Here is a 71,310-nt window from a genome sequence, read left to right as displayed (position 1 = left end):
GGTAAGTCAACTAAAACCAGCTACAAGTGTGGTAAGTCAACCAGAACCAGCTACAAGTGTGGTAAGTCAACAGAACTAGCTACAAGTGCGGTAAGTCAACCAGAACCAGCTACAACAGTAGTAAGTCAACCAGAACCAGCTACAACTTTGGTAAGTCAACTAGAACCAGCTACAAGTGTGGTAAGTCAACCAGAACCAGCTACAAGTGTGGTAAGTCAACAGAACTAGCTACAAGTGTGGTTAGTCAACCAAAACCAGCTACAACAGTAGTAAGTCAACCAGAACCAGCTGCAACTTTGGTAAGTCAACTAGAACCAGCTACAAGTGTGGTAAGTCAACCAGAACCAGCTACAAGTGTGTTAAGTCAACAGAACTAGCTACAAGTGTGGTAAGTCAACCAGAACCAACTACAACAGTGGTAAGTCAACCAGAACCACCTACAACAGTGGTAAGTCAACCAGAAACAACTACAACAGTAGTAAGTCAACCAGAACCTGTTTAAACTGTGGTAAGTCAATTAAAACCAGCTACAAATGTTGCAAGTCACCAATAACCTGTTAAAACTGTGGAAAATAAGCAGTCCCTTTTAAAATTGGTAAATTAAGCAGGAATCTGTGGTAAATTGACTAGAAACCATAATAGCTGCAGTAAATCAACCAGAACCAAACATAAGTAAATGTAAGTATCAAAATGACAGGGAAGTGATGTACTCTCACCTAGTTAACAAGACTGGAAGTACCTTTGTTTCATTGTTCATGTTATAATCCTTATAATGCCCTGAAGTTGATGTCTCATTTTCAGCATGGAGAGTACAGCCCTGAGGTTGATTACGGGACTGGGGAGCTTTGAGGTGCAGCCACAGCTGTCCAGAATATTTAACGAACCAGGACGACCGGGGTTCCTGTCTAATGAGTCAGAGGAGCTTAATAGAGCTCTAGTTCTCACAGTGGCTCGTGCCATGCATGTCACAGGTACGAAATCATTACACTCCTTACTATTGTATCACTAGTTCTTATTGTGGCTTGTGCCATGCATATCACGGGTAAGAAATCATTATTCACCTTAGTATTGTGTACGGTATCCCAAACTGTACAGATAAGACTATACTACACAGTTCTAGCATCATTTGCAAGTATTACTGTGTTATACAAATTTAGATCTTTAATAATATATCCTTGATAAATTTAAAGTCTATTTGTTTTAGTGTTGAGTTTTTGAATTGACAGTGTTTAGTATTTGTATAGATCTGTGAATGCTTATTTTACCTGTTGTAGGTGTGGATAGTTTTTCAGCCACCTGGCTGAGGGAGATTCTGAACCAGATCATGACCAACACCCCACACAACTGGTCCCCCAACACACTGGCTAACTTCCCCTCCAGTCTGGCCGAGTTCTTCCAGTCACAGCCCCAGCATCGCGACGATAAAAACACACTGAAAAGAAATGTTGATGCTGAGTACAAAAAATGGAAAAGTAAGCTCCCTTTTACTTTATTAGCTCCCCAAAGCCAGATGTGTCCCATCAAGTGTTCTTTTCATATTCTCAACTTCTTCCCCAGTACATTTCAGATTTTCCTACTGAAATTGACTCAAACACAAATGTAATATGTAAATGTAAAGATTTTTTAATTGATTATATGACTATTTTTATTGTGTGTGCTGGTAGTATCAGTTACCAAATACTACAAACCTCTAAATGTATTATGCAAAAGACCAAAAATGGAATACAGAATGGTGAAGAGTTTTCATTAGAAATTTACCAGACTTAATATTCATTACAATTCAATATACATGTACATGAAGATAAAAATCAGAAGGAAAATTGCAAGCAATTCTTGTTATGTTGATTTAAGATTCATTCAGGTTCATGTACTTGTTTAAGTGAGCTGTCTTGTTACATATTTTACGGAGGATTAAGATTTTTCTTGTCAAATGCAGCAAAAACTAGCAACTACATGCATTCTTTTGAATACATCTGTTTTTCTGGTAATTGTACCTTTCTCTGATTTTAATTGACAGCCATGGCCAATGAGAATGATATCATCGCTCATTTCTCCATGCAGGGGTCGTCCACCGTGTTCCTGTGGTCAGTATAAAACGGAATTGTTTTAAGATATGCTTAACATCTTATGCTCTACATGTTAAGTTAACACAGTGTATATTTCTTATAACTTGATGATAAAACTTTTAGTCTATTTTCAGTATTATCTGGAAAACATTGCTAGAGGAGAATCGAGTTCCATCCATAGCATACAAGTAAGTTTACAACAACACGTGTCACTGATCCCAAGGAATCATTAAGCTCAGACAATTCCGTTATATAGTGTACATGTATGATGATAAAGTTTTCTTACACTACCACAGTAATCTAAACTCTTTAATGAAGATTTAATTATATTTTCTGCAGGGTTTTGGATCGTCTCGGACCTCGGGCAGTCTCGGCACATCTGAGAACATTTGCCGATTACATTGTGTCAGAACTTAATGTCAATTCTGCAGGAGGCCAACATTTTCACAAGGTGAACCATAAACATCAACCCTGCACTTTGTTAAAATTTACCCATTATAGACTTCATCTTTACATATATATAATCTTGATAACTGAAAATGTGACTCAATTTTATGTTATGAAAATGAAGTTTTGAGAAGTGGGACTCTTCATTGTTTGTTATGATTGATAAGTACCGTATATACTCGCCTATAAGTCGGTTTTTTGGGAGTTAACTTTTGGTCCAAAACTCTATGTCCGACTTATAGGCGAGTCATCAAATTCTGGACGACGAAATGTAGTATTTTTTACATAACTTAGACGATTATCGTTGAGAAATGTCTGGACGTATTATACGTGTATTATATAATTATGTATTCTAAGATTATTTATAAAGTACAAGTATTTACATGTTTTAATGATTTTATTTTGATCTTAAGTGTATATTATTTATTTGATTAATTATTAACAAAAATATTTCTTTAATTAACTTGTGACTTACTGTAAATTTATCGTTTATCGGTAAAATGAAATTGCGAACCCGATATAATACGTTCAGCATTGATGCATAATTATATGTACCGTCTGCAATGTTTTTGACAACAGGTATGATATTCTTAAAAAATAATTCAGAATGTTATTCTGGAGTCTATTAAAACTCGATTGTTTATGAAAATGCTTCCCGTGTGTGGTACACAATTTTCTCGGGGCGCATGCCACTAAATAAACACGGTGTCAGGTAAGGGATACAGGTAATTAAAAGACGATAATTGTTAATAAAAGAGCAAACATAGTGTTATTAAAAACTATAGATATGGCTTGGACATTGAGCACCTCCTAATTAAATATCATCAAAATGTTGGTAGACTCGTTACATAGTTCATCACCATGCCAAGAAACAGAGATCCGCCAATAATCGAGATCGATGTATAAAATATACAAGACAAGGGATTTAACGCTTAAACAAAACAGTATAGAAAGAAACTAAAATGGTAGTGGTTTGGTTTGTTGAAAAATAAAAATATTAATTACCGATGTCATATCCTAACATATTATTTGATCACAGGTAAATGTATTACAGTATTGATATGAAATTTATAAGAGAAGAAAAAAGAGAGATAAAATATCGGCGTAATTTCTCAAAATATTATTTGAAACACGTTAAAACATAAGAACATCGATTTGAAATTGTCCACCGATCCTGGCAAAAAGTTGTACCGACTTATAGGTGGGTCAATAGCAAATCCCTCCAAAATAACCTCAAAAAATCACAACCGACTTATAGGCGGACCGACTTATAGGCGAGTATATACGGTAATGTCAAAGAATGTTTTATTTCATGTAAGTCATATGGTATGAAAAAAAATTCTACAAATGAAACCATATAAAAAAGGTGATGGTTTATACTTACATAGTGATATTTTTATTTCATTGACAGGCGATTGACTCTTTAAATGAGATGGTGTGGAGATACAACATTGTTACCATAGACAGATTAATCCTCTGTCTGGTAAGGATTGAGTCATCTCTTGTTAGGGAATTGTACCATCATTAAGTGTTTAATCAGCTGAATTGAATTCTGAGCTGCTGTTTTCTATATTTGATCAGGCCTTGAGGAATGTAGATGAAGATGCCCGCCTTTGTTATCTTCTGATCCACATGTTGCTGCTAAAACCTCAAGACTTCAAATCCAGAGTCCAGGAGTTTGTTAAAGAGGTTTGTGTCACTAGAACTGGTGCTCTTTATAACGATGATACAAACCCGAGAATTAAAGATGTATTCAAGACATTTTCACAAGCCATTTGTTGAGAAAGTCGATTAAAACCAGTGATATGCGATAAAGGAAGTTGATTAAAACCAGTGGCATGTGAGAATAGAAAGTTGATTAAAACCATTGACATGTGATGATGTGATCTTACATTATAGATATTTTCTTCATTTGATAGAATTCTCCTGAACATTGGCTACAGAGCAACTGGCATGAGAAACACATGGCTTTCCACAGGGTTAGTTCTTTAACATTATACCTGTATGTAGTTTGTCAAATCAGTCAATGTGAGTTGCACTTAAAAAGAGAATTATACACTAAGTAAGTCAATTCTAAATCTGACACAGATTATAAATACAGTGTCTAGGTTACAGGAGATGATGAACCATAAGTTTTACTGTTTTACCTTTTTATTTCACTAGAAATATCCTGAAAAGTTCTACTTTGAGGGAATCCAAGATCTAAACAGTCCTATCCAACACCAGTATCTGCCAGTGTATTTTGGGAATGTCTGTCTTAGATTTTTACCAGTAAGTTGTTTGTTTTTAGACATGATTTTGGTGTTAATATATTTAATATTCTAACTAAAAGATGATGGAACCTGACCAATAAATAGAGATGTCTTCAGAGTTGTTAAATTATATACATGTATTTAGAATTTTATTTGATTAAACAGGTCCTAGACATTCTGTTGCATTCTGTTACATAGAAATTTTAATTGATTACACAGGTCCTGGACATTCTGTTACATAGAATATTAGAACAGCCCTCCCTCACCACTAGTAACTTGAACCTGTTTGAGAAAATACTAGAGAGCCTGGGTGTTCTCTACAAGTTTCATGGTATGTACAAGAAATCTTTACCTTTAAAGCTGAATGGAAGTGTACTTTGTAGACATTCATAGAAAATAAATTCCATTTAGCCTTTGAAATGCTTAAAACACTTGTTTGACTGACTACCAACTATATATTATCTCTGTCAGGAGTCAAGTTTTAGTAAATATATAAGTACATACCAGGTACATATATTTTGATTTTAATAAGGGTAATAGATGCAGATTGTTTTAACTTGTATCTTCTCTTTATACATCAAGTTTCTTCATTTTTTAACTAGATCATCCCATTACCTATCTGTACAACACACTGCATTACTACCACAAGATCTTGGTCCAGAGAGCAGCATACAAACGGAGGCTAGTCACCACCATCTGGAGTAAGTATTCCACATTTCTGGAGCAATTAAAACAGTTATAGAGGTGATAGGAAAACAGAAAAACACAAACTGATTTTAAACTGTTTTGCCTAAAATTTGTCTGTCTGCACCTGTAGAAAATGTCATTTTTGTTTAATTGATGCATAATACCTAAATCTCATACAATGTAAATAGTTATTTGTTGTTCCAGATGCCCATCAGGAGATCCGGCTCAGCTCCTGGTTCCTGACAGAAGATTATCAGAGATTTGCCCATGATGAGAGTCTGGATTGGAATCCAGATCTGGATTATTATGTCAGAATCATCGGCAGACTTGTAGACAGTATCCTTTTTCACTGCTCATATTCATCTGATCCATGATGGAATTTTTTATTTGAATTATACCCCTTAGAAAACATAATTTGGTTATGTAGGAAAAAGTCTGTTTATTCCTTTAAAATCCATTTTTGAGCAAAATTTAGCAGGGAAACTTTGAAGACCCAATCAGGATTTATTTATTTTACTTTGCTTATGCTTGGAGGGCATTTCATGACCCTTGCTCATGCTTAGAGGGCATTTCATGACCTTCACGTATGGTGTAGCATTGAAGAATGGATTTGAAAAAAAAATTGTCAAAGAAAGTGATTGAGATATTGTTTTTTGTGCTCACAATACATTTACCTCCTTAAAATTGTATTCAGTAAAATTAAAACTTTTCGTCATTTCTTTCTTATTTGTAGGCAGAATGAATTATAAAGTGTATAATAATATATCAAACCTTAGGTAGTTAAAGAGTACTTCTTATATCAGCAAACCTGATTACAGACCTTTACTCTAACAAGCTATTGATGGTAAGAGCCCCTTCCCTAACTGTGACTGGAGATTTAACGAGTTTCCGGGACCCGCTGCACATGCTCTGTATGTGACCTGTGTAGAGTTGATGGCACTTCCTGTGCCGGGTAATGTAGTGGGGAATTCCCTCTTGGACGTGGTGATGAAGAGTTCCACTCAGGTACAGCGGGACAAGGTCATGTCGTGGATGAATGCTGTAGGACTGGTTCTGACAGCCTTGCCTGTAAGTATCATATTTAGCACAAGGTCATGTCATGATGTAAATTTATCTTTAATAAAATAATAACCATACTCTGGATGAATGCTGTAGGACTGGTATTTATGGCTTTATCAGAAATTGTGCACTAAATGTGAGGTCCAGTCACATTATTAAAAATAAATTAGTCTAATAATATAGTTATGAAGTAGGGAGTTTTCACATCTATAAACAAGAAATGACAAGAGGAGTTGTGTAAGTATGTACATCATTAGTGACCATACCTCTCTTTCTTCTATTTTCACCTCGTATGAACAAGATGTCAAAGACACAAGATCTTTTTCAGGAATTGGGTCTGTAATCAACATATTCCCTCTTGGAGTCACCTCAGTATTCTGCTATTTCAGGAGGCCTACTGGAGTGCCCTGAACAGCAAGATAGGGGAGACAATCTGTAGTCATCCACTGACAGTACAGGGGGGATGTCAACCATTCCAGGTGTTTAACTTTACCACCAGTCAGACCGTGTTTGCCGAGCAACACATGACCTACTTATTGGCCCTGTCTCATGCTGTGTGGCACCATGCAGGAATTGGACAGTTATCTCAGCTCAATGTGTGAGTATCTCACTTTTGGCACAACTCATTATGTGTATTACAACTTGATTTCTTACTCTCAGAAAATAGTGTGCAGATCATAGAGCATGCAGTGTGCATCAAACAATTTCATCAGTCAGCACCATAAGCATTCAGTTTTTTACCTTCTTACTATAACATACCGGGCTTAATAACCCTTGCTTCCAGGCCCAGTAAAAAGACCCAAATTCCCACTTAAAATGTACAGGAACATGTACCAAAACTGTCAATTGAGCCCTGATGTAAACACTCAGTACTGTACAATTCAATGGAAGTGTGCGAGCATTCTGTATCTCAATGCTTCAACATAAGTTGGGAATGACGTTTTTAATGTCTTTGGGGAAAAAATTAGTATTTATTATCTCATGGAATATACATGTACCTGTATGTTAGTACAATGTATAAATATTCAGTGTCTCATCACTCCTTACATTACAAAACTTGTCCAATAATCTTACTGTACTTGAGTTTCTGAGTTCCAAATAGCATACTAATATACATTATATATCATCTTAATTGCACTTATATATTGTTTTAAATAAAGTTTTTGGCAGATTTTCAGGATAAGTGCATTACATGTATATTAGTACATGTATTATTTCTTACTTGTAATTTTTTATGAACCTGGATCGAAAGACCCCGGGGGTATATTGTTTTTGTCCTGTGTGTCTGTTTGTCTGTCTGTCTGTTGTCAACTTTAACCTTGCCCATAACTTTTGATTGGTTGGAGCTATGACTTTCATATTTCACATGTGTATTCCTCGTGACAAGACCTTTCTTTGGGTACCATCATATTTGACCTTTTGACCTTGACCTTGGAGTTTCACCCACTTTTGCAAAATTTTATGAGATTTTAACCTTGGCCATAACTTCTGAACAATTGGTGCTTGGGGTTTCAAACTTCACATGTGTATTCTTTGTGATAAGGCCTTCCTTTGGATACCAACAACTTTGACCTTTTGACCTTGACCTTGGACTTTGACCTACTTTTGAAAAACTTTAACCTTGGCCATAACTTTTGAACAGTTGGTACTTAGAGTTTCAAACTTCACATGTGTATTCCTTGTGACAAGACCTTCCTCTGAATATCAATCTCTTTGACCCTTTGACCTTGACGTTTGACCTACTTTTGAAAAACTTTAACCTTGGCCATAACTTTTGAACAGTTGGTGCTAGGGCTTTCTTACTTCACATATGTAATCCTTGTGACAAGTCCTTTCTTTGGATACCAACCAATTTGACCTATTGACCTTGACCTAGGAGTTTGACCTACTTTCGAAAAACTTTAACCTTGGCCATAACTTTTGAATGGTTGGTGCTAGGGCTTTCTTACTTCACATATGTAATCATTGTGACAAGACCTTCCTTTGGATACCAACAACTTTGACCTTGACCTTGACGTTTTACTTACTTTTCAAAAAACTTTAACCTTTGCCATAACTTTTGAACAGTTGCAGCTAGGGCTTTCAAATTTTACAGGTGTATTCCTCGAGACAAGACCTCTCTTTGGGTACCAACATATTTTATCTTTTGGCCTGGATTTTGACTTGCATTTGAGAAACTTAAACCTTTGCCATAAGCTGCCATATGGGGGCATCAGTGTTTCACTAACACACCTTTTTTCCTTTTTTTTTTAAACATGTACTGTATTAATATTGTAGGCGATTTTAAATTGGAATTTCATACATAAGAGTTTTAAAAGGAAGATTTTTAATCCATGATTGTTGTAGATTTTTGAGGGATCACCTGAAGCCAGTGGTGAAGACGGAGGAACAGTTCCTTTATGTGTGTCACCTGGTGGGTCCATTCTTACAGCGACTTCACTCCGAGAAAACTAAAAGTCTCATGGAGGTCAGTGGGTCCATCATTTAGCTCCGAGTCGGTACAGAGATTTGAAATTAAAATATTTCTTGGTGTACATGTATGTGTTAAGCATGTTTTTTTTTTTTAATTTCCTTTTACTAGTTGGTTGTGGAGCTGTATGAAATTTTGGTCAATGTGGATAAATCATGTGACCACCTGCGATACCTTGACCCAATTACAGATTTCCTGTATCCTTTCTAATCCTCATTAAGAGTGGTCATCTCTTTAAATAGACTTTAGATGAAAAATTTAGCAATAATTTATGATATGTAATATAAATCAGATCATTTGGTCTTTTTAAGTTGTCGTCTGGAGAATATAACCTTGACCTTTATTTAGATACCATATCAAGTACATGTTTGTTGGGGACAGTGTGAAGCATGACATTGAGAAAATAATCCGGAATTTCAGGCCGGCCCTGACTCTGAGGCTCAGGTTTATCTCCCACATTAACCTAGAGGAAGCCATGACACCATTAGCTCCACCCATGTCTACATGAGCTTCGTGACATCATTCGCTCCACCCATGTCCACGTGAGCTTTGTTATACCATTAGCTCTCAACGAATGTCTGTGTGAGCTTTGTGACATCCTTAGCTCCACTCATCATATTTAGATGATCTACAAGACACCTGTAGCCAGTGTCTTCATAAGAGCAAAGTTGGAGCATTATTTGTGTCTAAATCATAAAAATATTTATGAGTTCACATTTGACCGATACAGAGTTAATGTACATGTTAATGAAAGCAGATGTAAGATGTACAAGAAAGTATTGTACAAACCTGACTGATATGTTGAGAGCTGTGTTCCTTAAGCAAAAACAGAATCACTTGACTATTCAGTAGTCAGTTATGATTACAAACTTGTATCATTATTCTTGTGCTCTTTACTAGTGTTAGTCTCTTAGTCATATTACATGTAGTAGAAATCAGCATTTAAACTGTGTAAAACACAATTCATCCTTGACCATTTCAAGGGTAGTCTAATTTACTCTTTGCATGTACTGTATGTATTTCTAATTTGTTCGTAAAAGATTCTTATAAATGGCACACATAGTCACAGGTAATGCTTGGAAACTGATGATATCATGATAATCATGCATTATGTGTAACATAATAAACATTCAGTTTCATTGACATGGCAATTGATTTTTTTTCTGTGTGATTATTGAGCTTTCTGCCTGATTATAGTTATATATAAGTATAATGGTATAAGGAGGCAATAAAAACTGAATATAATGATATTGGTTAAAGGAGTTCTTGCTCAGAAGGAACGATTTGAAGTTCCTGGCCCATTCCTTTCTCCGTTTTTTTTTTTTTTATGTCACCTGAGTCACTCAGGTTACCTATTGCTATCTATATTTGTCCATTGCCATGCACCAGGCATTGTGCAGAAACTTTTGAGCATCACCTGAACCACTTTTAATCAATTTTAGTTTACCAATAAATCTGAAAATTTCTACAATTATTTATTTTTGCAAATTTGGGTAAAAATCCTGTATATTAATTTCTAGGTGTCTGAATTTTTGTCATCATTATTAAAATTAAAAAATTGAAGTATGTTTTATTAATCATGCACATACCGGCATACCTGTATGAAGTGCTCGGGCTGGGATTGGCTGTTTTCACCAATGGCTTTTTTTAGCTCACCTGAGCTGAAAGCTCAAGTGAGCTTTTCTGATCACCCGTTGTCCGTCGTCCGTCCGTCTGTCCGTCCGTCTGTCTGTAAACTTTTCACATTTTCGACTTCTTCTCAAGAACCACTGGGCCAATTTTAACCAAACTTGGTACAAAGCATCATTGGGTAAAGGAGAGTTTAAATTGTTAAAATGAAGGGCCAAGTCCCCTTCAAAGGGGAGATAATCAAGAAAATACAAAAATTGGGTGGGATCATTAAAAAATCTTCTTCTCAAGAACCACTGGGCCAGAAAAGCTGAAACTTATGTGGAAGTATCCTGGGGTAGTGTAGATTCTAAATTGTTCAAATCATGACCCCCGGGGGTAGGGCGGGGCCACAATAGGGAATCCAAGTTTTACATTGAAATATGTAGTAGAAATCTTTAAAAATCTTCTTCAAAAGAACCACTGGGCCAGAAAAGCTGAAACTTATGTGGAAGTATCCTGGGGTAGTGTAGATTCTAAATTGTTCAAATCATGACCCCCGGGGGTAGGGCGGGGCCACAATAGGGAATCCAAGTTTTACATTGAAATATGTAGTAAAAATCTTTAAAAATCTTCTTCTCAAGAACCACTTGGCCAGAAAAGCTGAAACTTATGTGGAAGCATTCCGGGGTAGTGTAGATTCTAAATTGTTCAAATCATGACCCGCGGGGGTAGGGCGGGGCCACAATAGGGAATCCAAGTTTTACATTGAAATATGTAGTAAAAATCTTCAAAAATCTTCTTCTCAAGAACCACTGGGCCAGAAAAGCTGAAACTTATGTGGAAGCATCCTGGGGTAGTGTAGATTCCAAATTGTTCAAATCATGACCCACGGGAGTAGGGCTGGGCCACATTAGGTAATCCAAGTTTTACGTTGAAATATGCAGAAAAAGTCTAAAAATCTTCTTCTCAAGAACCACTGGGCCAGAAAAGCTGAAACTTATGTGGAAGCATCCCGGGGTAGTGTAGATTCTAATTGTTCAAAACATGACCCCTGGGGGTAGGCCGGGGCCACAATAAGTACTTATGGGGGGGGGGGGGGAGAAATCAGGTGAAAAACAGCAAGGCCAAGGTTACTCAGGTGAGCGTTGTGGCCCATGGGCCTCTTGTTTTTCTTCAAATGGCAGAAATTCAAAAGTGGTGCAAAATTGTTTTTTGCAATAAATGGTATGTAAAAATTTGTCTTTTGTTCTCCTTTGTCACTTAATAGGCCTGTTTGATTTTTAAGTACCTGTTATTTCTGTCAGCGTGGCATGCAACCAAAAATTCTGCATCACTTCAGTGCACACAGAACTCAGATAGATAAGGCATAGCTGCCCCCATTAACAAAATTCGATAATTTTGGAATGTTGTAAATTGACGTTTTACATAAACTGAATATGAAAATGAAAACTAAAAAAAGTGAACAAAAGTCTAAGAATTACTTGTATTTATTGCACACTATATTGGCACATCATCAAATGCAAAAAAAAAATCCAAAAATTGGCGTAGTACACAATACATGTATTTAAAAGGAACATGGTTTTCATTTGGCACAAATGCATGTTTTGACAGGGACGGAAAATAATGATAAAAATAATGAAAAGCTTTAAAATTATTCCCATCAACTTGCAACAATTACATAATTTCTAACTTTAGGCCCGTGTAGCACATTGTAGAACACATGATCTTTTGTGTAGCATCAGCTCCCGAATTTAAATAGCAACTTGGAAATTCTGGTATGCGTAAATATGTTACGATCTCCTGAGTTTAAATGTTACCACAGAATTAATGGTACAGGTGAATAACATGTACAGCCCACATGTTAAAACAGCACTATGCAAATTTCCATGGCATGGTTTTGTGCCTGTATTTCCACAAAGAGGTCACTCTCACCAGGGAGCCTGAACCTTAATGCATAGTCATCTTTTTCATATCTGCCTTATATGTTTTCTCCATTCATTTGTTGTGTGGCTGTAACGCAAAAATATGAACAGTTTCATGAAGATGGCATTTATTTATACAATGATTTAAATTTTCAAGAACGTGTCATAAGATGAAATTTATGATTCCTCCAAAAATTCTTTTTTGGCCTTCAAACTTAACTAGAACTGTCCAAAAGGGACAAATACCCCCCGCTGGGTTTTTCCGAGAAGGTACCAAATCACTAATGTTTTCTAGATGTGAGAGGTGCATGTTTACAATTTGCTTAAACATTTTACTCATATTTTTTTTAATGAATGAAACTAAGGTGCAGCCTAATAAAACATCAATACTAATAATTACAGTGTTTTTTTATTACATTGAAAAAATAGTTTGCAACTATCTGTCATCTTTGTGAGACATGACACTGCAAATTGATCGTTGAAAAAAAAAATATCATAATTACACAAAATTAAATTGATCTTAATACCTTTATATGAAACTCATTTTAAAAATAAAAGGCTGGTTCCAGTAACTGTAACTATGTATTTTGACAGACATATATTACAATTAAGAGACTTAGAAAACAGAGATCTTTATTTCTTTCTGCCCAATTCCCAGGAGATGTAGATAAGACCTGCTTGATCAGAGATGCCCTAACAGCTTCCCACACTGAACTCATTAATAAATCTTTAACTGGATGCATGTCCACTCATTACTCCCAAGGGACAAATGGATTTACATTATCTGCTGTGTAATGTAAAAACTGTTTTTAATACTTTGTGATTTTTTTTTTTTAGTTCTAATGAGTAATTTTAAGCTTTAGTTCACATTTTTTTACAGATGTTCTCTAGATTCCATGTCTCAAACCTTAGACATGAACCTGAAATGACTAAGTCAATAAAAATGAAAAAAAGAACACCTGTAAAATGCAGAAAAATTATCAAATAATGTTGAAAATACCAGGTGCACATCTTCATATGGTAAATAATAAGTGTACAAATTTTCATACAAATCCATGCAATGGTCTCTGGGAACAGATCCGGACAAAACCACATAATAAATATGAAAAAAACACCTGTAAAATGCAAAAAAAATATCCAATCATGATGAAAATACCAGGTGCACACCTTCATATGGCAAATAATAAGTGTACAAATTTTCAGACAAATCCTTGCAACAGTTTCCAAGAAATGGTCCGGACAAAATCTCGTCTACAGACCGACGGACAGACAGACGGACATGCCGATTCCAATATACCCCCCCTAAACTTCGTTTGCGGGGGGTATAACAAATGGCTAGATCTGTGAAAACATTGTCCATGATTGTCAAACTGACCACATATAAAATGATGCCACAGTTCTTACATGTAGGATGATGATATTAAAATAATAAATATATTTATGATACATACGTCTAGTGGCTAAAAGTGTGTTGCCATGACTACAAGACAGAGACACAACATTAAAGGGCTCCTCTCCTATGAAGGGGACTTTCCTTGGTTCTGTGGGGTCTTCCTCAGGACGTCCTAGCCGACCTCTTGACTGGTTCCCAAAGGAATATACCTCTCCCTCTATAGAAAAAATCAAAATGAAAAGGCTCAGCCTGACAAACACAGATTTATTTAACCTTGCAACTTTTGAAGTTTCCTATAATCATTGTAAAAGGAAATGAGCAGCATTTTAAGATGCATCATTCAATATAAACTTGTAATTAGTTTTTACACATCATTCCAGTACTAGTAATGAAAGAGCAACTCTCTCAACTCAAGTCCAGTCATCACCTGTGTTATACAGGGTTTTTACCAGTCCTTACCCTCTGCCACCACGACAGTGAAAGTGTCCCCGCAAGCTACCATGGCAACCTTCTGATTCGGTGCAATCTTGACTTCCTGTGGTTGTCTGCTGTTGCTAACCTGATTACCCAGCTGTCCAAACTGATTGTTACCAAACGTATAGCAGTTACCTTCCGCTTCAAAAAAGAGAGATTGCATTAAATCTTGATATAATACAAAGCATTAAAGGAAGATATTTACATGTACACTGTAAAAATGCACAACTTAGGAAAAAACCCATTTACAATTAATGCCTTGTTGTCAGGTCTTTTATAGACTTTTAGGAATACATAAGAGCAGAAAGGAGAGATTGGTAGTACCTTAATCAAAATAAAATAAACCAAAAATAGCAACCTGTTACTGCTGCTGTGTGGGAGGTTCCCATGGCAACACCTTTGATGAGGAGATTTCCGATTGGATGAGAAGCTGCCTGAACAAAGGTGTGTATTTCATCTACCAATTTCATGCATGTACCATCTGTAGCAATGATATCTAATACTAGCTTGTTGTACCTGAAATTGAGTCAATTAACTGTAAAGCAGCTTTTAAAAAAACTTTCATACAATGTACTAGAATCTGAAAACTACATGACTGATTCATAATTGATTAGTTTTAATAAAACATAATGTATACTCCTGATTCAATGAAATATTTTTATGAAATTTTCTTTATGAGTGTAAATAGCTACTTTTATTTGCTAGAGTGCTATGGATGACAATGAGTCATACCTGTTGCTGCCACAACAGAGAAGTTTGTTGTCCAGGGTGAGAATCATAGAGCAGTCCACACCACAGTGTACAGAAGAGGGACGGAGGGGCTCAGGGATAGAAACCAGGCGAGGGGAGGAGTAGGATTCCTGATCCCCAAGTCCTAGACGACCTACAAATAAAATACCACGGTACAAGTAAACAACAGTACTCTAATACTGGATGGGGAAGGAGCAGGATTCCTGATCCCCCAGTCTTAGACGACCTACAATACCAATACAGGAACAATATTCTGTTACTAGTCGGGGGAAGAGTAGGATTTCTGATCCCCCAGTCTTAGACGACCTACAATACCAATGCAGGAACAATATTCTGTTACTAGGCAGGGGAAGAGTAGGATTCCTGATCCCCCAGTCTTAGACGACCTACAATACCAATACAGGAACAATATTCTGTTACTAGGCAGGGGAAGAGTAGGATTCCTGATCCCCCAGTTTTAGACGACCTACAATACCAATACAGGAACAATATTCTGTTACTAGGCAGGGGAAGAGTAGGATTCCTGATCCCCCAGTCTTAGACGACCTACAATACCAATACAGGAACAATATTCTGTTACTAGGCAGGGGAAGAGTAGGATTCCTGATCCCCCAGTCTTAGACGACCTACAATACCAATACAGAAACAATATTCTGTTACTAGGCAGGGGAAGAGTAGGATTCCTGATCCCCCAGTCTTAGACGACCTACAATACCAATACAGGAACAATATTCTGTTACTAGGCAGGGGAAGAGTAGGATTCCTGATCCCCCAGTCTTAGACGACCTACAATACCAATACAGGAACAATATTCTGTTACTAGGCAGGGGAAGAGTAGGATTCCTGATCCCCCAGTCTTAGACGACCTACAATACCAATACAGGAACAATATTCTGTTACTAGGCAGGGGAAGAGTAGGATTCCTGATCCCCCAGTCTCAGACAACCTAGAATACAATTACAGTATAATACATGTAGAGTGAAACCTGTCTAATTTGACATCCACCGGGAGACAACATTTGTGTCGGAATAGGCATGGTTCAGATTGCACCGTGAAAAAACAAGGAAAACAGCAAAATGGGAACTTAAGTAAGAGTTGGAATTCACAGAGAAATGGATTGAACAGGTGTCAGATTAGACAGTTTTCACTGTACATAACAGTATTCTGCTACTGGGTGGGGAAGGAGTAGATTCCTGATCCTTATTTTTTTTTCTATATTATTTAATATTGAAGCTTGCAAAAAGGTAGTACACAGGTAAGCTTTTGTCATGACTGATTACCATTGTCTCCTCTTCCCCAGGAAAATACTTCATGTTCATTGGTCACCGCCAGAACATGCGAGGCACCACAGGACACCTGAACCACCTCATAACCCAGTAAATCTTCCACTATTTTAGCCTGAAATAATATATAAGAAGTATTTAAGTATGCCTATGTGCTTGATTAGATATATAAAGAGTGTTGACACAGAGGAATATGTATATAATCTTACCTGAGCCACATCATTATAGTTGCCATGCCCAAGACATCCATAAACCCCACTGCCAAATGTCATCAAAATCCCTCGATCTTAAAATCAAAGTAAACTTGAAATGAATGTCATACATGTATCTCTCACATTTTCTTAATCTTTGTAGTTCTTCACACTTTTCTCAAAAGATGTTAAACTGTTATTACCTACATACTACAGTACAATTCGTTTTTTATCATACCGGTTTTATATCATACTACTTTTTTTATCATAGATATCTGAAACACAAAACCATTTCTTAATAATTCATTATAAATTTTGTCTGTTATTATCATAGGTAAAAGTATACACTTCGCTTACTATAATAGAAAATGTCCGTCCGTAATATTTTTTTCACACCTTTTCACTCTTGGGACAATCAACAAAACAAAAGATAACACCTATCTACACCTGTGGTTCATACACTGTCGCTTGTCTATTCACAATGGCTTGATTTTCACTTTGAAATTTGCCGATAGTGAAAGACTGGGGAGATTAGTCACACTTCAGTGCACTTACCTGAGCGATTGACAGGGAGTCTGTTTATTTCATGAAGTACATGACAGGATAACACGAACTCTTTTTTTTCATAACTTATTTTCTTCTTATGTTATTCCTGAATTTTACGTTCGTAATAAATACGTTTTACCAAATGTGTTGAAACTAAATTTAGTGTCAATATTAACCCAAGCTTTCTTACGCTTGGTGCCTGGATCAATGTTCATAGTTAATTACATTTACAAAACTACCAGATTAATTAAGAAATAATTAAGTGAAATTAACTCTTTCACCAGTCTGCCCAAGCGGCTTTTAATGCATGTGCTCATCAGTGTATCAATTAATTTTAATTATACGGCGACATTAAGTGTAAATAGGTAATTTTTTTAATGTCTACTTTGGATGAATAAAAGAAACAATTTGAATGCATGCTTTGTTGCTGTGTTAATTTATTTAATATGTGACCAAAACAAAAAACAAAACAAAAAAGAAAAACGAAACGAAACATTGGTAATTTGAATTGACCATAAATTAAAAGTGAAAGTAGATCAAAATAAACAAGATGGATGCCAAGGGATCTAGAAGATTGAGTTTGAAGCGTATTAAGCTTTATTTAAGTGAATTTATTTATAATAAAAAGTTGAAACAGGAAGTAAGTATTGTGAAATGATATGTCAGTTAACTTGTATTTCAAATAAACCTAAAAAATCGAAATTATATGTAACGTAAGATGTATAATACATCTAATAATTTACACAAACATCGTATCGTCAGCCGTCCGACATGAATTTCAGCCGACTATGGTTATTATAAAAGTCGCTTATTATAAAGTTTTGGCCTGACAAATAAACTATGATAATAAGCGAATTGTACTGTATATACATTTATATTTGTACTGTACCTCAGTATTTTATTTAATCATCCATTAAATAGCAAATACATACATGTTTCTGCATCCAACATTCTACATTTCATTAAGTGTAATATAAATTACCTGTGAGACAAGCTGTGAAGAGACCACCACATGCAACATGTTGAATATTGACCCCTGATTGACCTTCCAAATACCTTGGCACATACGTAGGGGTGTGGCTCTCTGTGGCTCCAGGGATCAGAGTGTCTGTACCCACCGTGGAGGACTGGAAATACATGTACAAGTTTTCTTCTCTTACACAATAGTATGACCATTGGAAGTGTTTCTCATTGTGTGAATTCAATATACATGTACTTTATGTTTGTTTGTATACCTCCCACACAAAAAGTCGACCATTCTTGGTGACAGCAGCTTTCTGTGTACGCCCTGTTGAAACCTGGATGACCTGTGTATCACTGCTGGGGAGGGGGAGTTTTATTGGAGAAGAAACACCTATCCCCCAGAAAAACACAGAACTAAGTGCTGGGGGTTTTGCAGACAGAGCATCTGTAATGAAAAAAAAAATAGTATATACATGTACATCCAACTTTGACAAACAGGAGAACTTCTCCCTTGCCAAAAAAATATGACATGCAAGGTGTACATTTTAGTAAGTAAAAACACTGACATAAATTCAAGTCTTTGAAATCAGTATTAGCTTTCTTTCATGAAGATAAACTTTTTAATATCCACTCTACACCTGACCCCTCTTTCATAAATTATCTTATTTCAAAGAATCTGAGAATAAAAGAACAATTTTACAGCACTTCTTAAAAAAACATTTTCAGACCTCTTGGTGTCATGCTGCCCCGTGTTGGTATTCGACTTCTCGCAGCAGTGGTGGGAGGGATGGGGCGACTGACTCTGTAACAGAAAACAGAGTATAGAGCATGATGCATTTGTACCAGTAACAAAGTACATGTACAGAAGAATGTGTTTGTACCAGTAACAATTATTTTCACTGAACAAACTTCTAGGTTGCAGGTTATAGTATTATTTCATAGCTTCCTAAAAAATTACTGTTAATATATCGATCTGTCAATGACTATTAAAACTTGGTCTTGTAATTTTTTTACCCTTTTTAATGTTATGATTATTCTGAGTAAATACTGGTTTGATGGTGGGGGGAGGGGGCATAAATATAATCTCTATCAACCCAGTCAAAGTGACTTACTTGTGCATGGAACTCTCCCCAAGTCTGTGTGTAAGGTCATTAAAGCATTAATTACGATGGGCTGTGACTTACTTGGTACATGGAATTCTCCCCAAGTCTGTGTGTAAGGTCATTAAAGCATTAATTACGATGGGCTGCGCCATGATTTGATTAATGTTTGGTCTCTTATTGGGGTCCAGGTGAAGCATACCCAGAATCAAGGCCCTTAACTCCTCACTATAATTTGCAGAGATTGGAGAAAATGTTCCTCGCATAATTTTCAGGATAAGAGCTGGCAAGTTCTGTAATATAGATACACATGTATAAGTATACATGATTCAATAAAATTATTCAACATAAAAAAATTTCTTGTTTTTAAGTCTAAAAAGCTTAATTTCTTGATTAATTCTTTGTGACAATCATTATAACGTAATAATTATATAGCTGAAAATCTCAAGTATTTATATAAAGGAGAAGTAATTCACTTGTTATTCATTGTCTCTCCTTACATCTGCTAAACTTGATCTTCCTAAATCTCCCCTTGATAGTGATTTATAACTTCCTACTGTAACTTACTGCAGCCTCAAATGCTCTTTTTAGACTGGCCAGTTCATACAGTACACACCCCAGGGCCCATATATCGCTCTTCTGGTTATAACTTCAGTAGTCAAGGTAAGTACTTGTTTTAAAATAAGAAATCTTTCAATACTCAGGGCTTTATCATATGTATACATATTGATTTCACAAAATATATTCAGTAAGGATACGGTTTTCCCTCACACAGCTCCGGAGAGATGTAACAAGGTGTTCCAACAACCTACAAGGAACAAAATGGGAATAACAGCCAAAAGACAGAGGAGATTCAAAGTCAAGCAAGTCTATACAGAATTCAGAGAAATTACACTGTCTATAAAAACTCCAATCAAAATTAAATTACTTTATTGATTATTGCTCTTTACTTTACTGCAATTCTACAAACAAAAAAAAGAACACCTGAAATGCCTATGCCCTAAGAGTTTGATGATAGTATCTGGTGGTATAAAATTAAAAATGCCTTAGTTACTTTTCACCATTTTTCTTCAATATTTGATTTTTATATTTCTCAGTACATTATACCATCACCATCACTGTTTTTATTCAGTTCTAACTTAATACTTACAGTATAAGCTTTACTTTTGCTGCTGAGAACTTTTGAAATTCCAAAATCCCCTATCTTGACCACCTCCCTCTTTTTGTCCAGTAGAATATTCTGAGTCTTTAAGTCTCGATGCAAAATTTGTTTTGAATGAACATGCTGAATGGAAAGAAGCATTTGGGCAAAAAACTTCAGGATCTCCTAAAAAAAAATGAAAAAAATATTTTTAGATAAACCATTTTAACAGAGTAAATAAAATAAATTTTTTACCTGCAACTATTACTTATAACATTTAGAAATACTCAAAAACCCATACTTAAGATTTAAGAGAGAAGACAGGTTTACATTTTACCTCTTCTTCCAATAAAATGCCATTTCTAGATTGCAGATAATCCATCACAGTTCCTCCTGTAAATAAGAAAATGATTTTATATGAATATTGATTAGAAACATCAAGTTCTCTCCAAAAACAAAATTCTAAAAAAGTAGTATGAGAAACCACAAAGCAATGTGTAAAAACCTTGTGCATATTCCATGACAATCATTAGAGCCTTGTCCTCCAGAAAGTTCTCATAGTACTGGATAATGTTTGGGTGAGACAACATTGACAAGACCTTGACCTCATTCAAGGCTGCCTGCCGTTCCTCCTTCGTCATTTGTTCCACTGGTATCTGTTTGATAATGACCATTTTCTTATCAGCCAATCTCTGACACAGATGCACTGTCCTGGAAAGCATATTTCACTATTTTCAGCATTGTTAGTTGTAAGATAAACTACATCATATTTTTTTCTGTTACAGTAATTGTGTATCTTGAATCATTATTTATATGCATGGTGTGTTTTTGAAATATGTATCCAAACAGAGGAAGTAAACTTAAAATTTATATAAATATATGCATGTCAATCATACAAATGATTGACTTTTTTAAGCTGTATATGGCATATCTGAGCTAAAAAAATAAATATATTAGACTGAGTGTAGATGAACATGATATTTGTTAATTATGGGGTACTGCTAAACGGAGAACCCTAGAGATTAAAATTAAAATGTTCATCGATTTGGAACTTGAATAACCCCATGTTTCTATAGTTAAATTGACTTTAAACTGTGTCTGATATTTAAATGCGGGATCGGTAAATAAAGCGGCTATTGTTTAAATTTCTAATATCTATGAAACGCAATTGATTAAATTGTGTAATTTACAGGAAAGTCCTATCTTTATATGAAGTAATAAAACAAATAGAAAGATCTTTTTAATTCTTATCGAAAATACGCCATACGCGACTTTAAATTTTTACTTTGGTTTGTTTGAATTAATACATGTATATCAGGCTAGTTTAAAATATGAAGTTTCTCACTGATGAAAATAAAGAAGTTGTCGAAGTCGGAATTTATCATTATGAGGGACAATGTATTTCATTACCATTATTATTTCGAATTTCCTTTAATCACACTTGACAAAATTAGGTCTGTTTAAAAACCCAGTGAAAAATGAATATTCAGAATGTTCGTACTTTTTTCTTGGACGCCATCAAAAACAAATACAAAATTTCAAAGTTACAAATAATAACATTTTTTACCCATAGGCTCCTCTGCCGACAACGCGAATCTTTTCATACTTTTCCATTTTGTTTATGACAATTCGATGTTGATAAGACGTTTGTTAAAATTCCTCATTTGAAGCGTTTTATTGACTTTGGCTGTATTCGAAATTCCTCTAGATTTTACCATTCTCTATCTACATACTCAATGGCATCCTCGCTGGTTTCAAGGAGATTGTACAGAAAATGTTTTCAACAGGGCCGATGCGTCGTAAGTACATTTAACATGCATCAATAGTCTCTTGGCATATGTGGATCAGTTTACAAGAATTTATATTATAACTTACAAAAGCTGAATCAACAATAGATTACTCTGTGTGAAATGGAAATTGGGCCTAGATCTACAGCAAAACTTTACATGTATTACTATAACTATATAACTGTTATAAGTTTTCCATCACTAGTATAATTGTAGTTTGTAAAAGAACCTACCTTGAATATGACATGAATTTATTTTAAGTGACATTTCGCATGAAAATGTTATAAATCAGTTATAATGCAGTGCATTGCAATGTTTAATTTTCTGACAGATTCAAGGGAGACAATTTAGAACTCCCATCAACAGTAAATGGGCGCAGCCAAACTTAGAGAGGATCACTCTGAACCATAGACTATTTCACTCCAGTTCAGGTATGAAGTGGTCAGTTTGATATGAAAATTTAATGGATGTTACATTTCCATGTTAAATATCCTGCTTGTTATTGTTTTAATATATGATAATGAAAAAGTGAAGATAAAAGTTAAGTTGTATGTAATCACTGCATTGTATAACAAGCCCTTTGATAAATCCTTTTTATATGGTGTACTGATAATGCCACACACTCGCTCTGTTTCTAACCTTATGGAGCAAGATTGTAAGGGTGACAAAGAGGGAGAAAGTGAGGTTGAAAACACAAAGGAGTGAGCATAAACTTGAATGGAACAGAAAAAAAATAAACTTCCTCCCTTGTCCTTAAATACATTTTGCTCAATCACCCATGCATTTATGCTCATTGCTTTGTTTCCCTGGTTCCCTTGCATTTTCACTCCTGTGCTTTATTATTTCTTGCTTTCTCACAGTGGCATTCTTCCTCCTTCACTTTTTTACATTTTCTTTTACTTGTTCATATTCTCACATCTTTACTTTATCACTGTCCCTCCCTTCACAGCATTCTTCATCCATTCTTTCTCATGTTGTCACCCTTGCATTATTGCTCCTTCCCTTTCTCCCTTCATAATCACACACTTGATGTGTTGTCCTGTAATTTGATTCCCATAAAGGCTTAAATGCAAGGGAGCAGGTGGTCCTATTCGTTCAGCACACTTTTAACAATTTATTTGGTTTAAACCATAATTTTAATTTCTGTGATAAGTAGAAAATTTTACTCAGCAGTGTTACATTACAGTGACTTATGGAGACATTGAACAATTCAAACTGTCCGACATTGGGGAGGGAATTCGAGAGGTCCACATCAAGGAATGGTCAGTATGAACACTAATATGTATCCTAAACATATCATATATCCTTAGTGTAAATACAAGGTTACATTTATTTTCCTTTAAGAAACACCCTGACTCTTTTGTGCATTAACTTTATATCTCAATAAACCTGAAATAAACCAGCAATTTTCCTCGGATGCCAGTGTAAAATTGCATGGAAATTTTATTGATATACTTTTGGACTTACTTTGACTAGAAATTGTTTTTTAAAATTTGTCCTACTGCTAATTGAATACAAAATTTATCAACTGAAATGTATAAATGATTGATACTATAATTATTACTATTTAAATGCTGTAATTATAAATAGGTTTGTGACAGTGGGAGACCATGTGAATCAGTTTGACAGTATATGTGAAGTCCAGAGTGATAAGGCCTCAGTGACAATCACTAGTCGATATGACGGCTACATCAGACGGCTATATTATGATGTGGATGATGTTGCCCTCGTTGGACAGCCTCTAGTGGACATTGAACTTGATGATGGATCTTCTTGTTAGTAATCAGCAAACTGAATTACATCTCCCACTCAGAATATCCGTATATAATCATTATTTACATTTTTAGGGGATAAATTTTTCTGCAGGTTTGATACCTTTTATTTTGTAACAGGTTTCTGCAACACATGTACATAAACTGGCATATATATATTTATATACAAAGAGTCATACAGTGCTGGAAATAAGGAGACATTGTGTGCATGTATCTCCATTATGAAATCAGAATCATACTTAATATTATGCTTGTAATATATGTTAAGTTCATCTGAATATAAACATAGATCTATATTCATTGAAGGATTTAAACTACTGCTCTGAGTGACATTGATAAATAATTTATTTTGTAGCCAGTTCAAGTTCTGAATCTGTCGATAGTGGGAACGCCTCCTCAGACGAAGAGTTTTTGGGTCACAAGGTCAAAGGTAAAAGTGCTCTGGCCACACCTGCTGTCAGGAGGCTTGCTATGGAAAACAAGGTAGATAACTGCTAAAGACAGGTAACTCTACATTGTAGGTATGTAAAACACAAGTAGAGAGAGGCAGTCATAAATTTCAGGTTTGAAAGTTTTTTTAAGTTATATCAATTTGTTTGATTATACTGTTAGAAGATTTCAGTTTCAAAATCTGTATTTCCATGAAGGTACTTAATTCAATGTAAAAATTTTGTTAAGCTGTGACTTTTTAGCTCACCTGAGCCAAAGGCTCAAGTGAGCTTTTGTGATTAAAATTTGTCCGTTGTCTGTCATCATTGTCGTTGTTGTTGTAAATTTTTCACATTTTCATCTTCTTCTCAAGAACCACTGGGCCAATTTCAACCAAACTTGCCATAAAGTATCCTTAGGTGAAGGATTCAGGTTTGTTCAAATGAAGGGCCACGCCCTCTTTCAAGGGGAGATAATTAGGAATTACTGAAAAAATAATGGAATCATTTAAAAATCTTCTTCTCAAGAACCATAGGGCCAGGAAAGATGAAACTCATGTGGAAGCATGCTCAGGTAGTGTAGATTCAAGTTTGTTCAAATCATGACCCCCAGGGGTAGGGCAGGGCCACAATGGAGGATCAAAGCTTTACATGGAAATATATAGGAAAAATCTTTAAAAATCTTCTTCTCCAGAACAGCAAAGCCATGATGAGTCAAATTCATGTGGAAGCATCCTCAGGTAGTGTAGATTTAAGTTTGTTCAAACCATGACCCCCGGGGGTAGGGCGGGGCCGCAATGGGGGATCAAAGTTTTACATAGAAATATATAGGAAAAATCTTTAAAAATCTTCTTCTCAAGAACAGCAAAGCCATGATGAGTCATATTTATATGGAAGCATCTTCGGGTAGTGTAGATTCAAGTTTGTTCAAATCATGACCCCCGGGGGTAGGGCGGGGCCACAATGGAGGATCAAAGTTTTACATAGAAATATATAGGAAAAATCTTTAAAAATCTTCTTCTCCAGAACAGCAAAGCCATGATGAGTCAAATTCATGTGGAAGCATCCTCAGGTAGTGTAGATTCAAGTTTTTTCAAACCATAACCCCCGGGGGTAGGGCGGGGCCGATATGGAGGATCAAAGTTTTACATAGAAATATATAGGAAAAATCTTTAAAAATCTTCTTCTGAAGAACAGCAAAGCCATGATGAGTCATATTTATAGGGAAGCATCCTCAGGTAGTGTAGATTCAAGTTTGTTCAAACCATGACCCCCGGGGGTAGGGCGGGCCACAATGGAGGATCAAAGTTTTACATAGAAATATATAGGAAAAATCTTTAAAAATCTTCCTCAAGAACAGCAAAGCCATGATGAGTCATATTTATAGGGAAACATCCTCAGGTAGTGTAGATTCAAGTTTGTTCAAACCATGACCCCCGGGGGTAGGGCGGGGCCACAATGGAGGATCAAAGTTTTACATAGAAATATAAAGGAAAATATCTACTTCTGAAGAACTGCAAACCATTATTAGTCATTTTGATATGGAAGCATCCTCAGGTAGTGTAGATTCTATTTTGTTCAAATGATGACCCGCAGGGGTAGGGCGGGGCCCAATGGGGGATGGAAAGTTTTACATAAGAACATATAGAAGAAATATTTCTTCTCAAGAACAGAAAAGCTATGTTTAGTCATATTGATATGGAAGCATCCTCAGGTAGTGTAGATTCAAGTTTGTTCAAATGATGACCCCTGGGATAGGGAGGAGCCACAATGGGGGATCAAATTTTTACAAAGGAATATATCTCAAGTACAACAAAGCCCCCCCCCCCCCTGGTCTTTTCAATACTGAACTGATTTGTGCTTTTGCCTAGCCAATGTGCTCAGGTGAGCGATGTGGCCCATGGGCCTCTTGTTTATTGTGTGACAGGTTGACTTGAGAGATGTACCAGGAACAGGTAAAGATGGCCGAGTCTTGAAGGAAGATATCTTAGCCTTCATTCAGAATAAACACGCTGCAAAGGCTCCAAAAATGAGTAAGCCATTTCTCACCTTTGTATTTCTGTATCAATACATTTGCGAACTTGGTTTCTTCATAAACCTATTATTACTTTTAAGTTTAATGTAATAATAAAAATTTTGACATGAACTCTGGACCAAAATTCAAAATGAACAAAAATTTAAGTTAAATGTTTTTGTGGCTTGTACTAATTGAAAAATTAATATCATTCAAGTAAATTATCTAAATACTTGAAGAGAAAAGTAAAAGGATAAAAAAGTTTTGACAAAAAAACATTACATACGTGTATAATTATATGTACCTCAACTTTTTAAAAATCTTGACAATTTAAATTTAGCTGCTCCTCAAGCACCAGCCCCAGTCCAGAAAGCCCCTCCCCAGAAATTGTCCCCTCTACCTACACCAGTCAAGAGGGAGACAATTGCTGTAGGGAAAGATTACACTGAAGTCATCAAAGGAATCCGTAAAGCCATGGTGAAGACGATGACTCAGGCAGCGCACATTCCTACATTTGGGTATAATGATGAGGTGGATATGTCCAAACTAGTCGAGCTCCGCAGCGACATTAAGAGTGTGATGGAGAAATCCGAGGTCCGCTTCTCTTACATGCCAGTTATCATCAAGGTATGATGGGGAAGCCTTGGTTTTTAACATTATGAGCAGTATTTAATTGAAAATGATGTAGACTAATTATCACACAGACTTTGATTGATTTTATTTATAAATTTATAAGATATAATTAATAGGTTTAACTGAATTTGACCAAATATATTTATGAACTTTATTTGTTTGTAGGCTGTATCATTAGCTTTATCAGAATATCCAATCCTAAACTCGAGTGTGGACGAAAATTGTGAAAACATTACATACAAGGTAAAACTTCCAATGTATAGCAGCTTCCCAACAGAAAATTAAAACAATAAATATAAAATTATATTTATTCAGTATTTGAAAAAGAATCTGCATATACATGAACATATTTCTTACTGAATCTTAATCAGAATATTTGAATCCTGTAGGCAGCACATAATATTGGCATTGCCATGGATACGCCAGAGGGCTTGGTGGTCCCCAGTGTAAAGAACGTCCAGTCTCTGAGTATTTTTGACATAGCTGTGGAACTGAATCGTCTCCAAGCACTAGGAATGGCAGGAAAACTGACCAATGCTGAGTTAACTGGGGGGACTTTCTCTCTGTCTAATATTGGAGTGGTGAGTGAAACAAAAGGTCATGTCAGAGTTCAGAGGTCACACCTATACACTTGTCTGTTGTTAAAATATTTTTTATGTATGTTCATGTAAATTCTTAAAATTTCAATATCCTCTGATTATATCCAGCTCTGTGGGTTTCGAGTGCAAGATTGAAGTAACAGAAAATTTAAATGCAATCTTTATAAGCCTTTCAAAGTACACGTACTGTACATTAACTGTTTAAACAAAGAAAACCAATAAATGATTTTGATGACAGTCGTTGTTTCTCATGATCAAAAAGGATAGGAAAAATAATGTTTTACCATTCCTCTGTGTTACTGGAGACTGTTTCTCCAAGTGGTTATAATATATGTGCTCTAGGAAAGACTGCAGAAAATCTTTGGATTTTTAAGCTTTTAGTGTTTAATCTTCTATTTTATAGATAGGAGGAACTTATGCCAGGCCTGTGATATTACCACCAGAGGTGGCTATAGGTGCATTAGGAAAACTACAAGTAAGTTTTATCCTTATAAACCAGTTATCAAGCTTAAAATGTACATGCTTTTGGCGGGAATTCAAAATTTTTGTATTCAAAACTGCTGTGAAATGCTTTATGGTTTATGTTTGGTATACTTGTACATTAATATTGAATATGTTAAAGGAAACAAGTGTTCCAGTATGGTGGTAATCAGGTATTTCATGCAACCCCAGAACTAAAGAATTGTTAAGGAAATTCATGTAAATCCTAACCATTTTAGAATATTCATCAAATCCTAAAAATATTTGAAATTAAATTTATCTTCAAAACAGAGTTAGTAATTTTAGACATTCTAATGAAGGTAGTCTTTCTAAGCCATATCTTAGAGGTCAACAGTCTAATTTCTGACTGAGATGAATATAACTTTCTCCCATGACAAAATGTTAAAATGTTATAAGAGAAAATTGAATTGTAAATTCTCACATTTGTTAGAACAAGTCTAATTTACTACAATAAAACATGTTTATAATGAATTGAGGCATACAATGAAGTGATTTTCATTCTCTGTGACTTTAAAATATATTGTAAACTAAACAGATACAGTATCACAATTTACGCAAATCCATGTATTTTCTAAACTCAGCATTTCTTTACAAACTCTTCATTTAATGATTAGTAACCATAAAATAACTGAACCAATCAGTAAGAAAAAAATCAATTATAAATTGTAAACCACAAGTAATGATTATGGTGATTCTTATTGTTTGGTACAATATGTAATGGAGTTATCCACTTCTGGCAATTAGGGAATTACGGGAAAACCTGCTTGTTTTCTATTATCCTGATATTTAAATCTCTTTCCAGACATTACCTCGCTTTGATGACAAGGGTAACATTATCAAAAAACAGATCATGTGTGCCAGCTGGTCAGCAGATCACCGCATCATAGAGGGCGCTACAATGGCTCGCTTCTCCAATCTGTGGAAGTCGTACCTAGAGAACCCGAGTCTGATGCTTCTCTATCTGCGATGATGTTTGTGTTTATTGTCTCTCTCTTCATTTGCTCAGCATATTGTGAAGCCATATCAATGACGTAATAAACCGTACTCCAGTAAATCAGACACAGATCTGACATTTCTGAGGACATTTTCAAAGAAATTATCAACTGAAAATTCAGTATTGAAATTCTGTAGAAGATGAGACTTTCATGTACTCTTTTATGATGTTTGTTCTACAAAAAAGACACGATTTGTGCCAGCATGTAGTAATTTATGTTGGTTTTCCATCGTTACATCAAAATCTGTGTACTCTTTTTACATGTGTATCACAACGCAGGTAGTATGTGTACTGTACATGTAAATTATTTACTCGTGTGAAGACGGGCAAGGTCAGGGTTGAATCTCATTCAGTCAGTTGTGTGGATTGCTTTGATGTAAATAAAATCAGGTATAGAGTGAGGTTTCGTTTTACTTATGTTGAACTTAGTGTTCATGTGAAAGTAATCCCAAATTCACATGGGGATTCCAATAATGGCATGAAATTTAATAACTGGAAACAACAGTCTGAGATGAAAATTATGCTTGCACTAAGTTATTTGACTCTTAGGATGGGTTCAGTTAAAGAATAATTTTTTGGTCCATTTGGCCAATAATAGATCATGCAAATTCAAAGTTGGATATTGGATTACTTGTCACTATTTGGCTTTCCATTGAGCTTCTGAAAAAGCATATCATGACTCCTGGGGGTAGGGTGGGGCCACAATGGGGGATCAAAGTTTACATAGGAAGATATAGAAAAAAAATCTTGAAAAGTCTTCTTCTCGAGAACAACAAAGCCACAATTAGTCATATTGATATGGAATCATCCTTGGGTAGTGTAGATTCAAGTTTGTTCAAGGCATCCTCCAGTAGTAGGGTGGGGCCATAATGGGGGATCAAAGTTTTACAAAAGAACATATGTATACATGTTTAGGAAATATCTTTAAAAATCTTATTCTCAAGAACAACAAAGCTATGATTAGTCATATTGATATGAAAGCATCCTCAGGTAGTGTAGATTCAAGTTTGTTCAAATCATGCCCCCCCCCCCCCCCGGTTGGGTAGGGTGGCAGACATCTTAATAATTCTGTTTTCAAGAACAGCAAAACCATGCATGATTAGTTATATGAATATAAAAGCATCCTCAGAAAGTTCTGATTCAATTTCATTCAAAACATGGCACCTGGGGGTAGGGTATGCCTAGAACAAGCAATCAAAGCTTTACATATGAATATATAGGAGAAGAAATCTGCTGACAAAGAACAACAGGGCAATATTGACTCCGGTGAGCATTGTGGCCCATGGGCCTCTTGTTTTAATGCTTCCTGACAAATTAGATTCAAGTTTGTTCAAATCATGCCCTTGGGGGGGGGGGGGGGTATGAGGGCTACAATAGGGTATCAAATATATTGAAAAAAAATCTCAAGGCCAAGGTTATGATAAGTTATTATCCCAATGTAGATCATATTTGCTTGCCTCCTGTGGTTAGGATGGGGCAACAATATGGAACCAAAAGTTCTGCTTAGGAATATTGAGGGGGGACTTCTTCAAATATATTTCATGAGAGCAGGGCTATGATTAGTCATATTAAGAGCTTTCATGGGTAATGCAGATTCAGAATTATTCGAATCTTGGCCACTTGGGTTTGGGTGGGGCCACAGTAAGAGATCGAAGTTTAAATACAAGGGAATATAAATAGGACCAAAAAAAATTGAAAAAATTTCTTATCAAGAGCAGTAAGGCAATGTTTATTTGTATATATTTACATTTCCAAGTCTTTTTCCTTAAGATTCTTTGCTAATAAGAAGATTGTTCATTTTCTCATGAACTACCATGAGATGAGCAAGAGTATCTCCATTGTTACGTCATAATACCGTACTTGACGTCAAAACTATAGTGCAAACTGTTTTTTCTTAAGAAATGACAGTTGAATGGCGTAATTTGTGGAAATTCATCAGAAAAATAATGTAAATATAAGAAATGATTTTAATTTTTGAAAATTCATGAGGTACATGAACTACAACGCTTCACGCCGGCATATTTATCATGAATCTTAATAATATGCAAACATCCTTAGGAAATGCATCAAAGTTCGACATGGGGACATCTAAAAATTCTCTCAATAACAACAGGGTCATGATTAGTCATGTTGAAATAAAATTAAATTTGAATAACCAGACCTATACTGGATTCCTAAGCTACAATCCTTGCAAACAAAGATACATAGCGGATTCCATAAATATTCTACCAAGCCTGATTACTCCTCACTGTGAAGGAGAAACTTCAGGCCTACTGTAAAATAATATATATCTGAGAAGTGGTGTAAATCAGATGTGGATACTTAAAAACTCCAAGGAACTTTTAGAAGATTTGAAACCGCAAAATCTTACTAAAATCAATAACACCAAAATGTATGACTTTTCAATTCAACACTTTATACAACTAATCCCCACGATAAATTAAAGTCCAGGGTTTTTGACATCATAGACAGCTGCTTTTTCAATAAAAATGGAACTCGTAAAGAGCTAGGTTCACTTTATGCATAAAATGGCCCTGTCCTTATATCAATTAATTGGTTATCACCCTCTGTCCCACTTCATATATCAAAATAAGTTGAGACTTAATGCTTTCATTTCACCTAACAAAATTTCTTTTAAAGAATCAAGCGGCCCTTTTTACAAAAAATCTTATGACTAAGATTAAAAATTGACAACTCCGTTATTTTTTGTTCAATAAAAATATTAGTTTTTTCTTTGAAATATGATATACTATGTAATATAGTTAAATAGAAATATAAGATTTTAGGTCACTTACTACAGCTGAGATACCTCTAAGAGAGGGGAAAATATTTATCTTAGTTCTAAGATTTTTTTGTGAAAAGGGCCACAGGTACTGAAAAACAGGCTTCGAGAAAATGCAATGTTCTTGAATTTTGCAGAAAACATGCGTATTTGACTACCTTCAACAAAGAATTAAAATATGAGCACAACCCACGATCCAAAAATTAATACGTGTTTTATGATCTTCAGAAACAGATCTTTCATTATGTAATTGCATATTTTGGATCAGAGGTTGTGCTCTATATGAAATATTGAAAAAAAATTACTTCAACTTTCGGCAATTTGTAAAGGAATTTACAAGATGTGGGGAAAATGACGCATTTTATGACGTCATAATGCATTGACTAGAGAGAAAAATACGTCATGTTCAATAGATACACTGTCATCAAGGGTCAAAGTGATAAATACTGTATTTTCAACCCAAACTGAGCAGTTTCGATTTTTCAGAAATTCTCAGGGCCAAAAGAGGCCATAAGTGGCTCTTGCTCTTTACTTTCCTTGTCATTGTCATTTGCAAAAGTTTTTTGTTAAAAAACATTCTAATTGTACACACATTGACAAGTATTCCTAAGTTGATATTCAAAAGATGAGTTTCTGATTTACAATATCTATGTAGTTTTTGGAGATCAAGTCTTCCAACAAATCTGTCGGAATTTCCATGCAGATACCAATTGTGGCCCATTATTAGCAAACCCGTTTTGTATTCATGTGAAGCAGAATTTATTAAAAATTTCTACATGAAAAGAAGTAGTCCCTGCTTGTGGCCTTCAATTCAACATTTAGATATATCGACAACGTTTTATCAATTAACATCATTCCTACGTTGATTCTCTACATATTCCTTTGAACTTGAAATAAAAGAGACCACAGAGCGTGACAAATTTGTTTCATGTTTGGATATTTTATTAGAGGTGAAGGTAAGAAACAGTGATAGATCTCAAAAATCTAGACAATACAAATCTGTGAACAGGGCATAAACACGGACCCCGGAAATTCCAGAGTCGGGATCAGGTGCCTAGGAGGAGTAAGCATCCCCTGTCGACGTTAATGGAAACCTAACAACAAAATTTTATGATAAACATGAGGACTTCCACCCTTCTATCGTCACCTTCTCTTATTTATATAGCAATATCACCTGTATATGGAGGCGCAGATCCAGGAATTTTTTTTCAGGGGGGTGGGGGTGCACCCAAGTCAAAAAATTTCCAATCCAGAAATTTCTTGACAAGCCAAAAAAAAAAAAAAGAAAAAAAAAGCAACAACAACAAACAAAAAAAAAAAAAAAAAAGAACTCCTTTCCCAAACGTATCAATCAAACCCAGAAAATTTAAAAAACAAAAACAAAAAAACAAAAAAAACAAAAACAAAAACAAAAAAAACAACAACAACAACAACAACTTAAAATTACGAAAGCTATTAGGATCAAACTACGGTAAAAAAATAAATTAAAAGGCGTTATAACGCCTTTTCAAAAGGTGTTATAACGCGAAAAAAGGCGTAATAACGCCTTTTGAAAAGGCGTTATAACGCAAATAAAGGCGTAATTACGCCTTTCCAAAAGGCGTTATAACGCGAAAAAAAGCGTTATTACGCTTTTCCAAAAGGCGTTATTACGCCTTTCCAAAAGGCGTTATAACGCTAAAAAAGGCGTTATTACGCCTTTCTAAAAGGCGTTATTACGCCTTTCCAAAAGGCGTTTTACGCCTTTTAAAAAGGTGTTATTACGCCTTTCCAAAAGGCGTTATTACGCCTTTTTAAAAGGCGTTATTACGCCTTTCAAAAAGGCATTATTACGCCTTTCCAAAAGGCGTTATTACGCCTTTTAAAAAGGCGTTATTACGCCTTTTCAAAAGGCATTAATACGCCTTTCAAAAAGGCGCTATTATGCCTTTTGAAGGGCCATTATTATATCTTTGACAGGCCCGTGCTTTTAAAGTGGGGGGGGGGGGTCCCTTAAAATTGACAAGCAAACAAAACAACAACAACAACAACAACAACCCCCCGAAAAAAGATAAACTGCCAAAACTTGAGGGGGAGCTTTTTCTAATTTTTCGGTAAAACTTTTTTTAAATGCAATGACTTGCCCGAATTTAACCATACTGCAACAAAATGTTAAGGGACCAAGCAATCAATAAATGATTTTTTATATTTAAACTATAGCAAGACTATTCTCCCAAAAATTGGGGTGGGGGAGCCCCCCCCCCCCTCACTCGCATTCGTACTACCGGCCTGTTTGAAAAGGAGTTATATCCAAAAATGGAAAGGCGTTATTTTAAAATAGTAAATATATGAAAGATTGAACGAAAGCCATCTTTATTTATGCAATATTTAGATTATAGTTTTAATATTATAAATTATATTATAAATTATAGTATTTTCTATATTCCTGCACATCTCGCAGACAGTTGATTGCATTTTGCATGCATGTTGAGAGAAATCAACACTCTACTATTGAAAATCCAGGATATAGGCAGAACCAGCTTTGGGCTTTGCTAGCCACGTATTAAAAATTCATGTCAAATTTGAAATATTTTTCTCTCCTCTTTATGGTGGCATATTTCTGCCCCTTGTGTGCAAGTTATTTTTCTATCAAATATGTCGACATGCAAGATAAATATGTTGACATGCAAGATAGTTATGTCAACATGCAACATAACTATGTTGACATGCAAGAAAATTGTAATCAAATAAAAATTATAAAAAATCTTCAAAAATCTCAAATATTGCCCACATGTGACATCCAACATGCTAGATGCTACTTATTTATGTCAACATGCATTTTATTTATGTTAACATGCGAGATAAATATGTTGATATGCAACTTATTTATGTCTACATGCAACTTATTTATGTCGACATGCATCTTGGTTATGTTGACATGCGAGATAAATATGTTGACATGCAACATATTTATGTCGACATGCAACTTATTTATGTTTACATGCATTTTTCAGATACAGTTCTGCTATGACCTTAATCTTTGACCTTAAAACATAGTTCAAGGTCACTGCACACCCTTTAAAAGAGACCTCAGACGAACAGATGGACGGACGGACACACTAATTACTATAGGTAGCCCGCAGAGAAGGCCCCTAAAAACGTTTTATAATCTACGGTCACGTTCTGAATCGCCAGGACATTTTATCTAAGGAAATCCAATTTATGCTTTGTTGTCCACCTCATATTATAGAAAATAATTTAAACTGCAACATTTGCTTAAATAAATTTGCGATCATTAAAATCAACTTCAATTTTACCGACAGAAAAATAAAACAGAACCGTGCCTCATTGCACGTGTCTTGGGTAGTAACGAATCTACACGCTCGCACAAATGTTCAAATTGTGTATCACATAACTTCTTTTGCATTCAAATTTAATCATTTAATTAAAAATCTTATCATTTTGAAAAATTGATCATATTCTAAAAAGTATATATCCAAAATGAAATCACAAATCGATCATATTCACTGTAAACTCTTTTGGGATTCATGAGTCTTAAGACATTTACATCGATTTGTGATTTCAATTTTTGATAATTACTTTTTTACAATTATATATATATATATATATATATATATATATATATATATATATATATATATATATATATATATATATATATATATATATATATATATATATATATATATATATATCCGCTACTCAACATAACTAAGTTGCATGTCAACATATCTATCTCGCATGTCAACATAACTAAGTTACATGTTGACATAAACAAATTTCATGTTGACATAACTAAGTTGCATGTTGACATAAATAAGTAGCATGTTAACATACGTAAGTTGCATGTTGACATAAATAACTTGCATGCCAACATTTTTATTTCGCATGTCAACATAAATAACTTGCATGTCGACATAAATAAGTAGCATCTAGCATATTGGAAGTCACATGTGGACAATTTTTGAGATATCTTACAGATTTTTTATAATTCTTATTTGACTGCAATTTTCTTGCATGTCAACATAGTTATGTTGCATGTTGGCATAACTATCTTGCATGTCAACATATTTATCTTGCATGTCGACATATTTGACAGAAAAATAACTTGCACACAAGGGGCAGAAATATGCCACCATACCTCTTGGTAAATAAACAGGCAAAGTATTTGCACAGATATAATGAGCAATTAGCCTTCAACCAAATTTCTGAAATCCATGCACCTTGTTAGAGGCGTCTGGCATCAGAGAAGGACTAAGTTGGTTTAACACTGAAAATATTTTACACATTTAAAAATCTTTTTTCCTGGAAATCTAATTATAATCAGCCCCCAGGGTGGGCTAAGTAAGTCATGTATTGAAAAAAAAGAGGCGTAATAACGCCTTTTGGAAAGGCGTAATAACGCCTTTTTGAAAGGCGTAATAACGCCTTTTTAAAAGGCGTAATAACGCCTTTTTGAAAGGCGTAATAATTTTTTTTTTACCGTAGTTTGATCCTAATAGGCTTTCGTATAAAATTAATTTCCCAAACATGAAAAAAAAAACTTTTTCGTGGTGGTGGTGGTGAGGTCCACTTTTTCCAAGGGGGGGGGGCAAAGTTTTTTTTTTCATTTGCTTCAGTATACTTTAAATAACTCTGAAATTCCTGGAGGGGGGTCAGGACCCCCCCCTTAGATCCGCGTATGCTGTTTATGGAATTTATGTCTCCCAGTTGACTTGATACTCAAGGGGCTTTATTTATGAAAGTTTAAAACCTTGCAATTGCCTTTTTAAGCCCATCTTTGTCACGAAAAATGTTCAGGGACAGTATCAGTGACTTTAATATATATCAGATACTAATAACGTTAAGCGGATTCAGACTGTTTCTATGTCTGCAATCATTACAGAAAAAACACATAATCTGTTAACTATGCATTTTTTCTTCAATCCCGCATCAACGTTAAGATACAAAGCAATTTATTGTTTTAATTAATACATGTAGGTACATTTGCTTAAATAATATATCGTAACTTTTTTTTATTTCTTGACAATTTACTTTCGGTGCTTTATCGAGGGAAAATCAAACACTGGGCAATATATGCATACTTTTGTGATGGATGGGAAGTGGTTAACCACACAAAATGAGTGGACGTTGACATGTAGATTGACCTTCCATCGATGTGTTTTGTCATAGTTTCCTTCTGTAGTGGAATTACGGAGGTTTAGACCCCTTTATCCCCCTTTTGATATAAATTAAACATCAGCGGTCTTAAAAAGTGCAGGTTAAACAGAAACAGATGACCACTGTATTAATTAAGCCTGCAAGGAAGTTTTTTCACCACAACTGTAGCACCATTAATGTCAGAGTATTTATTTCGTGTCAGTGGCGGACATTAGGTATTTATTTTCAACATTTTTTCAACATTTTTAAGAACAGGATGAGATTAGGAGACGACCATTTGATTCGGGGGGGGGGGGTGTCAGATTTTGGGAATAAATAATCTGTCCTCGAAAAAAAAATGAAAATAAATGATCTGACCTCGACCGGCAAAAAAAAAAAAATAAATAAATAAATAACTTGAATAATCCGTCCTTGACTAGTGCCACTTACTCACCCACCAGATAGACGACGGCATGGACAATCTAAAAGAAAATGTATTTCATCCTCTACCTCTTTTAATTTGCAGTTGGGGCATATTCTCTCTTCTCTTGGTATACCATTATGTCGACCTTTTTCAATCATCGGATTGTGAGAAGAAATTCGAAACTTTGTTAATATCTTCCTTTTCTCAAAATTTCTTAAGATTAATAAATAAGGTTCTAGCCCAAAGTTTTGTTTAATTGTGCAGTTAAGTGTCTAACTTCCCACAAGTACTTAATTGTTCCCTCTTTTGATACCACTTTTCAAGAAAATATGAATTAAGAATGCATTTACAATGATATTTAAAGGCTGATGTAGATGATTTCAGATGAGATTAACTGAGGACAGGCCTGTAGGAAGCAATTTCAGTTGGAGGGGGGGGGGGCACAGCGCCATACATTTTTAGTTGGGGGAGGCACTATATCAACTACCCACAGATCCTTGACAAGCCCCCCCCCCCTCCACACACACAAAAGATCACCAGACATTTTTATTGAGGGGGCAAAAGCATATAGCTATGTTTTCTACAGTAATCTATATATCGGCAAAATTAGGGGGGGGGGGTCCAACGGCCATGGAGGAAGAAGTTGTTTGAATATATCAATAGAACCAAACAATAATAATTTGTTTTTTGATGAAATATAGATCATGAATTTAAAATCCTCTCTATCAATTTCACCAAAGTTCATCCACAGGATCTTATCCGCTCTGTTCTCTACTACACATATAAAAATACATTTATAAGATGCCCATGTGGTTCATCGTCAATCGTTTTCTTAAAACGTTTTAATACGGTTTTTTATTTATGTTCAACTGTTCATCAAATAAATAGAAACAGCTGTTATAAACTAAACTCTTTGATAAATAAAATGAAAATTAAGGTTTATTTAAAAAGTTTAGGTTATAATTAATTTATATTTTAATTTACAGTACAAATTTTCCGGGGGGGGGGGGGTTAAAAGAAAATTATGGACAGTAAGGCAGAAATATGCGGCTTATTTATCAGTGTTTTGATTGATTTACACGAAACATCTTTCATTCACAGTCGCATCACATTATACTATTTATGTAGTGTTTTATTGGCACACAGGATAATTATAAGAGACATAATAATAATATGTTTATTCACCAATCAAGGGCCCTCAAGGGGCATGTACAATTAAAAACATATAACGTTAACGTTTATCCTTGTTTGGTTTTATTTCGATAGTCAATAAATTAATGTGATCATTCACTAGATGTGGTAGAACCTCAAATCCTCTTCAAAGAGTTAGTGCCCTTTGACGAACTCTCCATTGTACCTTGAACTGGGCGAATGTGAAAGTAGAAGAAAGTTGACTTGGAATATGAATTTTTCGAGTATTGTATTATTTGTTGGAATTGTCATTAAGATTTGTGCCAGCAGTGTAGAAACAGGTAATATTTATTTTTTGTTTAAACCAAACAATTCCTATAGTCGCATCTTATCAGCCGTAAAACTTGTGATTGGCCTCAGCTTATTACACATAATAAATTATATTTTATTTTAATTTAAGAAATTATCCTTTTCACTTCAAAATAAATGTTATACACATTGTTATCAACGTTGAAAACTTGTAGACATCTAACTTCCTTTGCAATGAATACTGTATTGAAAGCTTTTCACAAACCATTTTTTCCTCTAAAGGTACAAAAATACATAAAATCAACAAAAGGATTTTAAGTTGTGAGTCAGTTTGTATGTTTTACAACTTTTTAACAATATATTTTACAACAATATCATGAAGAAAATTGTAATAGATACATGTTCTGTTTTTTCTTCATGAAAATTGAACAAAATTCAGGCCTTTCAAAATCTGCTGGTATACCCGGTACTTTTACCCAGCTAAAATCATGATTGTACTGACCAAATATTTGTTGGAAAAATTTTTAATAACTATTAAATTAAAATCACTTCCACAAGGTGCCTCCTATTTTTGTGAAAGTACCGAGTGTTTCTTATCTTTTTAAAAACCCTGATAATTAATTAATTGTTATTATTTCAGGTTACTTTTGGCAAGTGACAGATTTTCACTATGATGCCAATTATAGCACAAAAGGAGATCCACTGAGGATGTGCCATGACATGTCAGGTGGTAGCCATAGTAACAGTATCTACGGAAACTACCACTGTGATTCACCATGGAAACTGATTCAGTCAGCCACGGCAGCCATGAAGCGAATCCATCCAAACCCAGACTTCATATTGTGGACTGGGTAATTATCTAATTTAGAATACATTACAGAATTCTATCAGAAATGTATAATTTGTAACAGGAAGGGGAAAATGTGACAGAATGGGCCAAGAATCTGGGTTCCCTGATTGGCCCTGAACTCAAGACAGGTGTTCCATCTTGCCACCAACAAAGAAAAATTTTTAATCCCCTTTAATCCATATAAAATAGAAAACAAATTCTATCAAGTACTTTAGAATAAAGGAATTGAATGTGATATATTTGTTATATGGCATCTAGATATCCATGCAAAAAATGCTTTAATACTACTAAGGGTTTTTTTCATTTTATTTGGGGGTTGGGAGGAGAATGTGGAAAACTAATTAATTAAGTTTAACTTTCTAATTCCTAAATACTAATTATAGTTGAACTTTGTTATCTCAACCACTGATATCTCAAATACCATGGATATCTCAAATTTTTTCTTGGTCCCATTGAGTTTGAGATAACAAGGTTTGACTGTATCTTCTTCACAGTGAGCATTAACCACAAAGTAGTTGTTTATAAGCCCAAATTTTTCATTATTTTATGTCAATTCTTTAGAGATAGTGTACCACATGTGGAGGACAGTGAACTTGACCTACAGAAAGTTCAGCGACACATTGGGAATATCTCACTACACCTTCGCTCTGTGTTCCCAGACACCCACATATATCCAGTGCTTGGTAACCATGATGAGTATCCCAAAGATGCATATCCCCCCACACCAGGGTCTGACTATTACAAGGGGATCCTACAAACTGCTCACTTTGACCAGCTTCTGTCAAATGATACTGCCAAGCAGTTCCTGACAGGTAAACAATTTCACTCTGTGCCATTTTTAAACAAGTGAGTAAGTGCAATAGATTCTCTGTTAATAAGTTCTAAATAGATACTAAATAAACCAAGAAAAGCTCTCTAAGCAATAGTTAAAGTCATATATGGCGTATTTTTGATAAGTTCAGACTAACTAAACTTATAAAGATCTTTCTATTTGTTTTATTACTTTATATAAAGATGGACTTTTCTGTAAATTACTCAATTTAAATCAATTGGGTTTCATAGATATTAGTTTAAAAAATAACCGATTTATTTACCAACTCTGCATTTAAATATCAGACACAGTTTAAAGTCTATTTAACTGTAGAAACTTGGGATTATTCAAGTTCAAAATCGGTGAAAATTTTAATTTGAACGTAAATAACAAATATCATGTTCATCTACACTGAATCTGGTATTTTTATTTTTTAGCTCAGATACGCCATATACAGCTTTAATGGTTTGACTCCACTGGTTGTTGTTATAGACAAAACATAGCTACAATATTTTGAATTGGTTAGAAAGATTTTTGGATTACAGTGTTATTGATGAATATTGGCACAATTTGGCAGTACAAATGCACGAGCTTGCAAGTGTATTTTTACAGCCAGTGAGTGCCAGTGTCCACCAATATAAGTTCTATAATTCCTTTATTATATAGCTAAAACACTTTCCAATTGATTTTTATTAATCTTTTACTCAAAATTAATGAAAAATATTCAATAATGATATCTACCAAAGAGTGTGCAAAATTAGCATCTGTCCTGAAAGTGTTCAATATTACATCATTCGACTGACAAGCATTAAAACAATGTAACGAGGGGTTTATAGGCACAACATTATCAAATAATCATCCAATTTTGTGTGTCTTACCCAGATCCCTGTCTATAACATGATTGTAGTCTTACCCAGATCCCTGTCTATAACATGATTGTAGTCTTACCCAGATCCCTGTCTATAACATGATTGTAGTCTTACCCAGATCCCTGTCTATAACATGATGGTAGTCTTACTCATATCCCTGTCTATAACATGATTGTAGTCTTACCCAGATCCCTGTCTATTTAAGAAATGAATTTAATTTCTGAAGATTCCTGAGGACATGAACTATGACGCTTCACGCCAGCATATTTCATGAAGCGCGTTAGCGCTTCATGATAAAAATGCCGGCGTGAAGCGTTGTAGTTCATGTACCTCATGAATTTTCAAGAATTAAATTCTTTTCTTATATTTACATTATTTTTTGGAAGAGTTTCCACAAGTTACGCCTTCAACTGTCATTTTTTAAGTAAAACAGCTTGCACTATAGTTTTGATGTCAAGTATGGTATTATGACGTAACAATGGAGATATTCTTGTTCAACTCATGGTAGTTCATGAGAAAATGAACAATCTTCTAATTTGCAAAGAATCTTAAGGAAAAATATTTGGAAATGTAAATATAACATGATGTAGTCTTCCCCAGATCCCTGTCTATAACATGATGGTAGTTTGTACTCATATCCCTGTCTATAACATGATGATAGTGTGAATGTATTATCTTTTAGGTGGCTATTACACAACCTTGATTCATACTGGACTGAGGGTCATTGGCCTGAACACTAATCTGCTTTACTCCCAGGACAAACTGACCACTAATTCAGAGGACCCTGCCAACCAGTTCCAGTGGATGATGACCACTCTAACAAATGCCAGAAAAGCCAAAGAAAAGGTCAGTACAAATACCACATATTGCATTACTTTTCTTTTTCTTTGGTGTTTGCAGGTATGAATCCCCCTGAATCCAAATTGGACTTTCATTGCATGTTTTTATTACAAATGAAGAAGTAATATTATGCAGCTATGTTAAGGCTGCCCGAAGGCTTAATATGGATAAGCTATATACTATTTTATTATGCGCCCGGATCGATAGATCAGGGGCGCATATTGTTTTTGTCCTGTCTGTCTGTTTGTCTGTTTGTCTGTCTGTTGTCAACTTTAACCTTCACCATAACTTTTGAACCATGAGAGAGAGAGACTTCATATTTGGTATGCATACTCCACTCATTAAGTTCTTTCAAATGACACCAAGGTCAATGACCTTGTGACCTTGACTGTGACCTATATGCTAAAAATAGCTTTTTCAACTTTGTTGCCGCCGGGTGCATAGTGTTTCACAAACACATCTTGTTTTGAGCTATGTTTTGATTTCAATTTGTAATCTATGTATACATACACAGTTAAGTTGTAAAGGGAATTGAATAAGGTATTATAAAAAAGCATTTTTGTGATGTCACATGACTGTGTTGATCACGTGACGGACACTTATAAATTTTCTTAAATGTTGCACAAAAATCGCATCGGCACAAGTGAAAAACAAAATTATTGTGAACAGCTTGTTACATAAATCAATTAAACGTATTCTTGAGTATATATAAAGAGCTGGGGGCAAGTCTGAATTTTATTTCTTAAGAAAATATTTCACGAGAAACTCAACTTACCAGCATACATGGGGTCATTTTCCACTCTTCATCGCAATTTATACGAAATTGGATAAATTACATACAATCCCCCAGCAAAATTCATTTAGAGGACATAATTCTCTAGTAGATTCACACAGAATATCTTCAATTAATCCTTATTATTCACTTGTGCCAGTCTAATATATATAAGATTTATAAATTCTAACTCTGTCTACGGACGTGTAAGGGGGAGCATTTCACATTCTTTTTTTTAGTAATTGTTTGAATACGTACATGTTAGACAAGAAAAAGGATTAACAATTTTATACTGCAAATATTCACCACCATAACAGCGTTAAAACAACAATCCAGACACATGAATTAAACATCAACGTAAAAAAAAATCTACATGTGATGTGAAAGGAATGTAAAAGTTATGACACTTTCCCCGTCATGTCTGCTCAAATTTGCAGTGACTTGACGTCATATGCCATTATGACGTCATATCTAGGTAGTTCAGAGAAGTTACTACGGCTGGTACACTGTGACATTCTTCGGGCAGCCTTATCCTAGCCGCGTAATTTTCATTACACATGGTAACCAATCAAAGTAACTCAAATTTTATTGTTTTATTCTGTTTTAAGAATTAAACTTAGGGAATAACTATCTTCTAATTTGGTATTTGCGACATTAATGCTGATTTAACGGTCTCAAACTGAGTTTTACCGGCGATGCATAAGTGGAGCCAGTAAAAAGGATGTTTGCGACTGTTAAATCAGCATTAACGCTCGCAAATACCAAATTAGAAGATAGTTATTCCCATTCTAATGCAACCTTTGCATTTTGTTTGATGTTTACATATTATTTTGTTGAGTTTTGTTATATGAAATACGTCATGGAACATTGTGTTTTTGCATCGCTCTATTATGACGTCACAATGAAAAGCTTTCGCTATCATTAACGCTGTATGTTATGTCTTATATTTTGAAAAAATTTAAAATATTTTTGGTGCCAATAGTGATTCACACACCCTGGTTAAAGCAATACATGTTTGATATCACATCATGTATTTGATGACTGTCTGAGTACAGGTACTTGTCAATGGTCGGGTATAATTAGGTAAGGGTTATATTTTTGTGATGAGAGAATTAGATAACATTAAGTCCCTGTGTTTCTGATGTAAATGTTTAGACCCTTATAAATAAAATGTGTGCTTCTGGTTCCCTGAACGACCCTAAATTATGAGCCAATCCTGAAAATTTTTCTGATGTTATATACTTTCTGGAAGTAGGCAATTCTGGTTTCACTATTAGAAATCATTATCTCTGTCTTGTCTGTATTTTGGAAAACACACATCCTGTTCTCACCAGTGATTTCCTGGGAAAATTGGCACAATAATCCGCCCTTGTGGGGAAAAGAAGTGAACATTGTTTCTCTTGTAAAATATTGTTTATTGCCAGGTTAAATAAACAATAAAAAGTTAAAATGTTTTTTTCCTACCAACCCTCATTTTTTCCAGTTTGGAATAGGAAACTCACTATTTATTTATCTAGGCCTTATCACTGTTGTTGTTGATATATCAAGATAGCAGAACAATATTTCCTGACTGCAAACAAGGTGAAAATATAGTTTTTGAGCATCAGCCAAACCAAATAAAGTATTTGAACTATTACATGTACTATGTTCACATAGTTCAATAGATAATATTTACAACTTCCTTACTTGAATTAAGAATTACTAATTCAGTGTGTGATAAGAGCATTACCATTTCCTTATATGAATATTGAATACTAATTCACTGTGTAATGAGATTATTTATTCCATCTCAGAAAAATTTCCGCACCATCAGTGTTTTTATTATAAAAGTTCCTGTTTAATTTTTTCTTTAAAAAAAAAGAATTCCATCCATACAAAAGTTTGTTCAAATAAAAAAAAGACAAAGACAACAACCAGTAGCATAGTTAAGCCAAATCAGTGAATATAAGTATCATAGATCTATAGGTTAAGGTATAGAGTAAAACTGCTTGAAAATATTAAACCTAAATAAAGAGTACAGAGAATTAAGCTTCACTATTATTACATATTTAAAAAAAATTAAACCCATTTAAGAAAAAAAAATTGACCATGAATTTTTACATTCCTTTGTATTTACATTTTAAGAATATAATGTTAAGAATTTTGCACCTCCAACAAACATTGTACACACTATTGTTTGGTATGGCAATGAAAGGGAGATAACTCCTGTATATACATTTTTTAGCTAACCTCAACGAAGTAGGGGGAGCTTATGTAATACCCTCATCGTCAGCGTCCTAGGTTAAGGTTTTTGGAGCAGTTTTCTTTTCAAGTACTTCTATGGCCTATATCAGTCAGAGATGCATGGAGAATGCTTCTAGTGTGTTTCATTGTACCACTCAAGGTTTCAGATGCTGCAATTTTAGCTAAAGAATGTCCAGGTTAATGTTTTTGGAGCAGGTTAAAGTTTTTGGAGCAGATTAAAGTTTTTGGAGCAGGTCTCATTTCCAAGTAACTATAAGCCCTATATTGACCAAACTTGCATGGATGATACATCTAAGGATGCACACTACTGGACTTGATCTGACCTATATTTTCCGGATGATTGACCAGGTTAAAGATTTTGGAGCAGATGTCATTTCCAAGTATCTATAAACCCTATATTGACCAAACTTGCATGGATGATACATCTAAGAATGCACACCACTGGACTTGCTTCGGATGCTGAATCTGACCTATATTTTCCGGAGGAGTGACCAGATTAAAGATTTTGGAGCAGATGTCATTTCCAAGTATCTATAAACCCTATATTGACCAAACTTGCATGGATGATACATCTAAGGATGCACACTACTGAACTTGCTTCGGATGCTGAATCTGACATACATTTTCCGAAAGAGTGACCAGGTTAAAGTTTTTGGAGCAGATGTCATTTCCAAGTAACTATAATCCCTATATTGACCAAACTTGCATGGATGATACATCTAAGGATGCACACTACTGAACTTGCTTCAGATGCTGGATCTGACCTACATTTTCTGGATGAGTGACCAGGTTAAAGTTTTTGGAGTAGATCTCATTTCCAAGTAACTATATTGTCCAAACTTGCATGGATGATACATCTAAGGATGCACATTACTCAACTTGCTTCGGATGCTGAATCTGACCTATAGGTATTTTCCGGATGAGTAATCAGGTTAAAGTTTTTGGGGCAGATGTCATTTCCAAGTATCTATAAACCCTATATTGACCAAACTTGCATGGATGATACATCTAAGGATGCACACCACTGGATTTGCTTCAGATGCTGGATCTGACCTACATTTTCCGGATGAGTAACCAGGTTAAAGTTTTTGGAGCAGATGTCATTTCCAAGTATCTATGAACCCTATATTGACCAAACTTGCATGGATGATACATCTAAGGATGCACACCACTGGACTTGCTTCAGATGCTGGATCTGACCTACATTTTCCGGATGAGTAACCAGGTTAAAGTTTTTGGAGCAGATCTCATTTCCAAGTAACTATAAGGTCTATCTGAACCAAACTTGCATGGATGATGCATCAAGGGACAAACGATCTCAAACTTGCTTCGGATGCTGGATTTGACTTACATTTTCTGGATGAGTGACAAGTTTTAAGTTTTCAGATAAGTCTATTCCCAAGTAACTGCAAGCCCTATCAGACCAAAATTGCATAAATGTTGCATCTAGGGATGCACACTCCTAGATTATTAGTTTAGTGTGGGACTTTGCCTTACTTAAAGACAACATTCGTTGAGGTGAGCTCTGTAATCTCTGATTACCTATGTTTTAAATCTAAGTATGATGTGCCTTCAACCAGAGACATCATAAAATAAATGTTATTTATGTCTATGCTTCAACTTTTTACACAGGTGATCATTCTTTCCCATGTTCCTCCTGGAGTTTTTGAGAAGTACAACTCCCTAATGTGGTTCTATGACAAGTACAACTCTCAATACATCAAAATCTTACAGAAATTTTCAGACATTATAACAGCCCAGATTTATGGACATGAACACACGGACAGCTTCAGAATTCTGAAAGATGAACAAGGTAGGTCAGTTTAGATAAGGAATGCTTTGTTCACACTATGAAATCAACAATTTGTTATATTAAAATATTATATTTGTATTATAAAATGGATCTCTAATTGTAAGGTTCATGATATATATATATATATATATATATATATATATATATATATATATATATATATATATATATATATATATATATATATATATATATATATATATATATATATATTATAAAAAACTAACAAATTGACTGCTGTCCTATATTAAAGAATAATAATAATAGTATTTGAAACATGTAATCTTATTGCCAGTGTTGACACTTTTTTATTACATGTATTTTGAAAACTTCATACATGCTTTTACTGGTGCCTTCTGTAGATTTTACTACATGTTTAAAGCATACATATATCAAGTACCTATAGTATATAAGTTTGAACATTGTACTACATCTTGATATTGTCATTTTTAGGTTCACCTGTGGGTACTTTATTTCTGGCCCCAGCTGTGACCCCCTGGAACAGTAGTTTGGCTGGAGTGGGGGCTAACAATCCCTCCATCCGACTGTACACTTATAATAAAACTGATGGCACAGTCCTCAACTACCAGCAGTATTACTTGAACCTAGCATCACTGATCCACGGAGATGGAAATACAAACTGGACATTGGAGTATAATGCCAAGACTGCCTATCAACTCTCTGACTTAATTCCAAAGTCTTTGAACAATTTAGCTATTTCTTTTAATCAGGATAACTCTGCAATGTTTCAAAAATACTTGACCTATAACTCAGTGAGTCAGATTGTGAAGCCAGCGTGTGATTCGGTGTGCAAGTTAACTCACGTCTGCTCCATTACGGAATTGGAGCTGCTGAATTTTAAGCTTTGTCAGTCTTCTGAAACTACTCGTACCACACAGCTACCCAAGTCTACACCCGCTCACAGACATAGGCGACCAGTGGGGAGGATGTATATATACATCATCATAGGGCTGGGTGCCGTTGTCTTTATTCTGTTCATTGCTGTTGCCATTATATGTATCAAACGACGTCGATATTTTGTGCCTCATCGATTTTCTAGATTTTCTAACTCACTTGGATCAGGACCAATTAATTAAGCACTGCAGTATCTAAAATAAATATGTCCTTGACTCATGATTGTTAATTGTTCTCCCTTGGAGGTCTTATTTTTTGGATTATGGTAATTTTCAAATTCTGTTTTTTTATAAAAATAAATGAAGTAGCTTTCACCTTGAAAAAAATATGAGGAATGATTAATTATTTCTGTTGTCATACATGTGCATTACATTTATATTTTTTATCCATTTTTTATCAAATATTTCAAAGTGTTGTGAAATGCCAAAATCAAGTGTCAGGGATAACTTTCATTTTTGCATTAATTTGTGTATTTGCACTAAGAACAAAGCCCAGAATTTTACCCACACTGTGTGTACATGTATTGAATATGATACAATTATGGACTCTTTCAGTGGTGAATATGGTGTGTTATTCATCAGAAAAATATCAATATTGACCGAGGCAAATATTTATATTTAACTTGTCCTAATTAAGTGAAGTTCCATCAACAGCCTTTGTTGCATTGCACATACAGTGCATTGAAAACTAAATATGTTACGGAATTTTTGAAGTTTTAGTAATGATAATACATACATTGTAAAAATGAAAATATTTTATATCTTGTCTTTATAAGGGTGCTTATGTAGATTTCTTGTTAAAGAAAAAAAATACTTAATTTATAAATTTCCTCAACATTTTCATCATTTAATTTAATTATGAAGTATAATTTATATGGCATTGCAATGGAAGATAAGATAGCATTTTCAAGTTCTTGTGATTTGACCACGGAAACTATATTACCTTTAGTGAAGAATGTGATATATTGTTGTTGCATCAAGTAAGGAACTGAATGCTGAGAACTTGGTTAGGGTTACTTATTTTCATCTATATATCATTTTGCTGGGTTCATGTTTTTACATCATATAAATTATTTTGCTAGCGTTTTCTCTGTTCGGAGGACTCTAGTTTGTGTATTACATTGTCATGTAATGTAACAAGTGAAAATAGAACAAAGCTATATACAATTTAAGGTTGATAACATTTGAGTGCTATTTTTGGTGCTGTATATAAAACTGTTAGTATAGAATATGACATATGAAAAGGGATTTTAGTGCAATAAGGGCAATAAATCTAAGCTCTGATAATGAAACATAAATTACATGTACATTAATTATTCAATTTTATAACCAAAATTATTCTTTTTGAAATAATATAATTGCTAACCCTTTTGTAAATATGATGATAAATAATTTAATTTTTGTAAATACACAATATCAATTAATCAAGGGTTCCTCAAAGGGACAGGTTTATATCACTGTGTTTAGAATACATTATATTTTCATTTTATACAGAATGTAGGAAATACTACCAAATTAAGCATGTTGAAAACATTTTCTGAAATTTGAAGTAAAATTTTTTTTTGTGTTTGTTGTTATATTAATAACTCTTCTTACAATGCTCAGGCATTGTTTGTGAATATAGTGCATAAAACTATCTTCTAAAATTCACCACTGTTATGGATGTGCTGAATAGATCGTTTCACGATAACTGAGGTTATATATATATATATATATATATATATATATATATATATATATATATATATATATATATATATATATATATATATATATATATATATATATATATATACTATAAGGCTAGCTATATTTGGGTATACACACTTATAAGGCTAGTTGGTTTTGGGCAGACATTCTTATAAAGCTAGCTTTCTTTGGGCAGACACTGTTATTAAGCTATTTTTTTTTTTGGGGGGGGGGGGGCAGACAACTTTATAGGCTAGTTCTGTCTTTGGACAGAACCCCCTTCTAAGGCTAGTTGTTTTTGGGCAGACTCCTTACAGATAAGCTGTATCTTTGGATAGAAACTTATAAAGCTAGTCATGTTTTTTAGACAGAACTATTATAAGGCTAGTTGTCTTTGAAAGTCACCTTTATAACAATAGTTGTGTCTTTGGGCAGACAGCCTTATAATGTTAGCTATCTTTGAAAGACACCCTTATATGGATAATTGTGTCTTTTGTCAGACATCCTTATAAAGCTATTTGTGTCTTAGGACAGACACCCTTATAAGGACAGTTGTGCTTTTAGGCAGATAGCCTTATAAAGCTTGATGTCTGTGGGCAGACACCATTATAAGGCTAGTTGTCTTTGGACTGACACCATTATAAGGCTAGTTGTATCTTTTGGCAGACATCATTATCAAGCCCGTCTGGTCTTTGGACAGACACCCTTTTAAGACTAGTTGGTTCTGGATAGACACCCTAATAAGGCTAGTTGTATCTTTAGTTAAAAAACTTCAATGACGTCACCCATTGTTATTAGTCTACGTATATCTTACCGATTCAACCAGCACTAGTTCGATATTTAAAGATCCAACTGGCCATCAGTTGGATATTCAAATATCCAACTGCCTATCAGTTGGATATTTAAATATCCAACTGTGCATACAAACATAATTAAGCAATGAAAAAAAAGAGATAAAAGAGTTTAAAATGTATTTTCAATGCAAATAAAAAACAATTACTCCGAATTTGTCACACTATTAGAATTTGTCCAATGCACACAGAATTAATCACTTTGTATTTATCACACCATTTAGAATCGTGTTAAAAATGTACTTCCAATGCTCATAAACATTACAATTCCTCGGAATTTGCACACTGTTAGACTCTTGTCGTCAATAAAATATCCAATACTTATCCATGGTTTTTTAACAGAATGTTTCCGGTTTCAAATTTTGAAAGTATCACATTTTGACACGCTTTTAAATACATTTTCACCTTGAACCTTAAACCACATCACTTCCTGTTGCTGAATATTATTTCAGGGGTCCGTTATCAGCAAATCCTCTTAGATTAATCGAGGTTCATCTCTGTTCTCATACTTTTCCAGCATACTTCCCAAAACAATTTAATAAATTGACAGCCCATCTATGTTTGATACCTTTTTTATTGCAGATCTTGATATGGAATATTTTTAAAGCAGGTTCCGCATAACACCGACAATCTTTTCATCTGTTTTAGCACTACTAGAAGTATTGTCTGAGTGGAACTCCATAAGATTCAAACATTTTTCCCCAACAAATCATCATCTTATATGTAATGATAGATTTCCAACCTTTTATCAAAATTCTGTAGTTTTCTTCTGCTTTCAGGTCAAAAGTATTCAGTATGCTCACTAGTCCATGAATAAAAGAGGTGTTCGATTCGGCTATTGTAATGTGTCACTGTTGGATATCTAAATGGGCTAGATCCTATTGTATTACAGCAAAGTTGGATATATGAATGGGTAAATGTTTCTTTGGGGTCCACAGTAGGGAAGTTTTTTAAGTAAGATAAATAACTCGATTGTGTTGAATAGTTTAGAGAAAACAGGGAATGTTTTCTCTAAACTATTCAACACCATCTCGTTATTTATCCATTACGTACATACCCTTATAGGACTATTTATCTTTGGGTGGACACATTTTTAAGGCTAGTTGTGTCTTTTGGCAGACACCCTTATAAGGCTTGTTGTCTTCGGGCAGACAACGTTAGAAGCTAGGCTATGTTTAGCCTAACACCTTCTTAGATTGTTTGTTTCTCTGGACATCCTTATAAGACACGGGAATAAGAAAGTTGGAGTTGGGTCAGTAACAATAATACAGTATAAGTTAAAGAACATCCCCATGATGAGTCTTGACTGTGGTCAGATGCTGTGAGTCTATTATATGTAGTGATAAATCACTATTTCCTTCAATATTTATGAGAGCATTTATGTCTCCTATGGACTGTGAAAAGAGTATATGTCTCCTACAGACTATGGTGAGGGAACAGTCTATGACTATGACAGACTTTGGCAAAAGTATATGTCTCCTACAGACTCTGGTGAGAGCATATGTCTCCTACAGACTGTGATAAGAGTATATGTCTCCTACAGACTATGGTGAGAGCATATGTTTCCTACAGACTGGTGAGAGCATATATGTCTCCTACAGACTCTGGTGAGAGCATATGTCTCCTACAGACTCTAGTCAGAGCATACGTCTCCTACAGACTCTGGTGAGAGCATATGTCTCCTACAGACTCTAGTGAGAGCATATGTCTCCTACATACATTACTGGTGAGAGCATATGTCTCCTACAGACTCTATAGTCAGAGCATACGTCTCCTACAGACACTGGTGAGAGCATATGTCTTCTACAGACTCTAGTGAGAGCACATGTCTCCTACACTGGGCTACAGACTCTAGTGAGAGCATATGTCTCCTACAGACTCTGGTGAGAGCATATGTCTCCTACACTGGGCTTCAGACTCTAGTGAGAGCATATGTCTCCTACAGACTATGATGAGAGCATATGTCTCCTACAGACTATGATGAGAGCATATGTCTCCTACAGACTATGATGAGAGCATATGTCTCCTACAGACTGTGGTGAGGGCATACGTCTCTTACAGACTGTGGTGAGGGCATATGTCTTCTACAGACTGTGGTGAGAGCATGTCTTCTACAGACTGTCATGTTATGTGTCTCCTACATACCATGAAGAGTGGTAGATTTTAAATTTCCCGCCAGAAAATAAAACGAAAGTAGATAGGGAGGTAACTTTTGTTCACTAAAAAACAGCACGTTGTCGGTTTTGGAAACATGTCAAAAACAGAGCACAAAGCAAGTAGCTTAAAATTTATTTAAATACTTTCAAATTAGATATGATTTACTTAAAAGATCTAGTAGCTCTTTTTATTTCTAGATCACATTATTTGTAATACTTGGGTTGGTTTTTGTGAGTTAAAATTGGTCAATATGTACATTAATTTGTATTCGGCTTCATAATGTTTCCCTTTTCCGCCACTCATTTGGAATATACTTATGTAGCAGGGAAGGTGAAAACTGATGTTTGGGCTGGACCGGGAATCGAACCCAGGACACCTGCATCACTTATTAAAGTCAGGTGCTCCAACTGAGCTATCCAGGTCAATATCCACGGCCCAAACGACCGCATCTCTCCCTCCTTAAATTGTCCTCGCCCTCGAAAACACAATCCAATTTCTATGTTGCCCCTGGCAGGACTTTTACATTTGCAAGTCCAGAGGTGTACAACCGTCCCAAACCATGCAACAGGAAAGAAGAATAATGTATGACTGGACTGACAACCCGGAACCCTAGCTTGTATCACTAGTCAGGTGCTCCAGCTGTCAGCTATCCAGGCTGATATCCACGGCTTAAACCATTACACTTGGATCTGACCCCCAACTCCCACCTCCACCCCACCACAAACACATAATACTTTTTGATTAACCTCCTCACCATGCACATTTACCATTAATTCACTGATACGAGTCTGACATACTCTGTTACTGTAAGGTAATAGATTTTTCTGCTGTCAATTTGTAGAAGCAATTAATGTTTTGGTCTTTAAATTCATCAAATTTATATAATGATAAATTACCCACTAATTAGTAATACTATGTATGCTATTAATACATGTATCCAGATCCATATTCCCTCTATCTGTGAAACTTATGTGAAAACTTTCTGACAATGTAGATTCTAAATAATTTATTCAAATCATGGTCCCTCATGAAAGGGGGGGGGGGGGGAGCAAAAGGAGAAAAGTTTTACATTGGAATATAAAGGTTTAAAAATCTTTTAATTTTCTGAAATTTAAAAATCTTCTAAGAACCATTAGGCCAGATAAGATGAAATTTGTGTGTAAACTTCATGACATAAGATAGATTCTAAATTGTTCAAATCATGACCCAGGTTGGCACATTTAAGGACCACAGTAGGAGATGAGGAAGTATACAGCAGACACACTTGTAGTGAATTTAAGTGCCAGTGACTAACTTTTTATTTCATTATAACATAAATTGTTATATCCATTCAGTACACAACATGTTTTAAAACTAAGCGGAATGTAATAATCACTTCACTATAAGTATAAATTCATTATATGCATGTTTGCTATTGTCATGTTTTACTGTATAGGGAAAAATCTTTAAAAATCTTCTTCTCGGTTACCACACCAGAAAAGATGATATTGATATGTAAGCTCCCTGAAATAATGTAGATTCTAAATTGTTCAAATCATTGCTCCCGGGGTAGGGCAGGGCCACAATAGGAGATCACACTTTCACTTTGAATTTAAGGAATTTTAAAAAAAAATTCTCAAGAACCACTGGGGCAGAAAAAATGAAATTTATTTGTAAGCTGTTAACATTATATTGATTCTAAATTGTTCAAAATAGGATCCCTTGAGTAGTGTGGGGACCTCAGTAGGGAATCGGTTTTACATGGGAAAATACATAGAGATATACCGGTACATGAAAAAATCTTCACACGAACAACAGTGTCATGATATTAAGTGACATCAATAGCGAGCACAGTGAACAGTCCTAAGTCCCACTTGTGCTTCAAACTCTTATGACCCAAGTTATGTGTATTAATTTCTTTTTTTGTTTTTACTTTTCAAATTTGGACTTTGGGGTTGGGCTAAAATTGGGAATCAAAGTATTGGAAATATATCCACACATACATGAAAGATGTCGGTAAACATTCATCCTAATGAGAGATTGTGTTTGCAAACAAGGTCATAGTATCGACCATAGAATTTGCAAGATGTTGATGTCAAACGAGATTGTAGATACCCTTGTATCAACTTGTTTGTCAGTAGCCTGCATGCAAAAGATTATGCTCCTACATATAGAATAAACTGTGATACATATACCCCATTTGCAGGTGATAATAGTTTATTGGAATGGAGAAGAAAAGATTGAGCTTCCGTGAATTTCAACCTTATTTGTCAGAATAATGGTCCTTTATTGACTAACAAATCACTCGAAAAAACATATTTTGTAACATTCTGTGAAATCACTAATTTTTGTGGGGGTTCAGTTCTCGTTGTTTTCCAGGTATGATGAGACCCATGAATTCATGTCCTCCACGTAATGTAAAATGTCAGATACATAACTACTCAACAATTCTTCATCCTCGAAAACAAAAACCCACAAACCATTATTTTTTCCTCAAACCGTGAAAATTTGCCCCCATGAAAATATGTGATTTTACAATACTTATCCTTCTAGGGTAATTTTTTTAATAAACTTTTGAGATTGGAATGAAGGAATTTTTTTAAGAACTGGGAATTAGATACATAATAGATATGAATGGATGTAGTCTTTTTGAAGAAGACAACTAGAAGAATTAATCATCACATTCACTGATTAAAATATGATTAAAATCTAACCAAAAGATGTTGCACATTTATCTTAGCAGTCAATTATAATTTATGTTTGAAAATTATGATTTATGTCAGAAAAAAATTAAGAAAAAAAAAAACCTGGTAGCATATAATTCAAATCAGATAGAATTTTATTAAGTTTATGTGTGAATCTAACAGAAATCTTGGAAGATGTTTGAAATTTCTATAAAATCCTGGAAAATGTTTTCTTTACTCCCAGAATCATAATACATGTAATAACTGTAAAGTTTTATGTTGTGGAGGTGTATATTAGAGAACTGGTTTTATGTTTTTATTTGTCTGCAGGTAAAGATAGGAATCATTGGAGGGTCTGGATTGTCTAAACCAGAAATTCTCAAAAATGGCAAGGAGGTTACCATGGATACACCCTACGGAAAGGTTTGACAGAAATATTAGGTTAAAAATCTAGCTGAGGTAAAGGTACTAAATGTGTAAATTAAGAGAGATTAATGGATTATAAATGTGATATACTTAGATGTTATTAGAGGCAAAATTTTACTGGTTAACTCATATATTCAGAATTAAAATATGAACTGAAACATGTCAAAAGTTATCATTCATGGGGATGTAAATTCGTGAGTAAGGGTGACCAGCAAAATTCCATGAACATTGGTCTCCCACAAACAATGATGATTCCACATAATGCATTGTGAAACTGACATTAAAACTTCAATATATACGAGGGTTGTTTGAAAAGTTCGTGGACTGATGCTATAAAATTAATACTATGTAGTCTATGCTTACAAAATTTTTAATGAACATAAAACAACAAAAGTTAAAGAAATGTTGAAAATTTTAGCTTGATACCTTGAATATTTATCAAATTATCATAAAATAAAAAAGACATTATATGATCACCCAGCGCTGTCGCCATATAGTTTCATGACATCATTGTTTTTCAATGTCCGCATTCTCTACCTCATACACTTATCTTGATGAGATTCCTTGCAGTTTAGTAAATATTTTAACCCATCTTGTTTATATGATTTTACAATGTCATAAACAGCTGGTCTCAATGCATATAATATTGTAAATAGATCTGAAAGATTCTCACTTGATTATAACAGCATATTTGCTTGTCGGAGTTCAACGTCTATCACATATGATCAACGTCACTTTTCGACGTGACAAACTTTGAACACCCTTGCTACAAATCGACATTAACTTTTACATCTGTCGTCTCTCTAATCTTTTTCGGTGTTTAAAAACAAGTATTGTGAATGCATTTTATTTTTCAGTAGCCCATTTAAATATTTCTTAGGTCTATGCCAGTTTTTCCTGAGAGCAAAACTTCATAGAATGTTGGATAGAGAAACCCATCTCCCATTCTGACGTCATTACAACCCCATAATTGTTTGAACATTTCATATAAATTTTACGATAAAATTTCATAGAACTTACAGAATGGGGTAAAAATTGCAAATTTTACAGTACAATTGTGTCATACCAAATGAGTGAATTAACGGGATTTTTGAATGACAAATGCTCATATCAAATATGAGGTTTTTTTTTCAGTTACACTTGGGTAGAAAAAACGTAATCTTTGAGGTTGCGCCGCCTATACATACCATTGCTTTCAAAAACATGAACAATTTATTTAAAAATAAAACTAATGATGTATAGTTTATTATATAAACAAATAAGATGATGCTAATTAAAGGTTAAAAAAATCATTGATGTATCTTAAGCGGTTTTAATTTTATGGCGCTAGTCCACGAACTTTCCGAACAACCCTCGTAGATACACTATTGATTAAAAGAATTGAAGTCTTGATCTTTGGTTACCTAGGACCAGCAGAGGGACTTTATTAGATATTTATTTCTAAGACAGTGAGAGTCAAGTGACTCAGGTGAGTGATGTGGTCCCTGGGCCTGTTGTTGTTTTACTTTGATAATAACTGACTCTTTGTTTTATATTCAGCCTTCAGATGTTTTGATCACAGGTGAAATAGAAGGAGTTCCAAGTGTTCTTTTATCAAGGTGAGAGGGAAAAAAAATAAAATTTTTAAATATTGAAAATACAACTTTGAAATATTGTTTTTGTCACAACTTTGAAATTTTTCTCTTGACACAACTTCAAAAAATTTTTCTTGACTCACTAACATCCAGCAAGTAAACTATTTAGTACATTATTAAAATGTCCACTCTCTATCAAGATTGTGAAATTATAATTCATGACCCCAGAGTTCATTTGCGGTGGTGGGGCTAAATTGGTCATATATTGAAATAATTTAATTTTGGTTGTAACGTGTTATTTGATTGGATAAAAAAAATTAGTTTATATTGTATAACCTGTGTTGCCTACGTCACAATGACTTACGTCAAAAACGTATCAATCCGCATGATCTTTCTTTTAAAATATGTTCAATTTGAAGGCACTGTTGAAGGAGAAATTGCACTCGATGATGGAAAATTAAATTATAAGGAATAAATGTAATAGCTACCCAAGTTATACTGGTATAACCTGGGTTGCAACATTTTATAAACAGCGGTTTATAAAGCGTAAACTGCCCTAACCCAGGTTATACAGTATAACTTGGGTAGCTATTAATTCATTTCCTAAATACAATGTACTCCTGAAAATTTTTAGGGTTATGATACATGTAGAGCATTCAGGGTGTCTGTACACATTTCAAATGATAGAAAACAACATTACCCGTGATTTATAATATTTTTATGTATAGTGAATTTTAAAGTGGTTCAGATCATAGGCACTGTGATCATTTAATTAATAAACTTAGTTATTATTAATGAAAGGTTATAAACATACACAGACAACAGTGCTTCAATATGGAACAAAGAATATATAACCATTTTTTAACTAAATGGTTATATTCAAGTGCTTCAGAAACAGAAAAATTAATCCAGTATGAATAAAAATTCACATACAATTAAACTCTGGTATCTTGAACATGGATATCTCAAACTCTTTATGTATTTTTACCTCAAAATCTCAAATCCTCTGATATCTCAGTTGTTTTTTTTTTTCAGACCCATAATGTTCGAGATAACAAGGTTTGACTATTAATGATTTAAGAAAAAAGTTTTGATTTCCAGATAAACATTGTGTATGTATTTTTATTAATTATCAGACATGGGAGAGGACACACTATCAACCCTACCAATGTAAACTATCGAGCCAATATTTGGGCCCTACATAAAATCGGCTGTACCCACCTCCTGGTAACCACAGCCTGTGGTTCTTTACAGCATGGCATGCACCCTGCAGACATTGTGGTCATAGATCAGTTCATTGACAGGTAATGACAGTACAACATGCTTAGAGCAAAGTGTCACTACAGTCAAACATGCTTATAGCAAAGGGTCACTCAGTAAAACATGCTTATAGCAAAGTGTCGCTACAGTAAAGCATTCTTATAGCAAAGTGTCACTACGGTAAAGCATTCTTATAGCAAAGTGTCACTACAGTAAAGCATTCATATAGCAAAGTGTCGCTACAGTCAAACATGTTGGTTGCAAAGTGCAAGGGAAAAACAGTTTTGATTCATTGTAAACATAAGCTGTTCTATCTGATAAGTTTGTAATGTAATTTTAACCAGAGGGAATGAAAATCACTTCATTGTAAGCAGGAATTTATTGTAAGCAAGTTTGCTGTAACCATATTTTACAGTAGTTTATCTTCTATTTACCCTTGATATTCATTTGTTTCTTTGTTAAACTTTCACCCTTCCCACCCCCAATAAATGATGAAATAATACTTTTACATGTTTTTTTTTTTTTTTCAGAACACAGAAACGCAAGCAAACATTTTTTGATGGAGAGCCCACCTCTCCCCCAGGGATATGTCACCTCCCAATGGCAGAGCCGTTCTGTCCCAGGACAAGAAAGGTAGCCCCAAGCATTTAAAACCACTGATGAGTTGTTCAAAAGATAATCATTATTAAATATAGTTAGAATTATATAAATATCCACTTACAACTTAGGTTGCTGTGTGATTGCTTCAAAAGATTTAATTATAATTAGGTTGATCTTTGAATAAATTGTGAAAGGGATGTAGGCCTACATCAGCCATCTGACTAAAATAATGATGTAGTTGACAGAAATACAGTTGAACTTCCCTCTCAAACACTGATATCTCAAATACCATGAATATATTGAAATGAGTTGGGAATCCCAATTTCTCTATGTATTTTAAATTTGATATCAAGAATCCTCGGTATCTCAAAGTTTTTTTTTCTCGGTCCCATTGAGTTCCAGATAAAGGTGTTTGACTGTATTTAAAAATGTTAAAACACTATAGTAATTGCTCATGATGTTTAAAGATGTTGAATTCAGTATTTTCATTTTGCATTAATTGATGTCATTTCTTTGTTTTCTACAGATTTTATACAAATGTGCTAAAGATCTTGGTATAAGTTGTCATGAGAAGGGAACCATTTTAACAATAGAGGGTCCTCGCTTCTCCTCTAGAGCAGAGAGTAAGCTTTGGAATTCCTGGGGGGCACACTGTGTAAACATGACAACTGTACCAGAGGTATAATCATCTTGCTGCATAGTTCTGTGTTAATTCTCTCTATTTCCATTGGTGACAAGGGAGCTAATTAGTGTTCAGTTCTTAATTCTGTCTTCATGAAAGTACAAAAATGTACATGAAATTGCGAGATTTTTCCTCTGTGTGGTTTTTTTTTTTTGGTCCACCAACTGTAACCCTAAAATAGGTTTAGTTTATTTATGTGTTTATTTTTTTTTTAAAACAGGTGATCCTTGCAAAGGAATTAGGATTGTGTTACGCAGCTTTGGCATTGGTTACAGATTACGACAGCTGGAAGGATGACGAAGAAGCTGTAAGTACTAAAAATAAATTTCATGTCCAAATACAATGGAACTATAAGCCCTACCTCTACCAAACTTGTACCAATGCATCCACATTACCAAACCTACATGGATACTGTGTCTGACCTATATTTCCATTCAAATTCCACATGATTTAACAGCTTCAGAGCAGGTCAGCCCCTACTTCGACCAAACTTGTACCAATGCATCTAAGGATGCACATTACCAGACTTGCATGGATACTATGTCTGACCTATATTTCCATTCAAATTCCACATGATTTAACAGCCTCAGAGTAAGTCCCATGTAAATTTATAAGCCCTACCTAGACGTAATTTGCATGGATGTTGCATCTAGGGATGAACACTACCCAAAGATTCATTTGTGTGAGACTTGTCAAGGTGAGTCTGATGAGCTTTTCTTATGTTGAAGTTAAAGAAAAAGTTTCAAATTTTACAGGTGAATGTTGAGAATGTGCTGAAGACATTCCAGATAAATGCTGCTAATGCAACTAAAACAATCCTGAAAGCCATTCCAGTCATCGCTGGGGAGGATTGGACAGCGACACTGGAGGAAAACAAGGCAAGTCACTGAATTAGGTTATAATGAATACTGGGCTAGCTGTAGTTATGTATCTATATAAGTCCAGGATATGAGATAATGTATTGCCTTAATGTATAGTGGGAAAAATGACTTCATTATAGGCAGGTGCTTGCAGAAGATGTGATTTACTGGGTATTTAAAACAATTACATGTATATGCATATGACTTTTCTATAATTTCTGCAGTATTGTTTAAATGTGGTTTGTAAATTTATGTTAAAAGATTTCATTTTATATTTTACAGAAAGCTGTCCAGATGAACACACTACTCCCGCACAGTTACTAAAATTGTCAATCATTGGCTTTTTATTGAAAAAAAAAAACAGAACTGAAAGAAATGTGTTTTAGTGTTGATTCAATCAGCAAATTTCACACCTTGTATTCATCAGTATAATTTGTGAAAGAATGTTATGTCTAAATCATAAGACAGCATTAAAAACTGATAAATCTCATAAAATGATTTTTTTTTTTACAAACAGTTTAACTCGAGTACTCCTCAACTGCTATGTCCACTACGAAGGCAGAGTATAGTTGTAAAAGATCTCAGTATTGTCATAATCATATATTATGGGCCATATAGTTTTAGGTCTGTCTGCAAAAGCTTTCATCTTAGCCATAATTATTATACCCCTGCTCCGAAGGAGAGGGGGGTATACTGTTTTACCCTTGTGTGTCTGTCTGTGTGTGTGTCTGTCTGTAACAAATATTTCATTGCAGTTTTCTCAGCAACTACCCATCACAAATGCTTGTAATTTTAGCACACCCTTTGTTTAGGCATGCCATATGGTGGGATTCATTTTTGTATGAATGTAATGTCAATTTCGTGTTTATCTGTGCATCTGTCCGTACCATACATAACAAATTTTCATCACAGTTTTCTCAGCAACTACTCATTGCAGATGCTTGAAATTTTAACACACTCTTTGGTTAGCCATGCCATATAGTCGATTTTATATCTGATTGAATCCGATGTAAACTTCCTGTTTATCCCTGTGTCTACAATATGTAACAAATTTTCGTTGCAGTTTTCTCAACAATTACTCATTGCAGATGCATGAAATTTTAGCACACTCTTTGTGTAGGCATGCAATATGGTGGGATTCATTTTTGTACAAATCTGATGTCAACTTCCTATTGATCCCTGTGTCTGTCTGTGACTGAGCTTGTGTACATTCACATCAGAGTGTACATTCACATCAGAGCGGGAGTATTACTAGTGAGTGTTTGCTCATAGACTTCTTGTTTTTGATCAGTTGGTGTTGGGACTGAAATATTTCATGTGTATTCCTTGTGTCAAGACCTTTCTTTGGGTACCAACATTTTTGACCTCCCGACTTTGACCTTAGAGTTTTGACCTACTTTTAAGAAACTTTAACCTTGGTCATAACTTCTGAATGATTGGTGTTAGTCCTTTCATATTTCTCAAGTATAGTCCTTGTGACATTTCTTTCCCCTCGTACCAAAATTTTTAACCTCATGGCCTTGACCTTAAAGTTTGGCCTACTTTTGAAAGACTTTTACCTTGGCCATAACTTTTAAACAGTTGTTGCTAGGGCTTTCATATTTCATGGGTATATTCCTTGTGAAAAAATCTTTGGGTACCAACATTTTTTACCTCATGATCTTGGCATTTGACCTACTTTAAGACCTTAATTTTATCATCTGTGTTTCACAAACACATCTTGTTTTAACAGCTATAATTGGGATATAGGGACAGGTTGGTAGTGTTTAAATCTGCCGTGAAAACTGAAGTACTCAATAAAACTTGACATTATATCAACAATAATTTGAATGGCAGGTCATTCAATTGTTTTGTGGAAATTGATATTTGGGCTCCGCAATTAGGATTTGCGAGTGCCCTATAGCATTCAATCTGTCTATCATTCAAAATGTCCACTTTTTCTGTTTTCCCAAATACTTTTTTATATGATTGTCCTAGTATCTTCAACTTGGTACAGTGTTTCAGTAATTAAAAAGACAAATTTTGAACTTGGGTTGATCAGCATATACTTGGCCCTAAGACCATGAACCAAAAAAATTTAGATTTTGGATATCTTCCAAAAAACATGTTTAAAAACTAACATGTTTTATAATATACACATGAAATTGTATTAATTTCATATACATGAAGTAACAGATTATAACAAGAGGCCCATGGGCCACATCGCTCACCTGAGTAACTTTGGCTATGCTGTTCTTTACCAGATTTCCCCCCTTTTAATATACCTATTGTGGCCCCGCCCTACCCCCGGGGGTCAAAATTTGAACAATTTAGAATCTACACTACCCCAGGATGCTTCCAAATATGTTTCAGCTTTATTGGTCCAGTGGTTCTTGAAAGAAGATTTTTAAAGATTTTTCTTATGTATTTCAATGTAAAACTTGGATTCCCTACTGTGGCCCTGCCCTACCCCCGGGGGTCATGATTTGAACAGTATATAATCTACACTACCCCAGGATGCTTCCATATAAGTTTCAGCTTTTCTGGCCCAGTGGTTCTTGAGAAGAAGATTTTTTAAGATTTTTCCTATATATTTCAATGTAAAACTTGGATTCCCTATTGTGGCCCTGCCCTACCCCCGGGGGTCATGATTTGAACAATTTATAATCTACACTACCCCAAGATGCTTCCATATAAGTTTCAGCTTTTCTGGCCCTGTGGTTCTTGAGAAGAAGATTTTTAAAGATTTTTCTTATGTATTTCAATGTAAAACTTGGATTCCCTATTGTGGCCCCGCCCTACCCCCGGGGGTCATGATTTGAACAATTTATAATCTACACTACCCCAAGATGCTTCCATATAAGTTTCAGCTTTTCTGGCCCTGTGGTTCTTAAGAAGAAGATTTTTAAAGATTTTTCTTATGTATTTCAATGTAAAACTTGGATTCCCTATTGTGGCCCCGCCCTACCCCTGGGGGTCATGATTTGAACAATTTATAATCTACACTACCCCAGGATGCTTCCATATAAGTTTCAGCTTTTCTGGTCCTTTGGTTCTTAAGAAGAAGATTTTTAAAGATTTTTCTTATGTATTTCAATGTAAAACTTGGATTCCCTATTGTGGCCCCACCCTACCCCCGGGGGTCATGATTTGAACAATTTATAATCTACACTACCCCAGGATGCTTCCATATAAGTTTCAGCTTTTCTGGCCCTGTGGTTCTTGAGAAGAAGATTTTTAAAGATTTTTCTTATGTATTTCAATGTAAAACTTGGATTCCCTATTGTGGCCCCGCCCTACCCCCGGGGGTCATGATTTGAACAATTTATAATCTACACTACCCCAGGATGCTTCCAAATATGTTTCAGCTTTATTGGTCCAGTGGTTCTTGAAAGAAGATTTTTAAAGATTTTTCTTATGTATTTCAATGTAAAACTTGGATTCCCTACTGTGGCCCTGCCCTACCCCCGGGGGTCATGATTTGAACAGTTTATAATCTACACTACCCCAGGATGCTTCCATATAAGTTTCAGCTTTTCTGGCCCAGTGGTTCTTGAGAAGAAGATTTTTTAAGATTTTTCCTATATATTTCAATGTAAAACTTGGATTCCCTATTGTGGCCCTGCCCTATCCCCGGGGGTCATGATTTGAACAATTTATAATCTACACTACCCCAAGATGCTTCCATATAAGTTTCAGCTTTTCTGGCCCTGTGGTTCTTGAGAAGAAGATTTTTAAAGATTTTTCTTATGTATTTCAATGTAAAACTTGGATTCCCTATTGTGGCCCCGCCCTACCCCCGGGGGTCATGATTTGAACAATTTATAATCTACACTACCCCAGGATGCTTCCAAATATGTTTCAGCTTTATTGGTCCAGTGGTTCTTGAAAGAAGATTTTTAAAGATTTTTCTTATGTATTTCAATGTAAAACTTGGATTCCCTACTGTGGCCCTGCCCTACCCCCGGGGGTCATGATTTGAACAGTTTATAATCTACACTACCCCAGGATGCTTCCATATAAGTTTCAGCTTTTCTGGCCCAGTGGTTCTTGAGAAGAAGATTTTTTAAGATTTTTCCTATATATTTCAATGTAAAACTTGGATTCCCTATTGTGGCCCTGCCCTACCCCCGGGGGTCATGATTTGAACAATTTATAATCTACACTACCCCAAGATGCTTCCATATAAGTTTCAGCTTTTCTGGCCCTGTGGTTCTTGAGAAGAAGATTTTTAAAGATTTTTCTTATGTATTTCAATGTAAAACTTGGATTCCCTATTGTGGCCCCGCCCTACCCCCGGGGGTCATGATTTGAACAATTTATAATCTACACTACCCCAAGATGCTTCCATATAAGTTTCAGCTTTTCTGGCCCTGTGGTTCTTAAGAAGAAGATTTTTAAAGATTTTTCTTATGTATTTCAATGTAAAACTTGGATTCCCTATTGTGGCCCCGCCCTACCCCCGGGGGTCATGATTTGAACAATTTATAATCTACACTACCCCAGGATGCTTCCAAATAAGTTTCAGCTTTTCTGGTCCTTTGGTTCTTAAGAAGAAGATTTTTAAAGATTTTTCTTATGTATTTCAATGTAAAACTTGGATTCCCTATTGTGGCCCCGCCCTACCCCCGGGGGTCATGATTTGAACAATTTATAATCTACACTACCCCAGGATGCTTCCATATAAGTTTCAGCTTTTCTGGTCCTTTGGTTCTTAAGAAGAAGATTTTTAAAGATTTTTCTTATGTATTTCAATGTAAAACTTGGATTCCCTATTGTGGCCCCGCCCTACCCCCGGGGGTCATGATTTTAACAATTTAGAATTTACACTATCCCAGGATGCTTCCACATAAGTTTCAGCTTTTCTGGCCCAGTGGTTCTTGAGAAGAAGATTTTTTAATGACCCCACCCTATTTTTGTCTTTTCTTGATTATCTCCCCTTGTAAGGGGACTTGGCCCTTTATTTTAACAATTTACACTCCCCTTCACCCAAGGATACTTTGTACCAAGTTTGGTTAAAATTGGCCCAGTGGTTCTTGAGAAGAAGTTGAAAATGTGAAAAGTTTACAGACGGACGGACCGACGGACGGACGACGGACAACGGGTGATCAGAAAAGCTCACTTGAGCTTTCAGCTCAGGTGAGCTAAAAATGTATTGTTTTGCATGTGCAGTTTTAAATTTACTTCAAAAGTTATACTGGTACTTTTTTGACATGTTCATATGTTATAAACTGTGGATTCCTCATTGTTTGTGGTGGATCAATGTTCGAGGGTTAATCACCCTTATCCATTTACATCTTCACAATTTTTTTTATTGACGTAACACTTCAATAATTAAACTTCTACATAAACAACTTAAGATACCCTTGAAATTACATCTCACAAACAGGTAAAATTTTGGTTACTCAGGAACATTGACACCCTGACAAACCCCATCAAGTTGAAAAGGGGAATCAAAATATGTTCTTCTGAAACAACTTTCCAAATATGAACATTGTAGCATGTATCAGAAAAAATATTTGAGGAAAAGAGATTAAAATGCCACCAGGGTGATTACTTTTTGGACCCAAGAAATTCCTGTTTACTTTTTATATCAAAATAAATTTATAAGTATTATATCATAAACTTATATGTACTTTGACAACATATCATACTGTATGCACTCAAATACCAGTGAAAACAAATAGTTTTCAACTGAATCACAATAAAAATCCTCTGAATGAATAAATAATTTATTGAATAAATAAATATTTGAGTAAGACATAAGAACTCTTGATACTGAGAAAATGCATTTCATGATAATCTCTGTTACAGAAACATTTTCCTCAAGATTTCAGAACATATATTTACATTAAGTCGTATACATGTATAGCTCTTTTTTTTTTACACACACTCTCAATGCAAATGTCTTCTTTACTTTATGACATTATCACTGAGTTAATCAATAATAAATGAACAAAAAGTCAAAGACCAGATATTCAGTTTATGGAGTACTAAAGAAGTTGTCTTCTTGCAAGGATACTAGACAGTAAACACAGTTCAGAGGAATGCTTCAATAAAATCACACACATTGAATTAAGGAGAGTCGCACATATTCACTGGTATATACATCACTTCTGTCAGAGACACATTCATTTATAGAATTTTGTAGCTTTGCAAGACTAGATTTTGGCAAGAACATTCCATTTCTCTTAGACTGGCACAAGGTCCATACAAGGCTGCTCTGATTCCATGTGGGCTTCAGTTGGAGGGCAGGTGTGGTTCAGGAGATGCTCATACTTGCGGAGTTTCTCGTTGAAGAGGTACCGGATGCCATTGTTGATAAAAGGCACACACTTTTTGTCCCAGTGCTCCCTGTTGCACTCTGTCGACCACATAACGGCTTCCCGGATCTTGGTAGTCAGGCCCTCATCCAGACTGTTGAACCGGTTGCCATAAAGCTGATGAACTGTGAATAACCTCCAAACTAATCTCTTTGCCAACAGGTGGGGTTTGCCTCTTACATCTGAGCACAGTGACCACAGATCGACTGGTGTGATGGTTACTGGGGCACGTTCGGTCGGCCTGGTGATCCAGATTCTGTCGAGGTTTTCTGGAGTCTCATGTAGGATCTCGTTGATTCCATCACATTGCTTGCAATCATCAGGGTTTGACTTGATGCTTGCAGAGGTCCAGGCTCGGTTCTGGGCATGAAGGTCCAAGTAGCTAATTTTTCTTTTCTTCAATGGAAATTGGTTGGTGTCCTCTGCAGCAGATTCCTCTGGAAACAAACGCTTCTTAGATTTTGGATACAAGGAGGATGTGGCAGTGAGGATTCTGATGTCATCATGTAGAGTCTGCTCACTCTGATGGACCCGGATGCTTGGGATGATCATTGCCAAGGCAGTTGTTGGTTTGTCTTGGTTACTGGAGGTCACTGATCCCGAAATATGACAATCAACTGGATTTGTTAAGAGACTTCTTGGATGTTGTGTAGCAACACTGGTGGTGGAGAGTGGTACTTGGTGAATTGGACCAGGTGGTGCAGAGGAAGCCTCCTTTGAAACAGAGGAAGCTGTTGAGGTACTAGGAGGGCTTGGCACTGAATGACAGCTAGGTGGCTCTGCTGTATGGTTTACAGAACAGGACAGCGTAAAGAGTGGAGGTACAGACGTAGCCCCTGTTGGTGCTGCTTGGAGGGATGATGGAGCCAGTAAATTTGACTGCTGTGGATAACACACTGAAGGAGTGACAAGTGTCTCTGTATACCTCTGTTGTGAAGGCAGCTGTCCTGGTGGTAGCCCCTGTTGAAAAGATGGCAGCTGAGTCCTCTGCAGAGGATTCTGCATCATGGATTGCATCTGCTGAGAAGTGTTCACTGAGTGTGGAATCTGTAGCGATGAAGGTCTCTCCTGAGGTTGTGGAAGCTGACTTGTATGGATGTTTGCCACAGGTACAGAAATCTCTTGAGAAGGTTGTACCATACTATTCATGGGCTTGGACTGAAACATCTGTGAGCTGATTGGCTGTGATGGAAGATGCTGGGGCACTGTTGATTGGTTAGACATCTGGAATGGTTGCTGAGCAGGAATTTGATGAGATGGAAACATCTGTGAAGGCATCTGTGGAAACTGAGGAACACTAAGTGCTGGGGATTGCTGAGTTCTTTCCCTCTGTGGAAGCACCGCATGAGTCAGTTGTTGTGCTTGCTGTGGTTTCTGAAGTGGATTGATCATCTGAGCTGTTTGTGTTGATGACTGCTGAGTTACTGAAGGATGAGAAGTGGAGTTCCCTTGAGATGATGCTGAGTTTGTTCTCTGTTGGGCTGAGGCATCTGCATTCTTCCTCTGTTGAATTGCAAGTTTGATGAGCAGGACATCTTGTTGCGTCAAGGAACCATTTTGAATGAGATGATTAAGTATGAGCAAGTATGTGTCCTGATGCTTAACAAAACGTCTCAGTGTTGATGATAGTAAATCTATCATTTGCTCCTTCGTTTTCCCAAACTTGTAGATGTATCTTAGGTAGTTTCTGGCCTCCTCTTTTATTGTCACATTACTCCTGGTAATCAAAGCTGATTGAAAAGTATCTGACAACAGCAGGGAATTGGATGGATCCTGTTGAGGTCTACCTGTTGCTGAAGTAGATGACATGCTTTGGGATGCCAAGACTGCTGGAGTTGATGACACCACTGGTAGGGGTTTCATTGTGACTGAAGTTGATTGCACTGGTAGAGGTTTCATTGTGGCTGAAGCTGATGGCACTGGTAGAGGTTTCATTGTGGCTGAAGTTGATGACACTGGAAGGGGTTTCATTGTGGCTGAAGTTGATGGCAATGATTGAGGTTTCATTGTGGCTGAAGTTGATGACACTGGTAGAGATTTCATTGTGGCTGAAGTTGATGGCACTGATTGAGGTTTCGTTGTGGCTGAAGTTGATGACACTGGAAGGGGTTTCATTGCGGCTGAGGTTGATACAACTAGTAGAGGTTTCATTGTGGCTGAAGATGATGGCCCCATTGTAGACCTTATTGCAGAGGATTCCAGTTGAGTTGCATGTACAGGCTGCCTTGATGCTGATCCTTCTGTACTGGCTATTTGGATGGCTGGACATACTGTTTGTCTCTGAGAGTTGACTGGAGCTTTCTCGGGCAGACTAATGGTAGATGGCAAGTTCTGTCCTTGTGATGATGACAACTCAGTGGTTGACCCTTCTACAAATCTCTGTACTTTGGATCGTATGATTGGTGATATCCATGTGTAATCCCTTTGACGTGGTGGAACAGTGGTATATACTTTGTGTGTAGATGAAGCGCTAGTTGCCTGCTCCTGTGAATCTTGTGAAGATGCGTGGCTGCTTTCTGTCAGGCAGGAGGAGTCACATGAGGATTCCTGGCTGCTTGAGTCCATGGTTGGAGGAGTAAGAGGATTAACAACAGTGTTTGTCCTGCTGATGACAATGGGGGGCACTTTCTGGGTTTCCATGCTAGGCTTTGTTGTCACTACAGCAGTTTTCTTGATGATGATTGGTGGTACTTTGAGTTGTTGGTCCTCTGACTTTGGAGAAGGCCTTTGAGTTGTAGCAAGGCTGACTGGTGACTTAGCTGTCTGGTGTGGTGGTGAGACAGGAGAATGTTGAACATGTACTGTAACAATGTTGTGATCAGTTGTTCCATTGGTTTCCTGCTGAGTAGTGGTATCTACTGAGGCATCACATGGCTTGTCAAATGGCATCTTGCTGGGTGATTGTAGAATGGAAAGTCTTTTGGCTCTGGCAGGTGTAGACAGGGCCCTCTTCTGTTTCTCCTTCATCATTCTTCTGATGTGGGCTTTGGAAGGGTTTGGTTTGGTGACTTTTACTTTTTTTGCCCTGAAGCATGTAATAGGTAGACTGGAGTCCAGATCCTCTGTTGAACCAGTGAAGTAGTTCTGCTTCTGCCTGGAGTTCAGCTCAACCCACTGGACATCACTGGCCTGTTGAACATTGGAGGAATCTGACACATCTATAGTCTGTCTTCTTTGGACAACCTTAGAGACACTCTTCTGGACCCTGGAGGCAAATTTTCTTATCTTTGTAACAAGGCCTTTCTTTCTAGGTGTGGTTTCCCTTTCTTTTGGATTAGCCTTCATTCTTTGAGGTGTTGGTACATAGCTGGCTGCATGTCCACTTCTTTGTTGAACATTACTGGAGAAGATTTTGGTGAGGCCTTGCCTTGCTTTAATCTCCACAGGACTAGGCTGATGATTTTGGGAGGCAGGTCCAAGCTGAAGCTTTGGTGTGGATTGGTGTCGAGGAAGCTGTCTTCGAATTATTTTTCCATGGATAGGACATGGTTGTTTCCCTTTCTGCTTCCACAACTTCACTCGAGATCGGGTGAGATATCTTGATCCCAGGTGAAGATTCATCAATGTGAGAGGTGATGGATGTCTGGTATGAGATCTGGTGAGATACTGTGGATAACGTAATCTGTTATCAAGTCTCAAGGGAGTAGGACTGGACTCAAGAATCTGGCAGTGAGATATTTGATGAGATTTTGGCATTCTGTATCTAGGCCTCCTTGGAGATGTTGTTGTTGACTTCAGTGGTTCATTGGCTGTTGCTGTGTCAGCTTTGGACTGATAAATTCCATCCACTGGAATCCTAAGAGGAGATGGACTTGAGTGTCGGGTGTAGGTGGAGAGCCTCACATTGACTGGCTGAATGGGGTGAAGGTCACAGCTCTCAAGGTCACATTCTATCTGCTGGCTATGTGACACTTGTGGCTGGTGAGGGATTGATGGGTTTGCATCCATCTGTGAATAAAAATACCACAATTAGATCACTGAAGTTGGGAAAAAGTCACTGTATTTAAGGTACACAGGATAATACTATCAACACTCTATAATACAAGTGAGGAAATTTAAATTTTTCATCACACAGATGTATTGAACTATCAGAACATCTAAAACATTTAAAACTACATGTGTCAGGAGACCTGAATGCCCCTAAAAAAGCCCTAAAATGTGCAAATAACAATGGGTAGAACAGGCACACAAATATCATACTGCTGCTTTTGTTTTCTGGAATAAGTTGTCTATACCACAACAGACTTAAACTGCATGAAATGGTG

At 35.5% G+C, this 71,310-nt stretch overlaps 6 protein-coding genes across 7 annotated transcripts in view; 4 read left to right on the top strand and 2 right to left on the bottom strand.

Annotated features, from left to right (window-relative positions):
- Positions 1-10,124, top strand: part of LOC133200765 (mediator of RNA polymerase II transcription subunit 23-like) — a 20,295-nt gene extending 10,171 nt beyond the window's left edge. The window contains exons 17-34 of one of the 2 annotated variants that reach the window (XR_009722998.1): positions 802-971; positions 1,275-1,472; positions 2,018-2,084; positions 2,201-2,254; positions 2,406-2,517; positions 3,925-3,996; positions 4,095-4,202; positions 4,433-4,492; positions 4,677-4,784; positions 4,985-5,096; positions 5,368-5,466; positions 5,657-5,788; positions 6,288-6,520; positions 6,901-7,109; positions 8,858-8,978; positions 9,093-9,178; positions 9,330-9,712; positions 9,759-10,124. Coding sequence is in view for 1 of the 2 variants with exons in the window: in XM_061336550.1 (XP_061192534.1) it covers positions 802-971; positions 1,275-1,472; positions 2,018-2,084; positions 2,201-2,254; positions 2,406-2,517; positions 3,925-3,996; positions 4,095-4,202; positions 4,433-4,492; positions 4,677-4,784; positions 4,985-5,096; positions 5,368-5,466; positions 5,657-5,788; positions 6,288-6,520; positions 6,901-7,109; positions 8,858-8,978; positions 9,093-9,178; positions 9,330-9,489 (2,101 nt within the window). In the remaining variant the exon portion in view is untranslated. Of the gene's footprint in view, positions 1-801; positions 972-1,274; positions 1,473-2,017; positions 2,085-2,200; positions 2,255-2,405; positions 2,518-3,924; positions 3,997-4,094; positions 4,203-4,432; positions 4,493-4,676; positions 4,785-4,984; positions 5,097-5,367; positions 5,467-5,656; positions 5,789-6,287; positions 6,521-6,900; positions 7,110-8,857; positions 8,979-9,092; positions 9,179-9,329 lie in introns of both variants that reach the window. The other variant, XM_061336550.1, reaches the window with a different exon arrangement.
- A 1,939-nt stretch (positions 10,125-12,063) lies between these two features.
- LOC133200933 (serine/threonine-protein kinase Nek8-like) lies at positions 12,064-22,033 on the bottom strand. Its single transcript, XM_061336747.1, has 17 exons — positions 21,923-22,033; positions 20,861-21,066; positions 20,693-20,748; positions 20,365-20,541; positions 19,973-20,022; positions 19,782-19,863; positions 19,299-19,507; positions 18,843-18,916; positions 18,387-18,559; positions 18,134-18,278; positions 16,624-16,700; positions 16,412-16,529; positions 15,114-15,264; positions 14,740-14,897; positions 14,367-14,522; positions 13,966-14,124; positions 12,064-12,602 (listed from the first exon to the last, which is right to left on the bottom strand). The coding sequence occupies exons 1-17, from the start codon at positions 21,967-21,969 to the stop codon at positions 12,571-12,573; spliced, it is 2,070 nt and encodes a 689-aa protein (XP_061192731.1). The 5' UTR covers positions 21,970-22,033; the 3' UTR covers positions 12,064-12,570.
- A 56-nt stretch (positions 22,034-22,089) lies between these two features.
- Positions 22,090-29,485, top strand: LOC133200763 (lipoamide acyltransferase component of branched-chain alpha-keto acid dehydrogenase complex, mitochondrial-like). Its single transcript, XM_061336549.1, has 11 exons — positions 22,090-22,154; positions 22,474-22,573; positions 23,329-23,404; positions 23,733-23,917; positions 24,270-24,397; positions 26,270-26,375; positions 26,697-26,983; positions 27,155-27,232; positions 27,379-27,570; positions 27,992-28,063; positions 28,892-29,485. The coding sequence occupies exons 1-11, from the start codon at positions 22,092-22,094 to the stop codon at positions 29,057-29,059; spliced, it is 1,455 nt and encodes a 484-aa protein (XP_061192533.1). The 5' UTR covers positions 22,090-22,091; the 3' UTR covers positions 29,060-29,485.
- A 9,300-nt stretch (positions 29,486-38,785) lies between these two features.
- LOC133200762 (acid sphingomyelinase-like phosphodiesterase 3b) lies at positions 38,786-49,548 on the top strand. Its single transcript, XM_061336548.1, has 6 exons — positions 38,786-38,900; positions 39,509-39,719; positions 40,280-40,530; positions 42,081-42,244; positions 46,887-47,067; positions 47,521-49,548. Exons 1-6 carry the CDS (start codon positions 38,831-38,833, stop codon positions 48,162-48,164), a joined length of 1,521 nt encoding a protein of 506 aa, XP_061192532.1. The 5' UTR covers positions 38,786-38,830; the 3' UTR covers positions 48,165-49,548.
- Positions 49,549-52,540: 2,992 nt separating this feature from the next.
- Positions 52,541-61,238, top strand: LOC133200844 (S-methyl-5'-thioadenosine phosphorylase-like). Its single transcript, XM_061336660.1, has 9 exons — positions 52,541-52,617; positions 55,629-55,764; positions 57,307-57,365; positions 58,478-58,645; positions 59,132-59,234; positions 59,728-59,880; positions 60,104-60,190; positions 60,639-60,761; positions 61,026-61,238. The coding sequence occupies exons 1-9, from the start codon at positions 52,541-52,543 to the stop codon at positions 61,065-61,067; spliced, it is 948 nt and encodes a 315-aa protein (XP_061192644.1). The 3' UTR covers positions 61,068-61,238.
- A 5,273-nt stretch (positions 61,239-66,511) lies between these two features.
- On the bottom strand, positions 66,512-70,993 carry LOC133200843 (uncharacterized). Its single transcript, XM_061336658.1, has 2 exons — positions 69,848-70,993; positions 66,512-69,799 (listed from the first exon to the last, which is right to left on the bottom strand). Exons 1-2 carry the CDS (start codon positions 70,991-70,993, stop codon positions 66,914-66,916), a joined length of 4,032 nt encoding a protein of 1,343 aa, XP_061192642.1. The 3' UTR covers positions 66,512-66,913.
- Between the last annotated feature and the right edge of the window lie 317 nt (positions 70,994-71,310).

Source organism: Saccostrea echinata, unplaced genomic scaffold (assembly GCF_033153115.1).
Source record: "Saccostrea echinata isolate AGI-Se365-2 ecotype Australia unplaced genomic scaffold, CSIRO_AGI_Sech_v1 ptg000041l, whole genome shotgun sequence".
Taxonomy (NCBI): domain Eukaryota; kingdom Metazoa; phylum Mollusca; class Bivalvia; order Ostreida; family Ostreidae; genus Saccostrea; species Saccostrea echinata.
This window is presented reverse-complemented; position numbering and strand designations above follow the sequence as displayed.

What these genes read in the sequence shown, in the direction of transcription:
- LOC133200933 (XM_061336747.1), bottom strand. Translation starts at nt 21,969, where the DNA reads ATGGAAAAGTATGAAAAGATTCGCGTTGTCGGCAGAGGAGCCTATGG. An exon ending in CTTCACAGCTTGTCTCACAG is followed by an intron (nt 16,701 to 18,133) that starts GTAATTTATATT and finishes TTTGATTTTAAG; the next exon opens with ATCGAGGGATTTTGATGACA. An exon ending in CACACTTTTAGCCACTAGAC is followed by an intron (nt 12,603 to 13,965) that starts GTATGTATCATA and finishes TTTGCGTTACAG; the next exon opens with CCACACAACAAATGAATGGA.
- LOC133200763 (XM_061336549.1), top strand. Translation starts at nt 22,092, where the DNA reads ATGGCATCCTCGCTGGTTTCAAGGAGATTGTACAGAAAATGTTTTCAA. An exon ending in GAGGTCCACATCAAGGAATG is followed by an intron (nt 23,405 to 23,732) that starts GTCAGTATGAAC and finishes AATTATAAATAG; the next exon opens with GTTTGTGACAGTGGGAGACC. An exon ending in TGCAAAGGCTCCAAAAATGA is followed by an intron (nt 26,376 to 26,696) that starts GTAAGCCATTTC and finishes ATTTAAATTTAG; the next exon opens with CTGCTCCTCAAGCACCAGCC.
- LOC133200762 (XM_061336548.1), top strand. Translation starts at nt 38,831, where the DNA reads ATGAATTTTTCGAGTATTGTATTATTTGTTGGAATTGTCATTAAGATT. An exon ending in GACTTCATATTGTGGACTGG is followed by an intron (nt 39,720 to 40,279) that starts GTAATTATCTAA and finishes TCAATTCTTTAG; the next exon opens with AGATAGTGTACCACATGTGG. An exon ending in CCAGAAAAGCCAAAGAAAAG is followed by an intron (nt 42,245 to 46,886) that starts GTCAGTACAAAT and finishes CTTTTTACACAG; the next exon opens with GTGATCATTCTTTCCCATGT.
- LOC133200844 (XM_061336660.1), top strand. Translation starts at nt 52,541, where the DNA reads ATGTCTCCTACAGACTGTGGTGAGGGCATACGTCTCTTACAGACTGTG. An exon ending in TGGATACACCCTACGGAAAG is followed by an intron (nt 55,765 to 57,306) that starts GTTTGACAGAAA and finishes TTTTATATTCAG; the next exon opens with CCTTCAGATGTTTTGATCAC. An exon ending in CGACACTGGAGGAAAACAAG is followed by an intron (nt 60,762 to 61,025) that starts GCAAGTCACTGA and finishes TATATTTTACAG; the next exon opens with AAAGCTGTCCAGATGAACAC.
- LOC133200843 (XM_061336658.1), bottom strand. Translation starts at nt 70,993, where the DNA reads ATGGATGCAAACCCATCAATCCCTCACCAGCCACAAGTGTCACATAGC. An exon ending in CTGATCACAACATTGTTACA is followed by an intron (nt 69,800 to 69,847) that starts GTACATGTTCAA and finishes CAGACAGCTAAG; the next exon opens with TCACCAGTCAGCCTTGCTAC.